Genomic DNA, 72,089 nt, shown 5'->3' with positions numbered 1-72,089 from the left:
TTAGACTTTATAATGATGCCAGGCGACGAGTAAAAAGACTAGTACGTCAGGCAAAGCGTAGATATGAAGAAAATATTGCAGCCAACTGTAAAAATAATCCGAAATCTTTCTTCAGCTACATAAACAACAGAAAGGCGATCAAAAGTGGTATTGGACCTTTAACAAACAGCGACGGTGCACTAGTGACTGACAGCCAACACATTGCAAACCTCTTAAACAATTACTTTTCCTCGGTGTTTAATACTAACAGTCTTCTTCTCGCTTCCAACAACACCAGTACTATTGTAAATCTCGAGCATGCATTGCCTAATTTTGAAATAACAACCGATGAAGTCCTTAAAGCTCTCCATTCACTTAAAACAAATAAAAGTCCCGGACCCGACAAAGTATATCCTATACTGCTTAAAGAAACAAAGAGCGAAATACTCTCCTCCCTCACTACCGTATTCAATATGTCCTTGCGACAAGGCATCGTCCCTTCAGATTGGAAAAAGGCTAACGTGACACCGATTTTTAAGAAAGGAGACAAAAAAATACCAGGTAACTACCGACCCATTAGAGACAAAATTGTGAGTTACCTCGAAAGCCACTCATTAATTGGGGATTCACAACATGGCTTCCGTAACAAAAGATCCTGCCTGTCAAACCTACTGACCTTTTATTACGATCTCTTCTCAATGTATGACGTAACCAAATCAGTGGACGTAGTCTATCTTGATTTCCAGAAAGCGTTTGATAAAGTCCCACATCATAAATTACTTTATAAATTAAATCAAATAGGCATTGACGGTCAAGTAAACCAATGGATCGCGAATTGGTTGAGCAACAGACAACAAAGAGTAGTGATTGACGGATTTAACTCAGAGTGGGCGCCGGTCACTAGTGGCGTCCCTCAGGGCTCGGTTCTTGGCCCAGTGCTCTTCATTATTTACATCAACGACGTGAATGTTGGACTCAATAATCGCATTAGTAAATTTGCAGACGACACAAAGATTGGTAACTCGGTTCTCACTGACGAAGACAGGCAAAGCCTCCATGAGGATTTGCACAAAATTTCAGCTTGGTCGGATAAATGGAAGACGCCCTTTAACGTAGACAAGTGCCAGGTCCTTCAAGTTGGAACAAAAAATAAGAAGTTCGTTACGAAATACGCGGCGTTAAACTCACAGGTGTTCAATGCGTTTAAGGATCTGGGGATTAAATCGCATCAAACTCAAATTCTCACATCAATGCCATCGATGCAGCAAATAAAAACGAACAGAATGTTCTTCATTAAAAGAAACTTTTTATTTCAAAATAAAGATGCCAATACTTCCACTGCTCTACAATAGTTTGAAGTCAGACCCGCGCTGGAATATGCGGTACAGTTTTGGTCTCCCCACCATGCAAAGGACATTGCTAAACTAGAAGGTGTTCAGCGTCGAGCAACAAAAAGCGATCCCTTCCTTGCGCAACAAATCCTATGGAAGAAAGGCTTTCCACCCTGCAACATGTTCTCTCTTGAAACGTCGCTTTACTCTGGAGGAAAATTGATCGAATGTTTTAATACTTAATACTACTTTCACGAATAGTAGACAGATCAAAATTGTTTATGATCGATGACACTTTGCGAACGAGGAACAATGGCACAAAACTCAAATGTAGACAAGTAAATTCAGACTGCACCAAATTTTTTCTTCACCAACGTTGTAGTGCGAGAATGAATAAGCTCCCACCATCAGTGGTCCAGTGTAACACGATTGAAGCTCAACTTAAAACAAGCTCGACCGTCACTCCCTTTGAACTTAATATTATTGCTTCAGAGTAGAAGAAAAGCAACGTTTTGGAGCCATCTGACAGTTAATGTAAATCACTTAGATTTAGGACAGGACATTGTACACCGAAGTCTGGACCATGGGGTCTGTGTGGTCTGATTTTCTATGTAAATCTATGTAAATCTCTGTCTCTCTCTCTCTCTCTCTCTCTCTCTCTCTCTCTCTCTCTCTCTCTCTCTCTCTCTCTCTCTCTCTCTCTCTCTCTCTCTCTCTCTCTCTCTCTCTCTCTCTCTCTCTCTCTCTCTCTCTCTCTCTCTCTCTCTCTCTCTCTCTCTCTCTCTCTCTCTCGGTCTATCTCTCTGTGTCTTTCTGTCTCTCTCTCTCTCTCTGTCTGTCTCTCTGTGTCTTTCTGTCTCTCTGTTCTTGTGTCTCTGTGTCTCTGTCTCTGTCTCTTCTTGGCCCAAAAATATAACGATGAGTTCATATGAAGAAGCCGCCACTTCAGCCTGAAACTCCGTTTGTTCTGGTGTGGGTTAAACTGTCATCTTCCTTTGATAGAGCGTAATAGCCATTTCCTGGGCACAGTTCTCATTTCATCTTGTACCAATGTCATTATCGGAAACATGCGAAGACATGTGCGTTTTGGCCTGACCTGTAGTATTTCTAGTGGTGTGTTTTGCACTCCTCCGCAAAACTTAAACACGCCACGAGGTGTTAGGCATCACTAAATAACATATGTGATAGCAAAACAACCACAATAAGTATTTAAATTAAATTAGGAAGGGATGCCCGAGGCTTATAATCGAGACATGCAAAGCGACCCCTGTCCTGACCTGGGAAGAACTGAGGTATGCAAAGAAGCTGCACAGAACATTTATTGCCCTCAGCAATAGTGTGTGTGTGCGTCCATGTGGTCAGGCTCCCCATCAACACCAGGCTGCTGTGCATCGTGTGTGTGTGTGTGCCCTTGCGCGAACCCATGTCGCAAACGCGAGCCGGGGAGTATATATATCACTACCTCCATCCAGGATATATATAGTATATACATAATATATATATACTCCATATAGCTGGGTTTATATGCAATAGGTAATGGAAGGTATAAAGCAAAGGTGCCTTTTATATATATAAATCATATCACTTCAACATGCCCTGTCATCCCCACATATATATAGGTCATTTGAGGATGTCAGTCAGTGAACACACATTAACTCAATAAAAGTTCACAAGTTGATGGGATCACACGCCTGCCTGACCCTGGGCCTGTGCCCCGCATTAACTTGCAGGTGCCGCTAATTACCAACTTAAAAAATAGTCACCCCTGAACTGGCGCTATGATATATATATATATTTTTTTTTTTTTCGGGGGGGGCTCAAACTATGACGTCATATATATCCACGCCCCATAAACCTCAGCGCATATACCGGTCGCAGTATATATATATATATATATATGATCGACGTATGGACTATAGGGTTATATATGAGTGTATATATATACTGGGACAGTGGCTGCATATTGGGCATAGCTATAATCTCCTATAGGTATATATACGGCATATATATATATACGGCATGGTGACTATATATATATATATGGTAAAGTATAAGGGCGTATATGGTGGTTGGCGATATACCTGTTGATGTATATATATATGTCTACCTATATTTACTCCTCAGAGCTCGTTAGCTATATAGCTGCTGGAATATATATAGCAGGCTATGGGTGTATCAGGTCTGACACAAGCTGTGCTCGAGTTTCATTGGACGACCCGTACCTGTGAAACAGAAATACAAAACCCCAGCGATGTCAGATGCTAGGCTATAATTGATAAAGCGCGGCAATTCTAGCAATAATGGTGTCATGTTAAGTTGTTTTGGTTGAGCCATTTTCTTATCTAGATGGGCTTAGTAATGGATGACCTTTTTATGGAAATCATAGCCTATTCATGAGACTGAGCTTAGGTCTTCCTGACGTTAAAGTTAAATGTTTCAGGGCCAATCAGAAAAATCTCAGAATAAAAACTGTACTTTAAAGGTTCTTTTATTTGACCATCCTCTCACGAAATTAGAGTTCAGTCTTTTCGGTCTTTTTTCTTAAGAGTACGTGACATCTAACTTTCTTCAGTTGGCCATGACCTCTAGTCCATTTTAGCGAATCAAGAATAATCGTAAACAATGAACATATGATCCAAGCACAAGCGTATTAGTGAAAAGCTGTTCGCACTATCTTCATTTAAAAAAGGTTTTACTTGGGAATGTTCATCACTATCTTTTATTCACACTTTGTACATGGTAGTCACAATCTAGATGCTGCAGGCTTGTCGGCATAATTAAGGCCAGGATCTCATAATAAACAACATGGACTAAAGCAGGAGATGTGTCAGGTAGTGGGGGGCTGCCTAGAGAGGAGGATTTCACTGATAGTCATTTTTTTTATCTGATGAATTGTACACACAAGCTAGCTTTATCCTGGCAATCCCAAACTGCCAGATGTGCGCTGCAGGCGTCATGGATCAGACAGGATCATTTGTAGTTTAATGTGATCGTTGTTCATGCCATGAGCTGTCTCACCCCTGTATGCTCTCATCCCAAAACCGTTCAGTCTTGGTCAACCTTAGCTAAAGGACGCTCAGCTATTCGGTCCTGATTTGATCAACATCTTTTCATGCAAAGTAATGATAGATATTTTTTCATACCATAAATGCATGCATTTATGTTCGCCGGTATAAGATTTGTTTGCTTTCCAATAGAATTACTGTGAGCTAAATATATTTGCCTTGGCGCTGTACATGCCAAAGTTCTTAATATTAATAAGTCGAGAAATGTTGACATGAACCAAAGAAAAATATCTGGAATATATCAGAGGGACATGACAGCGAACGTTGTGCATTGCCCAACAAACACCAAATTTAGGCTGACATTTTTGTAATATCACTGCGATATCAGAGAAGAAGAGTTCTACAGTAAAAGTTGAAGCTGAGTGCCGACACATGGAAATTCACTTCCAGTCTGAAAACGCTGCCACAGCCAAAAATGGAATGGGCTTTGCTTCCTCACGGGAGGGGCTTTTGAGGACTTCATCAGTCACCAAGATTACAATGAAGGTCGAGCATGCTCGAATTCTCGTTCCAGATGCAGCATCGTCGCTGGGTGTTGCAATGGTAACTGGCCAGGGAAGTGCAAGAGGATTTAAACGCACGTGCAGGGCAAAAGTAATTGTTTAATCGTCGCCTGTTGGACTGTCCGTCAGCTCAGGAAAAAAGACATTGCTCACCTGTTTATTAGGGGTCCAATGTCACTTTTGATCCTTCTATGGCTTAAATAACAGTCGTACTGAAGGATAGAGAGTCTGAGACTCTGTTCGGTGGATGAAAAAAATGATTAGGGCTGAGGATACTTGCCATTGATTGTGACGAAGGCCTTCTGACCGAGCACAAGATGGAAGTGCTCATGTACTGCATAGAGGATGATATAAATTTGGTAAACCGGAATATATACCTAAAAGATTCGAATAAACAGAGGCACAGAACATAATAATAATACAACGGCGAGGATACAAGTAATAATAATAATAATAAGCTAAGATGATTTCAATAATTAAGGGTCATAGTAATGGCAGGAATGAGAGCTTGAGTCACAGTTATTATAGAGTACAGGCAATAATAATGAAATGGAATTGACCATCTCCAAATTAGCTATTATTCGCAGAAATGTATCCCAAATGAGGTCTTATATATATACATACAAGATATATATATATATATGGATATATATATAGGCTATATATTGTATATGGCTGTATGAGTATATATATATATATATATACCTACTGAGGTGCATATATCCACTGGACCTATCTCACGCTACTCTATTACTATTTTCTTTTATGGGAGCTTATATAGCGGGCTTATATATATATATTCACTTTTTTGTTGCTATTGTCAGCCGTTTTCTGGTACTGCATGTAATATTAAAAAGTGTAATATTATAATTCTGATCGCATCTGTCATTGAACCTGTAGTGGTGTGAACTGTTCTTCAAATTCAGAATAAAATAACAGTAGTGCGTGTAATTCTTCATAAGGCGCTCTGTTCTAGGTTGATTTCCTCTTATAGTGAAATGATTATAAAATTGATGATTAACTTTTCCAAAACGAACTCTCCCTATCCCATTCTTGCGCCGATGACTCGTGCCTTCCGTGCTTCTTTTGATAGAGGTAACTCAGGGGAATTGACGATTGGGGCTGGGGTCCAAATGGATATTGACAAGTGTTCATGACCTTACTATTGGATTTTTCCGAATGGCGGCTTAATTTTTGTGAACGCCTAGGAAGGTGTCCTTTCAACGCCCGGCATGTGAACTGAGTCAGATTCGGGTCTTCATCTTTCTCAACTCTATGCAAAGTAGTTATCTCCTGTCCCAAGCTTTTTTCAACTACACTCAGCTGAAGCACCTTTACCCGTACACTGACATCCTCGGTCTAGTCCTTTACTCAAAATCGGTCAAAGGAAAGCTCCTAATTATCTCCTCTCTCGACTAAATCTATGACTTCCTCGGTATGAGGCAGAACATCGTTTCAGTTTGCCCTGCTGTTCTGACCATAAATATTGCCTATATTCCCATATTTATTCTTTCTATAGATATTTCATGCCGACTTCTCTGCCAGTCACTACAGGAGGCCCGCACCAGCGCGCCCAGAAGAGCAGTCAGCATGAAATATCGACAGAAGATAGATAGTTGTATTGTTGTAATATCGTTGTTGTTCCAGCCCGATGTTCGCGGCGAGGGTTTTTCTGATAATGCTGAGGGTCTTGGGAAAAAACGGCAATATAGTATTATCATAGTATTAAGATAATTTATTTTATTTACAGGTGTATCAGGAGACTCCGTGGGAGGGAGATATGTAAACACTTTGCACAGTTTCTGTAGTTTAATATTCTTCCTTAGTAGTACACTTCACTCTGACTCTTCACTTACCACTAGCTTACTATGACTGGGACTGACTCTCTCTCGCCCTCTTCTCCTATATATATCCAGAACAGTACAGTCTAGAATATTACAGTATATTTCAGATCATACAAGAACATGTAGCAAAAATATATGCGAGTTGGCAACACTTCCCGCCTGGCGCCTGGCCGCGCCTCAGGCGCGGACGGCTCGCCTTCCTCCCCGCCCCTTTGCTCGTTTCTCCGGGAGCCTTCTAGAGGCCTATGGTCGCCGGGGGAAGCTTCCAGCACAACACACACTTAACTATGTACAAACATAAGAGAATTAATCAAAACATAATAATCGTCGTATCGCTGTGGACGCCTGCGTTGTCTCTGTCTTCTGTTCGTTGCCTCCTGCGCGTCTGTCTCTTGGTGCGCCTCGTCGTCGTCCGCTTCTTGGGTGTCCCTGGAACATCTGCCGAAGCCGGAGGTTATCTCCTCGGCTGAAAGGGCCAGGAGGCCTACGTCGTCGTCGACCTCCTCTCGGTCCTGGACGTCCTTGCGTTTTCGTCGGCTGGTGGGTGTCTGTAGTTGTTCCAGGTGTAGTTTCCGGACCGTGGTACCTCCATAGGCGGTTGACGTGACAACTTTCGGCTTGGTCTTTTCCGTTCTCCGGATTCGGTAAGTCACGTCGGAGAGGCGTTCTAGCACAGTGTAAGGGCCTTCCCAGGGCTCTGTAACTTCGGAGACTGTCCTTTCTTCCTCTGCGGGTTGTAAAGCCAGACTCGGTCTCCTTCCTTGAAGTCAACGTGGCTTGCCCTCATATTGTAACCGCGCTTCATGGCCTCTGGAGAACTTCAAGGCACCACGGACTTGATGGTGCACCCTTCCAGCCGTTCCTCTAGTTGACGGGCAAAACTGAGCGTCCCTTGGAAGGCTTTCCCAGGAGGCCTTCCTGTCAGTAGTCCACCGGCAATCGCAGCTCACGTCCAAACATCAGCTTTGCCGGTGAATACCCCGTAGTCTCGTGGCGGCAGACCTGTAGGCTATGAGAAGCGCAGGCAGCTTCTGATCCCATGAAGACTGATCATTGTTGCACTGCTTGGCCAACTCCTGGCCCAACGTCCACCATTAAACCTCTCCACCATTCCATCTGACTGTGGGTGCAGAGGGTGGTCCGGGTCTTCTTGATACCCAGAAGCTTGCAGCACTCAGCAAGGACTGTTGACTCAAAATTCCTTCCTGGTCGGAATGGAGCTCGTTAGGCACACCGAAGCGACAGAAGAACTCTCCACCAAAACCTTGGCGATGGTAGTGGCTTCCTGATCAGGGATGGCGTAGGCTTCCGGCCACTTGGTGAAGTAATCCATTGTGACAGATGTACCTATTTCCGTTCGTCGTCAGAGGCAAGGGTCCTGCTATATCCACTGCCACCCGTTCCATGGGGGCTCCAACCTGGTATAGTTGCAGTGGGGCACGGTGACGCTTCTGGGGCCCTTCTTTGCACAGCACACCTCACACGCGCGTGACACCATTCTTCCACGTCCTTCCTCATGCCAACCCAGTAGAACCTTTGGCGCAGGCGACTCAGTGTCTTCTTTACCCCTAGGTGTCCGCTAGTGATGTTGTCGTGCATTTCTTTCAAGACGCCTTCCTGGACTTCACAGGTAACACTGTGGACCAGTAGTGGTCAAGACCATCATGAGAGACCCAGCGTCGCTGCAACACCCCGTCGTCTATCCGAAGAGTGTCCCACTGAGTCCAGTAATTCTTGGTGGTAGGGCTTTCTCTCGAGATTACTTCCCACCCAGGTCGCGTTGACGACTGACTCAGCCACTCCATAATTGGTCTCAGATCTCGGTCCTCCCGCCAGTTTTCCCAAGTCTTCCCATGGCACCTCCGCTGTCTGTTCCACTGTAGTGCGGCGGCACATATTCTGGACGCTTCCTCTGGAGGCAATGTTGACACTCCGGTAGGCATGGGCGGCTCAAGCTGTCCGCGTTACCGTGTGTTAGTCCAGATCGGTGCACAATAGTGTAGTGATGCTGCTCTAGTTTACCTATCCAGCGAGCAAGCTGGCCCTCAGGGTTTTCAGTGACTTCAGCCACCGCAATGCAGCGTGATCTGTGCGGATGGTGAAAGTTGCACCGTACAGGTAAGCATGGAAAAGTCAAGGCTCTTGACTACTGCCAGGAGTTCTTTCCGGGTCACGCAATAGTTTTTCTCGGCTGGGGTGAGCTTCTTGCTGAAGTAGGCCACAACCGTTCCATGTCGGCACATGCCTGGGACAGCACTCCACCAATCCCTCATCACTGGCATCACAATCCAGTATAAAAGGCTTAGAGGGGTCTGGGTAGGTGAGTACGGGCGAGCTGATGAGGGCCTCCTTGAGCTTCTCAAAGGCAACCTGAGTTTCCGCTGTCCACTCAAACTTGCCCCTTCTTCGTCAGGAGGTGCAGTGGTGCAGCAATCGTAGCGAAGCCTTTCACAAACCTGCGGTAGTATGAGCACAACCTGAGGAAGCTCCGCAGCTCCTTCACGTTGGTGGGTGTCGGCCAGTCCCTTACCGCAGCCACCTTCTCAGGATCAGTGCGTACTCCAGCCTCGCTCACGATGTGTCCCAAGTATTGACCTCCTTTTGGAACAGACAGCATTTCTTCGGGCTGAGCTTAAGGTGTGCAGCTCTAAACCGGGCGAAAACCCTGATAGCCTTTCCATCTCCTGCTCGAAGGTCTGGCCAAAGACAATCACGTCGTCGAGGTAGATGAGTGCCGTCTTCCAGTGAAGTCCCTCCAGCACCCTCTCCATCAGCCGCTCAAACGTGGCGGCGCGTTGCACAGGCCAAAGGGCATGACCTTAAACTGCCACAGGCCTTGACCGTAGGAAGGCTGTTTTCTTTGTCCTGTTCCGCCATTTTGACTTGGTGATACCCAGACTTCATATCCAGTGTTGAAAACCACTTGGAGCCCACCAAGGCGTCGAGCGTGTCGTCGATCCGTGGGAGTGGGTATGAACTTGATGGTGAGATCGTTGAGGGCTCGGTAGTCCACGCAGCACCTGAGGGAACCGTCCTTTTTCCTGACGAGCACTACAGCAGACGCCCACGGGCTGCTGGACCGCTCGATTAACCCTTGTTGCCGGAGATCATCCATTACCTCATCCATCTCCTTGCGACGGGCTGGTGCCATCCTTCGAGGAGCTTGCTTCACTGGGCGGTGGCTACCTGTGTCGATGTGGTGCTCTACCAGGTCCGTACACCCCAAGTCCAGGTCTCCTGTGGAAAACACATCTGCATTTCTCACGAGAAGCTCCTGAGCTGTTCCACTTGGGGTTCCTCTAGACACTTGGAGCTCCTGTCAAACAGGTCGCACAGGTAGTCAGGCAGCTCCTCCTGGGCTTCGTCAGGGTTCTCCTGCAGACACAGGTTCTGGTTTCTGGTCGATCTCTTGGCACAACCCCACCATGGTCCCTTGTTTTATTTTCTTTGGGCTGAAGGAGACAATGGCCACCACGACAGGCACTTCCCCTGCAGCAGGGACTACCAAAGAACTGCCTACAATCACCCTGTTTTCTACCGGGCATCGACTTCACTCTCTACCACACACAGGCTAGGGGGCACCTGTAATTTGACAGGGTAACAGCATCTCCGACCTCGGAGGAATAATGGTGGTGCGCTTGACCGTCACTGGCAGGTCTTCCTTGTTCACAGTCGTCAGTGGCACCTCCTTCCTCTTACAGTCAGCTGCTTAGCGGAAGTCCAGCCTGCACCTGTGGGAGACAAGATAATCCATACCTAGGATGCAGGGTCATCCATGTCGGCCACGTACACAGAGGAACTCTTCCTTTCCTCCGAGCTCAAACTTCACGTCCACTGGGCCTCTGAGCTCTGCGTAGTGTCCTGTGACTCCGCACAGTCGATGCGGCGTCTTAGGAAGCCGACGATGACTCACCACGTCAGGCCGCACCAATGTGCGTTCCGAGCCTGTGTCGACGACCACAGGCCACAACACTCCGTCAACCTTGCCCTCCACTTGGCAGCTTGTCATGGTGGTTCTCCTGCACACTGATATCTTCGGGGCATGTACAGGACAGACTGGTCGTTGACCCCGAGAACCAGTCCTTCTTAGTTTCCTGAGTGGTGGTCCCTCGTTGGGGCACATTTTCCGACACTCATTCTTCCAGTGCCCTTTTCTCCACAGGTCCAGCACTTGGGTCCTTCCCTGGGCTTCTTCTTAGCGCCACCTTCATATTCCTTCTTCCTCTTATAGCATTCGTTCTCCTTGTGCCCAACCTTCTCGCAGTACCAGCACTTTCCTTGGAACCTGTCTGTGTCGCTGACAGCGCCCTTTCGTGCCCTAAAGCCAGAAGTCGAGTCGTCCCTGAAGCTTGACAAGCTAGACCTAACAAAGGACTCAAACTCCATGGCACGTGCCAGAGCTTCCTGCATTGATGTTGGCTTAGCTTGCTTCATTTGTATCTTCAGCTGAGGGCTGTCCAGGGCATCGATGAATTGATCACGCAGCAAAACCGTCAGCAGGTCAGGGGTGGCACCTGGGTATGCCTTGTGCGCCATGCTCTCAAGGTCCTGAGCGAGTTCCTGAAGAGACTCGCCGCGCCTCCTGTTGCGGGTTCTGAACCTAACCCTGAAGAGCTCGTTCTGGTGCTTGGTCCCATATCGTTGCTCCAGCGCCTGTGCCAGCCCGCTGTAGCTGCCCTTTGTCGCATTGTCGAGCTGAGCAAGGACCTCCAGCGCCGCTCCTTTCAGGCTAGTGGCCAGCTGTACCGCGCACTCTTGGTCATCCCATCCGTTCCGAGCTGCCAACAGCTCAAACTGAGCGCGGTAAGCCTCCCAGGAGACCTTGCCATCAAACTCCTGAGGCTTCTTTCTAACAGGCGAACCCAGCAGACCCATGGGGCTGGCGGAACTTCTTGCGGGGATAAACTCAGGCGAAACAGGGCTCAAACTACCCCGGACTTGCGTAGGAGAAGCATCTTGGGTACCACTAGCCCCTGCAGGCACTGGCTGTCCGTTTCCAGCCAAGCAGTCTTCAAGGGCCTTCACTCTGTCACTTACGTCACAAACTGCCTGTTCAGTACGGTTCACCTTTCCTTGCACTTCTAATATGTCTTTTGGTGTCGTCTCCCGTACCACCTCCATCTCTTGTTGAAGATTTGTGTGTTCTTTCTCCACTTCTATCAGGCGTTGTCCCAAGTTCGTGGTTACATCAGTCATTTCTCTTCGCACTGACTCACTTCCATCTTGTACTGCTTTTAGCTGTAGCTGTAATCCTGTGAAGCGATCTTCTAGCTGTTCTTTGAGTTCTTGGAGTGTTCCTTCTTGTTGTTGCTGTGCTCTTTCTTGTTGTTCTTTGAGTTCTTGGAGTGCTCTTTCTTGTTTCTCCCCCTGTAGTCTCAAGGCTTCCAAAAGTTCAGTCAACATGTCCCTCTGGGCAGCTTGGGAACGAGTCTCCATGGCGAAAAACAAATGCCTACACTCCTGACACCAGTGTTATGCCGGACGTGTTACTTGGGTTCCGTGTCGCCGTCAGGAGACTCCGTGGGAGGGAGATATGTAAACACTTTGCACAGTTTCTGTAGTTTAATATTCTTCTTTAGTAGTACACTTCACTCTGACTCTTCACTTACCACTAGCTTACTATGACTGGGACTGACTCTCTCTCGCCCTCTTCTCCTATATATATCCAGAACAGTACAGTCTAGAATATTACAGTATATTTCAGATCATACAAGAACATGTAGCAAAAATATATGCGAGTTGGCAACACTTCCTGCCTGGCGCCTGGCCGCGCCCGTGGCGCGGACGGCCTGCCTTCCCCGCCCCTTTGCTCGCTTGTACGTGAGCCTTATAGAGGCCTATGGTCGCCGGGGGTAGCTTCCAGCACAACACTATATATATATATATATATATATATATATATATATATATATATATATATATATATATATATATATATATATATATATATATTAACTGAAGTATTGTTGGTTCAGGAAAATTATATCCAGTTAATATGGCCTAAATATATAAAGGGATATATATATATATATATATATATATATATATATATATATATATATATATATATATATATATATATATATATATATATATATATATATATATATATATATATGTGTGTGTGTGTGTGTGTGTGTGTGTGTGTGTGTGTGTTCGCTATTTTGATGGCAAGATTAGTTACCCCTGCAAAGTTGTAAAAAATAAATGTTAATGAAGTTTGAGAAAACGTAAGTATCGATATATGGTAGACAGCAACATTTCTTAGTACCTTTTTAATAACATATTTCTCAAATATTTATATAACTGTATACTATTTGCCAACTCAACAGCTGCCTAATTTGATTACATATCCTTAGTTATAAAAAAAAGCGCAAAATCTGATATGAATGAGTGACAAGATTAATAAGTAATGGTTTTCTAATACATTTTATATGGAGAGAGTGAACCAGATTGTAAATACGCGGTGCATTGTGGGTAAAACAAATGCTTAGTAAGCTATCCTTATTATATAGGTTGAGCCACTGCAACACCCATGTACAGCACAAATCACCATTTTCACTGAACACGCTGCGGTGACAACACAGTGAAGTGAATCAGTTTCCCGCCCAGCACCATTTGTGTACTTGTGTGACGTCATCCACGGTGCATTGTGGGTAAACCAAATACTTAGTGAGCTATCCTTATAGTATATAATCCTTGAGAGAATCCAGATCGCTTAAGCAAAACGTGCCAGCCAATCACAAGGCAGCCGCGGCATCAGCAGTGTGCTTGTAAGAAGAATACAGTGTATTATTCCTCCAAGGAGAAAAAAATACAGCAGTAAAAGATAAATGAAAAGAACAAGTGTAATAGTAGAAAACAAACTAAAGGATAGAAAAGGTAAATGCAGAAAGACCTAAGTAGGCTTAAGTAAAGGAAACAAAGGAAAGTAAAACAGAAGACCAAGTTCAAATGTTCACTCGCTTGACTTCATCAATCCCTTTAATATTTTTTTAGCACTTGTCTCCTGCCATTGTGTCTTTCTTCGTTTCATGGTGCCACCTTCACATGTATGACTAGTTGTATAATCACACTATGTACTGCCTGGGGGTTGGGATGGCATGTTCCTCCCTTCTCCTTTGTTGTTTACCTGCAACAATAAACTATCAATCAATCAGTCAAAAGACCGTGTAGGGAATGCGTACGGAAAAACAGAGCTCAGAGCAGAGTGAATTAACTTTAAGTGTGTAGAGTTAAGTATTTGAGTCTGAATAACCAAGGAGGACCAAAGAAGCGATACAGAGGGACAAAAAGAAGAAGAAAAAGAACACCAGTCTTCCTCTTCTTCAGCCGTTGACGGACTGACGGCTGTAGTGAACTCCACAAGATATATTCCATTCCCGCTGTAGCATCTCGCTATTATGGAACGATTTTGCTTTATTGACTCATATACTCTTATTTCTTTATCGGGAAACATTATATATAAAGCATTTCACTGAAAATTGAAAAATGGTGCAAGTGTTACACCTCCTCTGAGGCAGGCGTCATTTACGACCGAGATACATCCTCGGCTACATTATTTTTCTGTTTTCTGAATCCCGATGTAAATGCGGAGGGATGCATCTCGGAGTTACATCGATGTAAGTGCTTTCTGAATCCGCCCCCAGAGGGGGAATGTTGCTTGCCTCTTCTAAGTTCCTAACTTCTCATTACTACCCACAGTACCCAGTGGCCACTGGCCAGTATCCACTAAGTACACGCCCCATATCCAACACCCTGCCACTACCACTTACCCTAGCACTAACCACTAACCTCCTCCACCTCTAACACTCACCAATCAGTTTACTGACCCAATTAACCTACTATTGGACACCCCACACGCCCCATATACGACACCCGGCCACTACCACTATCCCCAGCACTAACCACTAACCCCCTCCACCTAAGAGTGTTTGGAGGAGGGTAAAAATTGGATGGAGAGGAGTCTTGACATTCCCCTTTTGAAGGCACTATGTCGTGGGCAGGAGGGAATGAAGACGAAGGAAGGCTGTTCCAGAGTTTACCAGTGAAAGGGATAAAAAAATGAAGATGCTGGTTAACTCTTGTATAAAGGTTTGGGAGAGTTTAGGAATGAGCAAAAGTCGTAATCAGCGGGGCCGTGGGAGAAGTGGAGGCATGCAGTTCGCAAGATAAGAAGAGCAGTCAGCATGAAACTATGGACAGAAGAGAGAAAAGAGATGCACGGCTATCATTTTTACTATCTCTCAGCTACTGCTAATGCCTTTCAAATAAAGTTGTGTTAGCATTCATTCCTTTTTTATCCAATGGAGAATCACACGATTTTTTTAGAAGATTGGTTTGGCATATGTGTATACAATACATCAAGGGCCGGAGCCGAGAAGAAGGGATTTTTTTTTGTGTGTGTGTGTGAGAGAGAGAGAGAGAGAGAGAGAGAGAGAGAGAGAGAGAGAGAGAGAGAGAGAGAGAGAGAGAGAGAGAGAGAGAGAGAGAGAGAGAGAGAGAGAGAGAGAGAGAGAGAGAGAGAGAGAGAGAGAGAGAGAGAGAGAGAGAGAGAGAGAGAGAGAGAGAGAGAGATTTACATAGATTTACATAGAAAATCAGACCACACAGACCCCATGGTCCAGACTTGGTGGTCTGTCCTTAAACCTAAGTGATTTTACATTAATCAGAAGACTCCAAAACGTTTCCCTTCTACTCTAGTTGATATTAAGTTGAAGGAAGTGACGGTCGAGCTTATTTTTGAAGGAGTCAATCGTGTTACACTGGACCACTGATGGTGGGAGCTTATTCCATTCTCGCACTACAACGTTGGTGAAGAAAAATTTGATGCAGTCTGAATTTACTTGTCTACATCTGAGTTTTACGCCATTGTTCCTCGTGCGCAAAGTGTCATCGATCATAAACAATGTTGATCTGTCTACATTAGTGAAACCATTAAGTGTTTTAAAACATTCGATCAATTTTCCTCGGAGGCGACGTTTCTCAAGAGAGAACATGTTAAGGGTAGAAAGCCTTTCTTCGTAGGATTTGTTGCGCAAGGAAGGGATAATTTTCGTTGCCCGACGCTGAACACCTTCTAATTTAGCAATATCCTTTGCATGGTGGGGAGACCAAAACTGTACCGCATATTCCAAGTGGGGTCTGACTAAACTGTTGTAGAGCGGGAGTATTACATCTTTATTCTTAAATAAAAAGTTTCTTTTAATGTAGCCCTACATTCTGTTCTCTTTATTTGCTGCATCGATGCATTGCTGTGAGAATTTGAGGTTTGACGCGATTTTGAACCCCAAGTCCTTGACGCATTGAACGCTTTTGAGTTTAACGCCGCGCATTTCGTAATCAAACTTATTCCTCATTCCAACTTGAAGGACCTGGCACTTGTCTACGTTAAAGGGCAACACCAATCAATCCGACAAAGATGAAATATTGTGCAAATCCTCTTGGAGGCTTTGCCTGTCTTCGTCAGTGAGAACCGAGTTACCAATCTTTGTGTCGTCTGCAAATTTACTAATGCGGTTATTGAGTCCAACATCCACGTCGTTGATGTAAATAATGAAGAGCACTGGGCCAAGAACCGAGCCCTGAGGGACGCCACTAGTGACCGGCGCCCACTCTGAGTTAAATCCGTCAATCACTACTCTGTGTTGTCTGTTGCTCAACCAATTCGCGATCCATTGGTTTACCTGACCGTCAATACCTATTTGCTTTAATTTGTAAAATAATTTATGATGCGGGACTTTATCAAACGCTTTCTGGAAATCAAGATAGACTACGTCCAGTGATTTGGTTACGTCATAAACAGTGAAGAGGTCGTTATAAATGGTTAATAGATTTGATAGGCAGGATCTTTTGTTTCGGAAGCCATGTTGTGAGTCCCCAATTAATGAGTGGCTTTCAAGGTAACTCACAATTTTGTCTCTAATTATGCCCTCAAGTAGCTTACCTACAACCGAAGTTAGACTAATGGGCCTGTAATTACCTGGTACTTTTTTGTCTCCTTTCTTAAAAATCGGTGTCACGTTAGCCTTTTTCCAATCTGAAGGGACAATGCCTTGTCGCAAGGATATATTGAATACGGTTGTGAGGGAGGAGAGTATTTCGCACTTTGTTTCTTTCAGCAGAGTTGGATATACTTTATCAGGTCCAGGACTTTTATTTGTTTTAAGTGATTTGAGGGCTTTAAGGACTTCATCGGGTTTTATTTCAAAGTTAGACAATGCATGCTCGGGATTTACATTAGTACTGGTGTTGGTGGTGGTGGTGGGAGGACTGTTATTATTAAACACCGAGGAAAAGTAATTATTTAATAGGTTTGCCACGTGTTGGCTGTCAGTCACAAGTGCACCGTCGCTGTTTGTTAAAGGTCCAATTCCACTTCTGATCGCCTTTCTGTTGTTTATGTAACTGAAGAAGGATTTCGGATTATTTTTACAGTTGGCTGCAATATTTTCTTCATATCTACGCTTTGCCTGATGCACTAATCTTTTTACTCGTCGCCTTGCATCATTGTAAAGTCTAATGTTTTCGGGCGTGCTTTGGTCTTTCTTTAACCTGTAAGACAATTTTCTCTCCTTGACTGAGTGTTTAATTTCGCTATTAAACCAAGGTGGACTTTTATTAGTGTTAATTCGCTTCTCGCACAAGGGGACAAATGTGTCCTGCTGAGTGAGTAAGTGATTTTTAAAGTTTAGCCAGGCGTCCTCTGCATTGCCGTCATCTGATAGTTGCATATCTATTAGTTTTCGTCGGATTTCTACGAAGTTGGCTCTTTTGAAATTGGGCACCTTAACTTTATTTTCAGTCACCGATGTTTGAGCTCTAATGTCAACGCGCACTAGTTTATGATCGCAGGAACCGAGGTGTTCTCCTACCGTGACATTACTGACTAGGTTATCTTGGGTCGCTATAACAAGGTCAAGTATGTTATTTTGTCGAGTTGGTTCAGAAACCATTTGGCTTAGATAATTTTCCTCTAGAAATTCGATCATTCTATGGGACTCACCTTCTGTACCCGACAGTGTCGCCCAGTCGATATGGGGGAGGTTAAAGTCTCCTAGTATCAGTGCGTCGCTGTTATTAAGTGACTGCCTTAAGACGCTGTACATTTCAAGATCGCCATCAAGTGATTGCCCCGGAGGCCTGTAAGTGAGAGAGAGAGAAAGAGAGAGAGAGAGAGAGAGAGAGAGAGAGAGAGAGAGAGAGAGAGAGAGAGAGAGAGAGAGAGAGAGAGAGAGAGAGAGAGAGAGAGAGAGAGAGAGAGTGTGTGTGTGTGTGTGTGTGTGTGTGTGTGTGTGTGTGTGTGTGTGTGTGTGTGTGTGTGTGTGTGTGTGTGTAAAATGGTCGTGGAAAATACTGCTAAGGCTACATCGGCTTCATCATTACTAATCATATACAAAATTCAAATGTGGAAAAGTCTGTGCATCTACATACTTATGTAATGTTTATTCTTTAATAACTTGGTCCTCTTTTGCCGTTAGCTGATGATTAATTCAGGCATTTTTCCTACTCTGTCTCCACCCTCCAGGTGCTGGTAGTGCTGCTGATGTCCTGGGCGATGTGCGGCGTGGCTCACTCACGGGGCTTTCCGGGGGTCGTGCTGCCACAGTTCACCAACCCAGACACTGACGACCTCTACCTGGATCCGCCAAACCTGACGCTCTTCGGTTAAGCCTTACGCAGTAATTTTTTTGTAGAAGTTCACTAAGTTTATGCTGTACATATCTACGCAGACGGGTCAATTTCCTTTTTTTTTTTTTTCCTTGATGTAAGACACTAAGTGAAACAAAAGATATAGGAAAGTATGGCGATGAATGTTTTGAATTTTAAATAAAACAACGTGGTTCGCATTGCTGTACCAGTTTTGACGTTTTCTTAGATTATACAAATACAGGCTGCTGCTGCATATAATATATGCAGCAGCAGCCTGTGACACCTTATACAACACGTCAACAGCGCCTAACCATTAGTCTCAAGTTATCTTTTCATAATGTACTTAGTAAAAGTTGTATTTGTATAATCTAAGAAAACGTCAAAATTGGTACAGCAATGTTGTTTTATTTATGTACATATTGTTTTATTTATGGAAATATTGTTTTATTTATGTACATATAATATAACTGTAAAAGAGCAACCTCAACACAACTGGAAGTCCGGAAGAACAAAATATATTCTTAATTTGTTACTGAAATTGAAAAGGCAGGAGCGTAAAAACTAATACGAACACTTTTCTACGGCCACAGAAAATCAGTTAATTAATAGCATGAAGCTGATGCGTCACGTCCGTCCGTTCAGAATGGCTTCCATCCAAAACCTTTTTCACTCCACTAAGAGTCCAGGACTAGGAATAAATTAATCAGGCACGAGAGCTTGAGACCATATGTATCCTGTTTGTTACACAGCCCTCTTTACGGGGGGACACAATGCTTCCTTCGGTGGAGTATGATCAATTGTTATGGAGCCCCTGGCAAACAATTGTTTCCGTGCTTCGCTTACTATGCTGTGTGCACAGGTTCGGCTGTACATTACAACGATGAAACTCTCAACTTAATCAACTGAGGATGAAGTATCAATATCACTGGGTCCTGCTGATAAAGCAAGGCAAGGGTCCATTACAGGGGGACATGCACACCTAGCTAACCAGACAACCAAAGGAATCTAACACCGTATCATACCCACTAACGGCATGAGGCAGGGAGGCGGTAGCTGAGTGGTTAGCGTGCCGGTCCCGCTTCGCCGCGTTGTGGATGATGCGGGTTGGAATCCGCCGCTACCACCAAGGAATTTTCAGTCACCGCCGAGTGGCCTAAGACTACCCACATGCTGTTCTGAAGACCACCCATCAACCCGGGCTCTAGAAGAAGCTGTCCAAGTGAAATCAAGAATGAGCTCCGGGGGGCAGCATGAGCCAAGAATAATGGCGTCACTATAAACAATTTCCTGCGCCATGACGGGCTCGGGCCTGCCAGCAGGCCCCCAAGGAATAGCCTATCGGCGCTATAGGCCATATGTAAAAAAAAAAAAAAGAACAACCACAAGAGCCTCGCTTTACGGCCCAGTTTGTTCACAATCTCATGGACAGCAATATGGCGAAATTTTTTGCACCAGCACCAAAACTAGCCTGCGAGTGCCATAACCACCACACATATGTTTACTTTGCGGATAACCACCTTTTGCAGTCCTTGTTTTGTACAATGTGCCACATTTATGCAATTTCTCTTTGTTCTGGTCTAGTATCAGGAAACTTTGAGAGTTTCTTTGGATAGGCGATTCTGGAAACAGGTTGCCTTTGACTGGACCCGCTCTGCAACCCGTGATCACGTGCGGACTGTTTCAGAATTCCTGGAAAGTATCTGTCCCATACGATTCTGTTGACAAATTCCATTTAGGAAGGAAGGTAGGGGATGGATATCTGTTGGGCGAAATCTTCAAAAGTACGACTTCCACGTGGCTTCAGCATATGAGCAACAGCAGCATCATCATGGACCCTTGCCTCAAGATCAGGAGCATGATGTAACGAAGGAGATAGCTTTTCCAGGAATTCCAGTAAATCTGACTTTCTTCCCTGTCGTAGTTGGCCTATATCCGAAATGGATGGCGGAAATTCCTAGTTCTCGTTCAAAGAACTTGTCAACGTCCCCTTGCCTGGATTGACATTTGAAGTCTTTTGAAAAACAGTGTGCAGTTTGCATTTATTGATATAAATTGTTGCTTGCTTTGTGTCAAGTGTTTTGCATGGTGTGGTCTAAAGAGCAGTAATTCATTCTTTGTCACAGTGTCGCAAAGTGGCTTATTTGGCTTCCTTCGAGGAGGTTCATCAACACCGTGGAATGATTACTACTTCCAGGTCAGAGACCCCTCTGTGTGTGCCCAGCTCATGACGGAGGTGATTGTCTCTGAAATGAAGGATGTGGATGTGGATAGATGTGGATCCATGTGGTTTTTAAGCCCTGATCCAATCCCGCTTGTTCCGTGCTATCAGAAATAGAAGGGCTGCTCACCAAGGGTACCTTAGCCTTTGCACTCCTGCTAACCATGATCTTTACATGTCCGCCAGGAATCGCGCCAAATCTATTCTCCTACTAACCCAAAAAAGTCTTACATCCAAAGAAAATGACAAAACCTTGCTTTCTCAATTTTTTCCAAAGAATTTTGGTACCCAGCCAAAAATATTTCAAACAATTTTACTTGTTCATTTTTCCCATCTCTCCTTCGTCTTGATGGCAACACCACTATCACATCTGCCTCTAAAGCTGAACTCTTTGCTCAGATTTTCTAAAAAAATTTCACTCCTGACGATTAGGGCTGTTATTCAGATTCTTAAGAATGATGTTTTCTATGCCCTCTCTGCGCTCAATCCTCAGAGGGCTTATGGACATGAGGGAGTGCCTCCTATTGCCCTTTAAATCTGTGCTTCCGTGCTTACACTTTGCATGGTCAAACTCTTTCGTCTCTGCCTGTCAACATTTACCTTTCCTACTGGAAGTACACCTACATACAGCCTGTGCCTAAGAAGGGTGACCGCTCTAATCCTTGAAACTGCCGTCCTATTTCTTTACTTTTTTGCCTTTATAAAGCTTTGGAAACAATTCTTAACCGAACAGTTCTTAAGCAGGCCTGTAAACAGATACAGGGAACCTCATACACGCTCCATAAGGGGGCATGTAGCTGAATCTACCCCTTCTGCAGAACTTCATCAAACAAATTTGACGAGGTTCAGTCATTTGGTTCTCAGCAATCGGAAGCGCTGCGCTGCCAGGCTTCGCGGCGTGTCAGGCAGAGGTTCGAGCCCCGCTCAGGCCGGTTTATTTCGGCTGACTTGGAGTGGTTACTGTCCTCCCTTAAGCAAGAGGGATGGGGTGTTTGGTGTGTAAGGTCCTGGCAGTACTCAGATATCAACTAATGAGCCTTTCTCTAATCGGGAGGGTACTTGCTGGCGATTGCGAGTCAAACTCGTGATCGGGCCGTGGTGGAATACACACACACACACACACACACGCACACACACACACACACACTCGCCGGTATTTTTTTTGTACTCATTTATTTTTTTACGTTTTCGCCTATGGCGCCGGTAGGATTTGATGGTCGGCCCCAGCTCTTTGTGGCGCAGGCAAGTGTTTATATTGGCGCCATCTTGCATTGGCTCTTGCTACTCCCCGAAGCTCATTTTTTATCTTAGAATCTAGAGTCCGGGTTGATAGGTGGTCTTCTGGACAACATGTCCAGTATGGACTGGAGTATGCATCGCACGTATGGGGGGGCTTCTCTCACACAGCTCTCCTGGACAGAGTGGAGTCTAAGACTCTTCGTCTCATCAGCTGTCCTCCTCTTACTGATAGTCTTCTACCTCTTAAATTCCGCCGTCACGTTGCCTCTCTTTCTATCTCCTATCGATATATATATTTTCACGCTGACTGCTCTTTTGAACTTGCTAACTGCATGCCCCTCCCGCGGCCTCGCCGCACACGACTTTCTATACTCAAGCTCATCCCTTTACTGTCCAAATCCCTTACGCACGCGTTAACCAGCATCTTCATTCTTTCATCCCTCACGCAGGTAAACTCTGGAACAATCTTCCTTCATCTGTATTTCCTCCTGCCTACGACTTGAACTCTTTCAAGAGGAGGGTATCAGGACACCTCTCCTTCCGAAATTGACCTATCTTTCGGCCACTCCTCTGAACGCTCTTTATAAGAGCAATGAGTAGCTGGCTTTTTTTTCATTGTTGTTTCCTTATATTTTTTTTCCATTGAGCTGTTTCCTCTGCTGTAAAAAAAATGTGGGTAGTCTTAGGCCACTCAGCAGTGACTGAAAAATCACAGCTTGTGGCACCGGGCTGGTCGGGAACCCGCGTCATCCTGGACGCGGGGCCGTCACGCTATCCAATCAGCCACCGCCTCCCCTAATAATAATAATAATAATAATAATAATAATAATAATAATAATAATAATAATAATAATAATAATAATAATAATAATAGTAATAATAATAGGAATAACAATATCATCTCAGTGGTAAAGCTCTGCGCTGTCAGGCTTCACCGCTCGGCAGGTGGAGGTTCGAGACCCGCTCAGGCCGGGATTTTTCCACTTACAAGGAGCGGTTATTGTCCCCGTTGAGCAAGGGAGATTGGGTGTGTGGTGTGTGAAGGTCCCGGCAGTACTCAGAGTTCGACTAATGAGCCTTGTTTTAATCTGCCAGCCGGTACTTGCTGGCTGTGGGGTGAATTACACACACACACACACACACACACACACCTCTCCGGTGCGCAGCTGGTTAGAGCGCAGCGCTGCCAGGCTTCACGGTCTGACAGGGCGGCAGTTCGAGCTCGCTCTGGCTGGATTCTTTCCGTTGACTAGGAGTGGTTACTGTCCCCCCTTGAGCAAGGGGGATGGGTTTGTGGTGTGTGAGGTCCTGGCAGTGCCCAGAGATCGACAATAAAGAGCATTTGCTCATGTCGGGAGGGTACAGTCGGGGCCGTTGTCAGTCTTACACTTTTAGCTGAGCAGGAGGCAGCTTTCCACTTCCACAGCCTTTACTTTGAAGTTCGCTCTGAGCCTGTCACCGCGACCCCACCCCATCCCACCGTTCTCTCCTCTACCTCCATGCTTCCTACACACACCTGCACATCCTAGGAGACAATAGAAGGAGTGTGGATTAAGAAGGGGAGGCTCTCTTTCTTTCTCAGTATTTATTTATTTCTCTTTCTTTCTTCCTCTTCCTTTCTTTCTTTTTCTTCATCTCTTTTTTCTTTTTCTTTTTTTCTTTTTCTTTCTATCTTTCCCTCTCTTTTTTTCATTTTCTCTTCCTGTCTCTTTCTCTTTCTGTCTCTATATTTTTCATTTTAATTCTTTCTCAATTTCTTTCTTTCTCTCTTCTTTCTTTCTTTCTTTCTTTCGTTCTTACTCTAATTATTTCTTTCTTTCTATATTTTTTTCCTTTCTCTCTTTCTTTGTTTCTTTCTCTTTATTACTTCATTGCTTTTTTTCTTTCTTTGTTTCTCTAACTTTCTCTTTCTTTCTTTCTCTTTCTTTTTATTCTATTTCTTTCTCTGTCTTTTTATCTCTTTCTTTCTTTCTTTGTCTCTTTATCTTTATTTCTTTCTTTATTTTATTATTTTTTATTTTTTTATTTACTAAGCATGATTACATAAGGTGGTACATGACAACTAAAAGTTACCGGTAAGGTTCCGAATAACTATCTGTAGTTATGTTACAAGATAATGGACAGTACAGTGATAAAGTTAGTGGTGTACATTAGACAATAACCAGGTGTTCACTTCTTTTTTAAAAGTGTGGAGTGTATTGGATGTGTGAATGTCAGTGTGTCTTGTCAGGCAGTTCCAGAGTCTAGTATATCGGGGCACGAATGAGCGGAGGAAAGTCTCCGTTCTGGCGAAGGGCACGGTGAGCTGGTGTTCCCTCGACAGAGCGACCCTGGTGGCGTGGGGGTGTGGTGTTGCCCACTGTTGCCGGAGAGTTGCGAGGTGCGGAGCAGCCTGCATGTGTACCTTGTAGATGGTACACAGGCCAGCCACGTCTCGCCTCTGCTGAAGAGGATGTAGTGGAGTGGGTTGCTGCTGGTTTGGGGCGGCCCTTTGAGAGATGAGCCGTTGGGCGCGGTTTTGTACCTTGTCGAGAAGACCCAGGTATGATGGAGAGCAGGATGACCATGTCAGGGGGGCGTATTCCATGAGGGAGCGAACCTGGGCAGCATAAAGGTTCGACACTCCCTTCGCATCAAGGAGGTGGGAGACACGCCTGACACAGTTCAGCCGTCCTGCTGCCTTGGATGCAGTCTTCCTGACGTGGCTGGTGAAGTACAGGCTGTTGTTCGCCTCCACGCCAAGGACAGTGATTGACTGTTGCAAGGGCAGCACCTTCCCTTGTAGGATTATGGGGGGAGTGGGGATGGCTGGGGGGCAGCGTCGCCTTGAGACCAGCATGACCTGTGTCTTGTCGTGTGCCAGGTCAACCTGCCAACGATGTCCCCACGATGAGACGGTCTGTAGAACCTGGTTGATAAGGGCGACGGTTGCACAGTGATCTGTACCGTCGCAAGGGAATGTGAGGGTACAGTCCTCCGCGTAGGCGTTTGCTTCAGGTATGAGGTGGAGAAGATCATTAAAAAACACATTCCACAAAAGTGGTCCGAGGGTACAGTCCTCCGCGTAGGCGTTTGCTTCAGGGTACCAGAGCCTTCGAACTAATTCTAACCATGAACTTTACATTTCTACCCGGAATCGTGCCAAATCTATTCTCCGACTCACCAAAAACTCTTTCATCAATAGAAAATGCCAAAACCTTGCTTTCTCTAACTCTTCCCGTGACTTCTGGCATCTAGCCAAAAACATCTCCTCCAACTTCACTTCTTCATCTTTCTCTCCACTCCTCAGTCCTGACAGCAACACTGCCGTCTCATCTATCTCTAAGGCTGAACTCTTCTCTCAAACTTTCTCTAAAAACTCCACTCTGGACGATTCTGGGCATATTCCGCCTACTCATCCCCCTCTGACTCTTTTATGCCTGTTATAAAGATTCTTCAAAATGATGTTTTCTATGCCTTCTCTGGCCTCAATCCTCAGAAGGCTTATGGACCTGATGGAGTGCCTGCTATTGTCCTTAAAAACTGTGCCTCCGTGTTGTCACCCTGCCTGGTCAAAATCTTTCACCTCTGCCTGTCAACATCTACCTTTCCTTCCTGCTGGAAGTATGCCTTCATACAGCCTGTACCTAAGAAGGGTGACCGCTCCAATCCCTCAAACTACCGTCCTATTGCTTTACTTTCTTGTCTATCTAAAGCTTTTGAATCAATCCTTAACCGGAAGATTCAAAAGCACCTTTCCACTTCTGACCTTCTATCTGATCGCCAGTATGGGTTCCGCAAGGGGCGTTCTACTGGTGATCTCCTAGCCTTCTTAACTGACTCTTGGTCATCCTCTCTTAGCCGTTTCGGTGAAACCTTTGCTATTGCGCTGGACTTATCAAAAGCTTTTGATTGGGTCTGGCACAAATCTTTGCTCTCCAAACTACCCTCCTACGGTTTCTATCCTTCTCTCTGTACCTTTATCTCCAGTTTCCTTTCTGACCGTTCTATTTCTGCCGTGGTAGACGGTCACTGTTCTTCCCCTAAATCTATTAACAGTGGTGTCCCACAGGGTTCTGTCCTATCTCCCACTCTTTTTCTGTTGTTCATTGATGATCTTCTTTCCAAAACGAACTGTCCTATCCATTCTTACGCCGATGACTCTACTCTGCATTACTCAACTACTTTTAATAGAAGACCCACCCTACAGGAACTTAACGATTCCAGGCTGGAGGCAACAGAACGCTTAGCCTTAGATCTTACTATTATTTCCGATTGGGGCAAGAGGAACCTGGTGTCCTTCAACGCCTCTAAAACACAGTTTCTCCACCTATCCACTCGACACAATCTTCCAAACAACTATCCCCTATTCTTTGACAACACTCAGCTATCACCTTCTTCAACATTAAACATCCTCGGTCTATCCTTAACTCAAAATCTCAACTGGAAACTTCATATCTCATCTCTTACTAAGTCAGCTTCCTCGAGGCTGGGCGTTCTGTACCTTCTCCGCCAGTTCTTTTCCCCCGCACAGTTGCTATCCATTTACAGGGGCCTTATCCGGCCTCGTATGGAGCATGCATCTCATGTGTGGGGGGCTCCACTCACACAGCTCTCCTTGACAGAGTGGAGTCAAAGGCTCTTCGTCTCATGAGCTCTCCTCCTCATACTAATAGTCTTCTACCTCTCAAATTCCGCCACCATTTTGCCTCTCTTTCTATCTTCTATCGCCATTTTCAAAGATTTTCATGCTGACTGCTCTTCCGAACTTGCTAACTGCATGCCTCCCCCCCTCCCGCGGCCTCGCTGCACACGTCTTTCTACTCATGCTCATCCCTATACTGTCCAAACCCCTTATGCAAGAGTTAACCAGCATCTTCACTCTTTCATCCCTCACGCTGGTAAACTCTGGAACAAACTTCCTTCATCTGTATTTCCTCCTGCCTACGACTTGAACTCTTTCAAGAGGAGGGTATCAGGACACCTCTCCTCCCGAAATTGACCTCTCTTTATGGACACTTCTTTGACATCTATTCAGTGGCAGTAAGTAGCGGGCTTTTTTTTCTTTTTTTTTTCTTTACGCCCTTGAACTGTCTCCTTAGCTTTAATATATATATATATATATATATATATATATATATATATATATATATATATAAATATATATATATATATATATATATATACACATCAATGATCTTCTTTCCATAACAAACTGTCCTGTCTACTCATACGCCGACGACTCCACTCTGCATTATTCAACTTCTTTCAATAGAAGGCCATCCGAACAGGAAGTACAGGACTCCAGACTGGAGGCTGCAGAACGCTTAACCTCAGACCTTGCTATCATTTCTGATTGGGGTAGAAGGAACCTTGTGTCTTTCAATGCATCAAAAACTCAATTTCTCCACCTATCAACTCGACACAATCTTCCAAACAACTATCCCCTATTCTTCGACAACACTCAGCTGTCACCTTCTTCAACCCTAATTATCATCGGTCTATCTTTAACACAAAATCTCAACTGGAAACTTCAAATCTCCTCTCTCGCTATATCAGCTTCCTCGAGGTTGGGCGTTCTGTATCGTCTCCACCAGTTCTTCTCCCCCGCGCAGTTGGTATCCATATACAGGGGCCTTGTCCGCCCTCGTATGGAGTATGCATCTCACGTGTGGGGGGGCTCCACTCACGTAGATCATCTGGACAGAGTGGAGTCTAAGGCTCTTCGTCTCATCAGCTCTCCTCCTCCTACTGACTGTTTTCTACCCCTTAAATTCTGTCGCGATGTTGCCTCTCTTACTATCTTCTATCGCTATTTTCACGCTGACTGCTCTTCCAAACTTGCTAACTGCATGCCTTCCCCCTCCCGCGGCCCCGCTGCACACGACTTTCTACTCATGCTCATCCCTATACTGTCCAAATCCCTTATACAAGAGTTAACCAGCATCTTCACTCTTTCATCCCTCACGCTGGTAAACTCTGGAACAATCTTCCTTCCTCTGTATTTCCTCCTGCCTACGACTTGAACTCTTTCAAGAGTAGGGTATCAGGGCACCTCTCCTCCCGAAATTGACCTCTCTTTCGGCCACCTCTTTTGATTCTTTTTTGTAGGACCAGTGAGTAGCGGGCTTTTTTGCTTTATTGTTTCCTTTTTTTGTGCCCTTGAGCTGTCTTCTTTGTTGTAAAAAAAAAAAATATATATATATATATATATATATATATATATATATATATATATATATATATATATATATATATATATATATATATATATATATATATATATATATATATATATATATATATATATATATATATATATATATATATATATATATATATATATATATATATATATATATATATATATATATATATATATATATATATATATATATATATATATATATATATATATATATATATATATATATATATATATATATATATATATATATATATATATATATATATATATTGTGCAACTGCGCTCATATTTAGTTTAGGGTTGTTAAGCATTTTTAAAGGTCACCTGTAGTCAAGGTCAAGGTCAATTACCAATGAATCTCAGGTATGCACGCTTTATGTCCATCTGAGAAACATGAAACACGGTAAATCAACTCTCACAACATAAGATTAATAACGGCTAGAAACTATTTTTTTGTATTTTGTAGGCCTACTCCAGCCTGATGCTACTGGTTGAAAGAGGTCACAATGTTTAATTACAACACAATTATAAAGATTGTCCCTAAGAACATGAAATACAACTACATGAGCTCCCCGAGAGCAATACATAATTCGATACATTATTAATTAATGTTTCATGAGATTTGAGCCCTTGCACAACCAAGCATCACATCCTCCTACATACCAAGTGTGTCCATTAAAGGGGCTCCAATGTCCATGTATGAGGAGCATCTCTTCTTCATCATCATCATCATCGCATGAGCCCTCAAATTCAACCTTGTCATATTCTTCCTTTTCCTCCTCCTGTTTTATGTTGCTACAAGTCTACAACTTTCAGAGGTATGTGCACCTCGTCCCGTTCTGGAAGCAGAAAGAACTCTCCTCCAAGCACTATCTTAGACAGTTGCAGGCGATCAGCTCCCCTGACAGCATCACGAAAGACCTTTTAGGGGCCAAAGACAAAGGCACTGTTGTATTTAAAAACTCTGTAATGAGAGACTTGCCGTCAGTGCCCTTTTTTCTTTGGTTCATTTTGCTTTTTTTCATACACTTCATACACTATCGTCATCGTTATAACCATCATCATCATCATCATTATCATCATCATCTCTATCATTATCATCATATAATTCATGAAGAATAATCTAGACCTTGTGGTCTCCGAGTTCTATCCTGTTTTATGTTAACGAAGCAGGATTTGTGAGATGTTTTACCGTTACCCAAACTTTCTTTTTCTGCTTAGACAATTTTATACTTTACATACTTGTCATTTTAGTAACAATATTAAATGTCTTTTCATAAGAGGATAAAGTTTTATATAATGGGAGTATAGAGATTTCGGTCATGGGAGGATACAGCTTTCTGTTCAGGGTGGACACAGCATTTTCTGTCATGAGAAGATATTGACAACTAATCAAGCTTTCTTTATACAGTGAGCATCGTCAACGCGGGCGTCATGGTGGGCTCCCTGGTCACCGGACAGCTGTTGGCTCCCTTAGGTGGTCGGGTGGTCATTATCATCGGCTTGCCTCTCGGGGTCATCGCCTGGATCGGCCTCGTCTTCTCCTACCAGTTGTGGGTCCTCATGCTGTGTCGCTTACTCATGGGCTTTACATTTGCACTGGTCAAGCCGTCCACAGTCATGTACATTGTCGAGGTAGCCGACGAAAGAATACGCGGGCGGCTGGTGGGGGTGTTATGCATCGCCAGAGAAATAGGGTTTAGCTCCTCCTATTTCATGGGTAGTCTGAAGCTAACCTGGCGACAGCTGAGCCTCCTATATGGATGCTTTTTGATCCCGCCGATAATTGCTTTGTTTTTTATACCTGACTCCCCTCGCTGGCTAGTGGCCCGTGGCCGTGTTACCGAGGCCTGCAAGTCCCTCAAATTCTTCAGAGGCTGCCACTACGATGTTGAAGTAGAGTTAGAAGGAATTGTGTCTCAAGCCAGTGCTGCCTCCAACAGCAAAAGTAGTTTCTGGCAGCAGCTGAAATTTCTTGCTCGACCCCCAACATTGCAAACATTTATTTTGTTATGTACGCTCTCTGTTATTTTTGCCTTTCAGGGCATCGTAACAATAACTCCGTACCTTATGATAATCCTAGATACCCCAGGCACCCCTCTGGATCCCGCTGATAGTGCCGTTATGTGCAGTCTCCTCAAATTGAGTGGTACAATGGTCCATATCTTTTTAATCGATTTTATAGGACGGAAACCAATTTTTGTCGTCTTTTTATCCTATATCAGTGTTTGCAATATTGTGTATGGCTTTTCATACACTCAGTTGCAGGAGGATAGCGGTGCAGCTGTCTCCTGGCTCCCTCTCATTTCAATCGGTGTTTTACATTTTTTCTCAGGAATCATCGTCCCCGTTATTGATTTGGTGCAAGGAGAACTTCTACCCACTGCCTGTCGGGCGGTCAGCTTACCATTGTTAATGTTAAGTCACAGCTTGGCCGTCTTTATCTCACTGAAAACCTTTCTACAGATGGTAGACACTCTGGGCATGGATGGAGTGTTTAGATTATTCACACTGGTCAGTCTGGCCATGGCCGTGCTGACCATTGTGGCGGTGCCGGAGACACGATGTTTGTCGCTGGAGGCCATTAGTAATGGCAGTAACAGTCAAGCGAGACCCAATACCACAGTCTCCGTAGTTACTGCCGACTCCCATGATCAACGTCTGTCAAAAAACATCGTTTCAAATCAAGGAGACAACTCTAGCTCTACCAATGTGCACTCACATAGCACTCACTTGATTTGACTGAAAGTTTATATGTGCTAGGAAGTTAAGCTCTAAAGAAAAGAACGACAGTATAGCCCTTAAAATTGTGATTTTGTTAAATAAAGCTATGCAAATAACCTTACGAGTCGAAACAATCCAAATGTCAACGTTTGTCTCAATGTTTAAGAAAATCTTTTTTACAATTTTCTTTTGAAATGACCCGTGTAAATCACTCTTACATTGCCTTGGTTATGTCACAATAATAATAATAATAATAATAATAATAATAATAATAATAATAATAATAATAATAATAATAATAATAATAATAATAATAATAATAATAATAATAATAATAGTTTTATTTCGCCCAACAGCATATATAAAAACAGGACAAGTAAACCGATCGAGATCAACCGAGATACAAATACGCTTAAATAATTGACAGCTTATAATTATATATGCGTGTGCACGGCACACTTATGCATAATCTACACGAATATAAGGCTCAGCCACTCCCGCCGCATAGATCCACATACAGAGGCCGAGCTATGTTTGACGGAGGTGATGATGGAGTTGCCAGATTGTTGCACTCTATACTCCTCACACTGTACGCGGCGTGGCGACGCAGCACAGTCAGACAGTTCTTTCCGTGCCCGGTGAAGGCCAGGGATGAGCTAGTCCATCTAGGACGCCCCAGAAGCCGCTTGAGGATGTCGTTATGACAGACCTGACGGTTCACGGAGGCATCCCTATACTGCGACCACAACGAGGTGCAGTAGAGAGAATAGCAGTGGCTCCTGAATAACTCCAACTTCACTTCTGCGCTGCAGAAGAAGAATTTCCTCAGCAGCGTGTTGCCGATGACTGTGAGCTTGGTGGTCTGCTTCTTGATGTCATCATCATCGGTCCTTTTCCCGTTGATGACATGGCCCAGGTACGTGCATCTATCCATAAATGTAAGGGCACTCCCACTTAGCCACGCTGATGTCTGGTAGTCCACCCTGGAGTGTGGCGGCGGCACTATCATTCACTCTTGTCTTGGTGGTGTTGTAGACAATATCGTGCGTGGCAGCATACGCCTGACACACTCCAATAAGGTCTTGCAGAGCCTCCACTGTGGGCGCCATCAGTACCATGTCATCAGCATAACTCAGCGAGTTGATGCACCTATCATGTAAGTGGCAGCCTGTACCTGTGTCACGCAGAGCGGCAGTGAGATAATCTGTGTAGCCGTTGTACAGGTAGGGAGACAGGATCCCTCCCTGGCGAATACCATTGGCAGCGAAGTGGAAGCCCCCCATTTTACAGCAAATTTCTGGGTACTGTACCAGTACATTAGGAGCTTGACAAGTACTCAGGAGTTCCCATTACAAGCATGTATCTTAATAACTATCCAAATAGCAGTGGTGTGGGGGCAGCAGCCCCCACTAAGAATAAATACTATAGGATAGGTTATGTTAGTCATATGACAAAAAAAAAAAAAAAAAAAGAATTTGGCATGAATTTCCCACAAAGCACTTGACTTCTTGCCAGGCACTTGGGTACCTATTCCTAGTGTGTAGCTTATGTGTTTGAATGGGGTACTGGAATAAACATGTATATGTAATGCCAGGAAGTTTAGGTTAAGAGTGGAATGTACAAAAGGATCACAAAAGTAGATATAAGTGTACTAAGTATTATGTATGTCCTCCCCCCCCCGCCCCTTTTCGGCCATTAGACTCCCTGCATTCCTTTCCCGTGGTGTAATACCCCGTCAGCCCCCATATCCCGCCCTCTCCCCTCTCCTTACACATTCTTGTTTTCCTTGTATTTTGTTACATAAGCTGTCTTGCTACACATGGTGCAATACCCCATCACGTCCTTCTAACCCCCCTACCCTCTTGCGCCGTTTCGCGCCACCACCGTCCCTTGGCGTCTGCCCCATGATCTCCTTTTCCCCTCAGGAGCCGCGCGCCCCCACAAAAGTTAGCTCCGGTCGCTTGGAATATAATTGCCGTCAGAAAAGTTATATAATTACCTAAATTTTTGCCACTCGATTCACTGTAAAAATAAAAATAAAAGATTTCTGGGAGCATGCCGCTCTGCAAATGTCGTCTTCGATAATTTTCAAAGTACCGCAAAAAAGTACCCCAGGATATTTTGGTGCGGTCCGCGGTAGTGCGGTATTTTCAGAATTTTTTGCGGTAGCGCGGTAGTGCGGAACTTTTTTTGTGGTGCGGTACTACCGCACTACCGCACTAAGTACCGCACTTGCCCACCTCTGTTTGTATCTATGTAGGTATATTTTATATACAGCGGTGGCCGAATTGATAGCGTACTGGACCCACATTCGCCGCGTGATGGACGACGCGGGTTCGAATCCTCACGCTACCACTCGGATATTTCGGTCACCGCCGAGTGGCTTAAAACTACCCACATGTTGTCCTGAAGACCACCCATCAACCCGGACTCTAGAGGAAGCCGTCCAAGCGAATCAAGTACGAGTTCCCGGGGGGCAGCATGAGCCAATGCAAGATGGCGCCACTATAAACACTCGCCTGCGCCAGAACGGGCTGGGCCGACCATCAGGCCCCACCTGGAAGAAGCCTTGGGCCGACCATCAGGCCCCACCGGGAAGATGCCTACCGGCGCAATAGGCAACAACGTAAAAAAAAAAAAAAAAAAAAAAAATACTGTGTTGTAAGAGGATTTCTCCGCGGTTACAAAACCACTGTCTGTTTGCCTTTTCTAACCCGCGTGAGCCTATTATTGTTCCCGCCACAATACTTGGAGTTATCAATCAGATACAGGAAATAAATTGATATTGACACGTTCACCCCAAACTCTTTTCTTTATTATAACCTGACGCGGTGACAGTCCGGAGGGTGTGTGAGTGGTACTTAATGGCGTACCCAGAAAATTGAAAAGGGGGGGGGCAATATATATATATATATATATATATATATATATATATATATATATATATATATATATATATATATATACTGGTACTAGCTCAATGACCTCCATATTCCTCCCCCCGCCCCCCTCTCCACGTTACCTCTTCTCCAAGTTTACCCGTACAAGATCAACAGTATAATTCCTCCCCACACACACACACACGTATTTTCTTTGGCTTCTATATTACTTAATGAGAATGAGAATGAGAGAGACTGAGAATGATAATGAGAGAGAGAGAGAGAGAGAGAGAGAGAGAGAGAGAGAGAGAGAGAGAGAGAGAGAGAGAGAGAGAGAGAGAGAGAGAGAGAGAGAGAGAGAGAGAGAGAGAGAGAGAGAGAGAGAGAGAGAGAGAGAGAGAGAGAGAATATGTGGTTGAAGGCGCGACTTGATCTTACCAATTCCACTTACTTCCTGATAGCACCCAAAGACCTCTACATTCCAGCAATTCGATCTGTTTGTGTGTAAAATCCATGGAAAAGGAATTACAGATGATTTCCTTAAAATTACTACTAGGCAATCACTCGCATTCTTTTGTGTCGCTCGTTTTCGTCGCTATCCATCGCCCTGCCCCTGTGACCTATGCTGACGTCACGAGCCCTATGCATAGGCCTTCTCCCTTTTACGTAGAAGGCCATGAGTTTTGTCGCCTCTTCTGTAATGTTTCGTCACAAAAATCATTGTATCTTACCGAGGAAATGTTATGCTGCCACCCCTGCCTCTGTGGGTGTGACCAAAGGCAGAGCAGGCCGGCATGGAGACAAAATGATGAGGTGTGGGGGTGTCGCGCGTTCAGCCAGCCGGGCAATGCTTTGGGTGGACTTGAGGGCCGTGGCGGGGAGGGGGCGGAGCCAAGCTGGCTCCACCTCTGTGACGTCATGCCCCTCCTTGTATTCTTCCAAGGTCGGGAAGCCCTGCTCGCAGCTGGGCCAACTTTACATCCGAGGTCTCTGATTGGCCCGTGAGCCAGCGCGTCTGTGATTGGTCCGTCCCTTCAACTCCCCCCCCTGCCGCCTCCTCTCCTGACCCTACCACGTCACACATAAACAAACCTTTTCAAGTATGCCGGGGATGGAGCAGTGCAGGCAAGATTGACGGGATCACGCCCTGCCTAGCAGGGCAATAACAACAGCCACAAGTGACCTGTACTGCTGGGGCTTAATAGGCCGTACGTGGTCCCATGGCCTAACCAGCCCCCAATTAACACTGAAGAAGAACACCTTGCGGTCCATCACTTTTTACTTACTCAGTAATGTCTAGAGGCAAACGCCTCACAGTCGTCGTACTAATGTTGAAAAAGAGTAGCCACCTCTTGGGAAGCTAATAATTACATTATGGATTCTACTTTGGTCCCTGAATGCAGTGCAGTAAATAATGACTTCCGGAAAACAGAAGTAGGTGTCGAGGGGGGCAAAGTCCCTCAGTTAATGGGGGGTCATGATGAAATGCCAGAATTTGTTTCTTTTCTACACTCTCACACGACCACTGCGTGTAACGAAACACACGAGAAATTAATCCAGACAAGGAAAGATTTGCAAACGCCGGGGATCGAACCCGCGACCAGCGAGACGGGAGAGCCACTCCTTAACCAGTCGGCCAAAGAAGTACTCCCCTTGCAGAGTGAGTTATGGGAGGCTCGTCCATCAGGTAAGTCGCTGCACTACACGGCTCCTCATTTCTATTTATATTAATTTATGTGTGTTGAGATTTCCATTTTCTATGAACTTCGGAGAGCATGGGCCATCATTTTACCTGTTACCCACTCGGGGTGACACAACAGAATCACAGGAGAGGATGCCACCGCTTTGCCACCAGTGAAACGCCCGAATTTTCTAATTTTCTACACTCCCACACGGCCAGTGCGTGTAAAGAAACACACGAGAAATTAATCCAGACAAGGAAATGTTTGCAGGCGCCGGGGATCGAACCCGCGACCAACGTAACGGGAGAGCCACTCCTTAACCAGTCGGTCAAAGAGGTACCCCCCTGGCAGAGGGAGTTATGGGAGGCTCGCCCTTCAGGCTCGTCGCCGCACTACAAAGAGGGGGTTCCCCCTTGTTAGGTAGGTTAAGTTAGGTTGGGTTGGTTAAATTTATTTGGCATGCAATGTTAGCCGGTGGAAATACGCAGAGTGGAATGGGGTGGGGCAGCGGCGGGGGTGGGTCCACTCATGGCCTTCTAAAAGGGAGAAGGCCTGTGCATAGGGCTCGTGACATCAGCATAGGTCACAGGGGCAGGGCGATGGATAGCGACCTGCTTGTATGGTAACTCGGGAGCTATATGGAGAACCTGGCAGCGAGCCGGGTCGCGACCGCGGTTGACCCGTGAATAGAACTTGATATACTGCGGCAATTTCAGCAGCATATTGCCGAGACTTTAGGATAAATACATGATTATAGTGACAACACGATACCGGGGAGGTGTTCCGTGCCTCTCTGCAGAGGAAATTATGATTGTGATTCTCGTGTTAGTGTCTTCTCCTTCCCGAAGAATCCGGAGCTGCTGGCCGCATGGGTCCGAGTGAGGAAACTTTTGTCCCCACAAACCATACCAAAGTAAGTATATCAAATTATTCATATATGTTATATGTATCTTTCTTTGCCCGGCTACACTGGATTTAATCAGGCTACTTTTGTTGTAACTCACAAGACATTAGAGAAGTATTGGAATCTATTTGTTATTATCAATGCGGCGGAAAGCGGATGAAAACAATGGCTGTCCAGTATTTTTTTTAAACTGGGAAGGAGGATGGCTATTTTTTTAATGGCATTACTGTTATGAATATTGTGACTAAGGCCCTGTTAAAATTCAAGCATTAGCTTTCTAACAAAAAATAAACTAGCCAGAAATATAAGATAACCATATTTTAATTTAGCTACCTGGCCATATGTCGCGATATACTCAATTTTCTTTAGTAATTTTTAACAGCCTAATCTAATTTTTTTTGTCTCGCGGACACACACACACACACACACACACACACACACACACACACACACACACACACACACACACACATATATATATATATATATATATATATATATATATATATATATATATATATATATATATATATATATATATATATATATATTTTTTTTTTTTTGTGTGTTACAGCTAAGGAGGCTAAGGAGACAGTTCAAGGGCGTAAAAAAAAAAAGAAGAAAAAAAGCCCCCAACTCACTTCTCCTGAATAGAGATCAAAGGAGTGTCCAAAAAGAGAGGTCAATTTCGGGAGGAGAGGTGTCCTGATACCCTCCTCTTGAAAGAGTTCAAGTCGTAGGCAGGAGGAAATACAGATGAAGGAAGATTGTTCCAGAGTTTACCAGTGTGAGGGATGAAAGAGTGAAGATGCTGGTTGACTCTTGCATAAGGTGTTTGGACAGTATAGGGATGAGCATGAGTAGAAAGTCGTGTGCAGCGGGGCCGCGGGAGGGGGGGAGGCATGCAGTTAGCAAGTTCAGAAGAGCAGTCAGCATGAAAATATCGACAGATGATAAAAAGAGAGGCAACATGGCGCGGAATTTGAGAGGTAGAAGACTATAGGTATGAGGAGGAGAGTTGATGAGACGAAGAGCCTTTGACTCCACTCTGTCAAGGAGAGCTGTGTGAGTGGAGCCCCCCCACACATGAGATGCATACTTCATACGAGGGCGGACAAGGTTCCTGTAAATGGATAGCAACTGTGCGGGGGAGAAGAACTGGCGGAGACGGTACAGAACGCGCAGCCTAGAGGAAGCTGATTTAGTAAGAGATGAGATATGAAGTTTCCAGTTGAGATTTTGAGTTAAGGATAGACCGAGAATGTTTAGTGTTGAAGAAGGTGATAGCTGAGTGTTGTCGAAGAATATAGGACAGTTGTTTGGAAGATTGTGTCGAGTGGATAGGTGGAGAAACTGTGTTTTGAGGCGTTGAAGGACACCAGGCTCCTCTTGCCCCAATCGGAAATAATAGTAAGGTCTGAGGCTAAGCGTTCTGTTGCCTCCAGCCTTGAATCGTTAAGTTCCTGTGGAGTGGGTCTTCTATTAAAAGAAGTTGAGTAATGCAGAGTGGAGTCATCGGCGTAAGAAGGGATAGGACAGTTCGTTTTGGAAAGAAGATCATCAATGAACAACAGAAAGAGAGTGGGAGATAGGACAGAACCCTGTGGGACACCACTGTTAATAGGTTTAGGGGAAGAGCAGTGACCATCCACCACAGCAGAAATAGAACGGTCAGAAAGGAAACTGGAGATAAAGGTACAGAGAGAAGGATAGAAACCGTAGGAGGGTAGTTTGGAAAGCAAAGATTTGTGCCAGACCCTATCAAAAGCTTTTGATATGTCCAGCGCAATAGCAAAGGTTTCACCGAAACGGCTAAGAGAGGATGACCAAGAGTCAGTTAGGAAGGCAAGGAGATCACCAGTAGAACTCCCCTTGCGGAACCCATACTGGCGATCAGATAGAAGGTCAGAAGTGGAAAGGTGCTTTTGAATCTTCCGGTTAAGGATTGATTCAAAAGCTTTAGATAGACAGGAAAGTAAAGCTATAGGGCGGTAGTTTGAGGGCTTGAGACGGTCACCCTTCTTAGGCACAGGCTGTATGAAGGCATACTTCCAGCAAGAAGGAAAGGTAGATGTTGACAGGCAGAGGCGAAAGAGTTTGACCAGGCAGGGTGACAGCACGGAGGCACAGTTTTTAAGGACAATAGGAGGCACTCCATCAGGTCCATAAGCCTTCTGAGGATTGAGGCCAGAGAGGGCATAGAAAACATCATTTTGAAGAATCTTTATAATAGGCATAAAGGAGTCAGAGGGGGGATGAGTAGGAGGAATATGCCCAGAATCGTCCAGAGTGGAGTTTTTAGAAAAAGTTTGAGAGAAGAGTTCAGCCTTAGAGATAGATGAGACGGCAGTGTTGCCGTCAGGACTGAGAAATGGAGGGAAAGATGAAGAAGTGAAGTTGGAGGAGATGTTTTTGGCTAGATGCCAGAAGTCACGGGAAGAGTTAGAGAAAGCAAGGTTTTGGCATTTTCTATTAATGAAAGAATTTTAAGGTTAGTTGGAGAATAGATTTGGCACGATTTCGGGCAGAAATGTAAAGTTCATAATTAGCATTAGTTTGAAGGCTCTGGTACCTTTTGTGAGCTACCTCTCTATCACTGACAGCACGAGAACAAGCGTGGTTAAACCAAGGCTTTTTAGCGTGAGGAGTAGAGAAAGAACGAGGAATGTATGCCTCCATTCCAGAGACAATCACCTCTGTGATGCGCTGAGCACACACAGAGGGGTCTCTATCCTGGAAGCAATAATCATTCCACGGTAAATCGGAAAAGTACATTCTCAGGTCGTCCCACCGAGCTGAAGCAAAATGCCAGAAGCATCGCCTCTTCGGTGGGTCCAGAGGGTGTACAGGAGCGATAGGACAGGATTCAGAAATAAGATTGTGATCGGAGGAGCCCAACGGAGAGAACAGTTTGACAGAATAAGCAGAAGGGTTAGAGGTAAGGAAGAGGTCTAGAATGTTGGGCCGGTCTCCAAGACGGTCGGGAATACGTGTAGGGTGCTGGACCAACTGCTCTAGGTCGTTGAGGATAGCAAAGTTGTAGGCTTGTTCACCAGGATGGTCAGTGAAAGAGGATGAAAGCCAAAGCTGGTGGTGAACATTGAAATATCCAAGGATGGAGATTTCAGCGAAGGGAGAGTGGGTCAAGATGTGCTCCACTTTAGAATTCAAATAGTCAAAGAATTTTACATAGTTGGTAGAGTTAGGTGAGAGATAAACAGCACAGATGTATTTAGTAATAGAATGACAATGAAAACTTAGCCAGATGGTGGAAAATTCAGAAGAGTCAAGGTCGTGGGCACGAGAGCAAGTGATGTCGTTGCGCACGTAGGCGCAACATCCAGCTTTGGATTGAAATTTAGAATAGAGATAGTAGGAGGGAACAGAGTAGAGATTGCTGTCAGTAGCCTCAGAAACCTGTGTTTCGGTAAGGAAGAGAAAGTGAGGTTTAGAGGAGGAGAGATGATGTTCCACAGAATGAAAATTAGAGCGAAGACCGCGAATGTTGCAGAAATTGTTGGTGTGTTGTGATGAGAAGTGAGTATGTATTTGTTTTTTGAATGAGTCTATTGTATCACAGTCCAAAATCTGTTGAGGGAGGCTGTTCCAGTCACGTATGGTGCGTGGAAAGTATGAGTGCTTGTATGCGTCAGTGTTAGTATGATATGTTTGGTATTTATGGATGTGTGTGTTACGAATACGTTGACTGTTTGCCTTGTGTAGGTATGTTTGTGGGTCAATGTCAATGTGAGTGTTTGTGATCTTGTACATAAGTGTAAGTCTGTGTGCTTGTCTGCGTATGTGAAGAGGTTCCATGTTTACCTGTGATTCCAGGCGTTCGAGTGTAATTGTTTGTAATGAACCTAGCCGCCTTGGTGTTGATTTGTTCTAACCTATCAATGTTCCTGTGTGTGTAAGGATCCCACACCGTGGAGCAGTATTCCAGTGTTGGTCTCACAAGTGTGTCATAAGCTATGTGTTTAATGTCAGGTGTGCAGTTATGTAAATTCCTCCTCAGGAACCCCAGTGTTCTGTTGGCTGTGGCACTGATATGGTATACGTGGGTGTTGAATTTCAAGTTTGTTGAGAGATGGATGCCAAGGTACTTGTGTGTGTGAACTGATTCAAAATTTGAATTGTGGAGAGTGTAGGTGTGATGGAGGGGGTTGTGCGCTCTGGTGAATCTTAAAAGTTTGCATTTGTCTGGTCGGAAGTGCATCTGCCAGGTGCGTTCCCACCGCTCGAGGGCGTCCAAGTCGTTTTGTAGTAGTCTGCAGTCGTCAGTAGTCTTTACTGCTCTAAACAGTAAACTATCGTCGGCAAATAGTCTAGTGGAAGAGTTAGGCGTTGAGAGTGGAAGATCGTTAATGTACAGGAGGAAGAGAAGGGGGCCTAGAACGGTGCCTTGAGGGACACCTGAAGAAACAGGGACAGTGTCAGATGAAGATCCGTCAAGAAGAACACGTTGAGTCCGGTTAGTAAGAAATGCAGTGATCCAGTGAAGAATAGGTCCTGAAATACCGTAGTATTTTAATTTCAATGTCAGTCTTTTGTGCGGGACTTTGTCGAAGGCTTTGGCAAAATCTAAAACAATAGTGTCAACTTGTTTAATGTCACGTCGGTCAAGTAGCCTCGTAATGTCGTGATATGTAGTAATGAGTTGCGATTCACATGAGTGTTTGGGTCGAAAGCCGTGTTGTGAGTCAGTAAGGATGTTGTTTGCGTCAAGGTGATTCATTATGTGTTTGTGTATTATGTGTTCGAAATTTTTACATGGAATCGATGTTAGTGAGATGGGGCGATAATTGGCAGGGTCAGTCCGGTCACCTGTCTTGAATAAAGGATTAATGTTTGCCCAAAGCCAGTCAGAGGGTAATGAGGTGGATGATAGTGATTGGGTGAATATGGCCTGAAGGATGGGGGCAAGGATGGGGAAAAGGATTTAAGGATGAAGGCGGGAATGTTGTCGGTGCCAGTGGATTTAGTCGTGTCATGTCCTTCCAGTAATTTCTGTATTCCGTTAGTCATGATGTCACGGGGGGGTATGGCGGGGAAGGGGCTGTGTGGCATGTTTGGTGTCAGGTTGTGTTCTTGTTTGAATACCGATTGGAACTGTGTGTTGAGTATTTGTGCTTTGTGTTGTGAGCTGGTTACTAATGTGTTATTGTTGTCTTTCAGTGATGTAATCGTGTTAGTGTCATGTTTGCGCGTCTTAAAGAACCTGAAAAAGTTTCTTTTGTTATTTCTTACGTTGCCTGCGAGATAAGTTGCTATGTGTTTGCGTTCCGCTACTTTTATGTTTTTGGCAAATGTCTTTTGGTGGTTTTTGTAGGCGGTTCAATTATCTGTCGTGTTGTATGTCTGCGCGCGTCTGTAGAGTCTTTGTTTCTTGCGATGTTGTCTGCATAGATCCCTGGAAAACCAGGGGAGTGTGTACCTGCTAGAAAGTGTTTTTTGTGGTATGTGTCTGTTCATTGAGGCGTGTATGGTGTGTTTCAGGTTGTTCCAGTTGGTGGAAGGAGGTCTTGTGTGTGGGTCTGTCGCAAAAAAGTCAGTGTTGAAGGCAGTTAGGTCTTGTTTGATCATGTCTAAGTCAGCCCTTGAAAAAAGGAAAATCTGTCTGGGTCTCTGTTTATGTCTAATCGGTCGGAGGTCAGCGTCAACGATGAGTATGTCATGGTCACTAAGTCCTGGAACAACCTGAGTGTTTGTTATGTTAAGAATGTTGTTGGTGAGAAAAAGGTCAAGTGTGTGTGCTGTGGTCAAAGGGCCACCGTGGCCAGCGGGGCGTGTTACAGTACCTATGTGTTCGTGTTGGCTGGAGTACTGTTTGTGAGAGTGAAAATATATGAATGATGTCAATGAATGTGTCGTGTAGTTGGCGTCTGTTTGTGTGGGGAATAATGGGGTTGGGGGCGTCAGCATCGGGAGGGTCAAATGGGGATATTGCAGTCCAGTCAATGTCAGGGAGGTTGAAATCACCTGTGATCCAGATGTGTTTGTCTGCCTGTATGCGTGAAAGAGAAATTTGAAGGTTGTGTAAATAGTCTGTATTAGTAGAAGGCGGTCTGTAAAAAGCAGCAAGAAGAAGAGATTTACAGTTGAAGGTTTGTAACTGGACCCAGGTGATTTCGCAGTCTGTGTCAAGGTCAGGCCTATGCTGAACACAAAGACCTGGCTTGGTGGCGATGATAACACCACCACCTTTGCCGAGGTCTGTCGGGCGGTCCTTACGAAAAACGGTCATACTAAAGGGGGGAGGGAAAAGCTCACTACTGTCAACGTCAGAAGTCAACCAAGTCTCTGTCCCTACTATAATGTCTGGGTTATGTGTGGTGATTAGGTGGTGTAATTGGGCTATTTTGTTTTTGATACTGCGGAAATTAATTGTTAATAATCGGAGGGAAGTGTGGTTATGATGTGGTGGTAGTGGAAGTGAAGGGAGAGGTGAGGACGGTGAAGATACAGAAGAAACGGGAGGGGATGAAGAAGTAGAGGAGGGAGGTGATGGACATGGGGAAGAAAAGGAAATAGGGACTGGGGAAAGTGAAAAGGTAGGATCGGGGGAGGGTGATAGGGCAGGCCTGGGAGTGTTAGTAACAGTGGTGAGAGGTGAGTGATGGGTCAAGTCTGGCGTACGGAGGGAACGCACCTGTCTGTGGGTGTTGATGGGACTTGGTGTGAAAAATGGAGCCGGGTTGTGAGAGGTGAGAGGTGTTGAGTGTTTGGGGTTCAAGAGGAGAAGGTGTTGTGTGCCAGGGTTGTCTGTGTTATGTTGATATAGCGTGTCGAAGGAATTGAGCAGTGGAATAGGATCAGCTGAGAAGAATGAGGATGAGAAATTAGGTACGCCGCATCTAAAGCAGATCCACGAGACGCTATTGTCAACCAATCCAGCGTAAGTCGGCGTGAAAGACCCGATACAGCTGACGTGGTACCAACCAGCATGCTCGGATCTATCACGACACGAATCACACTGGATGGCCCTCTGCCCCCACCTCACCGCCTTGCTACAAAGTTGGCAAGGATACTTAGGGCAATAAGGGCCAGGGTTGACCATAGCGCCCGTGTCTCCACATAGAAGCAGCAAGAGAAGGATGGTGTGTCGTCTGTGTCCTTTTGTATCGTTGTTTGTGTGCCGTTCGAAATACTGAACCATGGTGAGCGAAAAAGACTTGTGTGTGAGTGCTTGTTTGTGGTTGTCGTGGGTGTGTTGTTTGTGTCCTCGAATGTGTTAATGCATGTAGTATAAGTGCTATGAGTGTAACCGTGGTGATAAGGAAGGCACTGTGTATGCTAGTATTACGTTTTTCTAGTTTTACCTTCCGTGAGCGTGTACGGTGTTGTTGTGTTGACAACCATCTAGTGTTACTGGGCCGCTTCGTGAGCTGGAACAGCCTCGTCCGGCAGTTTAAAGTAGTTGCCATCTCAATCAAGGAAAATAAAAATAACGTAAAATAAAGGATATAACCTAGATAAAGAATATTAAAAACCTAAAAAGAAGTTAAAAAAATGTGTGTAGGTAAAAACAGTGTTATGTATGTGTAGATTCACTTATCTTTGTTCTGGGACGGGTGAGGAAGGGAGGGAAGGAGAGAGGGAAAGCACGTCAACACTCGGCGAGAGCCAACAGCCAACTTCAGGGCAGGAAAACCACCACGATACACGTGGCGCGGGAGGCAGCGAATGGACGTCTTGTCACGGTTGGGTCACTTGGAGGAATGAGACGGCGGGTGGCTGACGACCTCCGCTCGCCCAGCCGCCCCGGGCCGCGGTCAAGATGCCAGCACTCGCCACAACTGACACCTCGTTCTGTGTAACACGTATACTAACGCCCTAACGGCTATGTGTTATTAATTATTAATAACCTAACACCATGCACTAAGTAACAGTGGGTCATGCATCCCACTAATATTTCACCTTTGGCAGCAATAAACGAATGTGATTTGAATAAGCTCCGCCCACTCTTGTGCACTGACCCGTTGAAGAGTAATAATAATGCTTCCGCGGGAGAGGAATATTCCACTCCTCTATTCTTGGAATGAGGAAATTCATGACATTTCGCCCCCCCTTTAAGAAAACTTTTGTCTTCAGAGAAACGTTTTTGACTGTGGTACGCTGCCAACACTGGTAACATGCCCTACATCTGCACCTACAGAATTAGCATGTTCCTGACAGTACATTCTCACACTTTTCACACACCCTCTCATACTGTGGTGTATGTCAGTTAACCTCTGCTCAGGTAATTGACGGTTCGCCTGTGAGTGAAAAACCTCAACATTTACGTTAATACTCAAACTAGAGGGAAAACTCCATAGCGAGGCGCCATTCCTGTTAGAGCGGGCTTGGCGAACTTCGCCACAATTATTCACAATATGTAAGTGGTGTTATGTATGTATACACAGTGTAGGTGGGACAGATGTGGAGTAGCTGTAGGTAGGTGTAAAATGGTGTAACTTATTGTATAAATTCCTAGCTATCTGCCTAATTTTTCCTACTTTATCACGCCAGCACCATACCATGCAACTTAAATTTTAAGCATGCCACAAAACTCTCGGCCAAACCAGCTTTTTCAGGGTTGCATTTACGACTCCACCACCTACAGAATTGACAGTTCCTATCTGCTCGAAAACACATGGCCGGATGGCGGGGTGCTCCGCCAACCATCCTCGAAAGCCACTTAATCTGCACACTTTCGTCACCTGGTTCCTCGATTCAGCTGAATCTGAGGTCCCAAGATCCGAACATAAAGTCTCCGAGCCACCTAACCTGTCCACTTCAGTCACTTAGTTAGAACATATGAACATAAGAACACGGGGCAGCTCCAGAATTCCCCCACTACTCACAATCATCTTACTCTGCTTCCAGACGCGACAAGAAGTCCCCCCCAACGTTGGCTTGTCCCTTTATGTACTTTACCCTGAACTGAAACTGCTGGAGATACAACGCCCAACGCATCAGACGTGCATTTGCGTTCTTAGAAGTTTTCAAATTGGCTAGGGGCATATGATCAGTTTCGAGAACGAATTGGTCGCCATATAGGTAAAATTAATATTTCTTGATTCCCTCTACTACTGCAAGGAGCTCCTTTTCTACCGTAGAGTAATTTCTCTCTGCTGCACGCAACTTCCTGCTGTAATAACTTACAGGAAACACCTGATTATTACTCTCTTGCATCAACACGGCATCAATGCCCTGCTGTGATGCATCGGTACGCAGAATGAGCTGCTTATTGAAATCAGGCAGCTGCAAAATGGGCTCTTTGCATAACATGCTCTTAAGTGTCGCGAAGGCTTCCTCTTGGGCGCCTGTCCATAGTACCTTATTGGGTGCATGTTTTCTCAACAATTCGTGCAGAGGGGCAGCAATGACAGCGCAATTAGGGATATAATCCCGGTAGTATCCAGCTAAGCCCAAGAATGACTTTACCTGAGTTTTGGTCTGAGGACGTGAAGCATTTCTAACCTTTTCTATTTTATCCATCTGACACCCATACTGTCCTTCACCAATGATATGTCCTAAGAATGGCACCTTTTCGTGCCCAATCAAGCACTTACTGGGCTTAATGGTCAGGCTGTAGCGCCGAAGCTGCTCCAGCACTAACCTGAGGGTTTCTAGATGCTGCCTGAATGTGGGTGAGTGAATTAATACGTCATCCACGAAAAGCTCCACTCCTTCCATGCTTCTCATGACCTCGCACATGACATTGTTAAAAGCTGCTGGCGAGTTGATCATCCCGAAGGGTAAGACTTTGTACTGATACAATCCTCCAGGTGTACTAAAAGCTGTCACCTTACAACTCTCCTTACTCAGAGGAATCTGGAAAAACCTTTCCGTCAGGTCTATCTTAGAAAAAATTCTAGATTCAGCCAGAGTAGCAAATATGGCTTGCGGATCAGACATTGGCTCAGCGTCTACGCCCGTCACTGCGTTTACTTTTCGATAATCGCCGCTAATCCTAATTCCTCCTTTCTTCCTTACGACTACCATGGGGCTGCAGTAGGGGGAATTTGATCTCTATATGATACCCGCGGCTTCCATTTCACTGATTTCGCTTTTCACGGCGTCTTACAGTCTTAAAGGAATCTGGTAAGGCCTTTGTCTGACAGGCTCGATTCGATACTCTGGTACCCGAGCAATCTTAGGTTTGTCCGAAAAAACCTCTGCATAACCCTCTAGCAACGATACTAATTGTTCCCTCTCCTCTGGGGCTAACTTTTCTCCCAACGTCACGTCATGCACTGACTCTGTCTGTCTAGAAGAGACAGTGAGAGGAGCCTCGCCGTCCTCATCATCTTGTATTACTACTGCCGCTCCCACATCTACGGTCTGAGGTTGAGAATAGTGAGCTTTAACTAACTCTAGACACCTCACCTTCTCATCATCATACTCACTTTCTCGCAAGCAACCTGCGGCTACATCTGGCCGGTAGTATTGTTTCAACATGTTGATGTGGAACCGTTTTGGGTGTCCGTCAACCAGGAGAATATAATTAAGGTCATTAACCTTCTCCTGAACCTCGTAAGGTCCCTTCCACTGAGCTAACAGCATGTTGCTCGCTGTGGGAAGCAAAACTAGGCACTGTTATCCTACACTGAGCTTACGCAACTTTGCCTTCCGGTCGTAGTAACTTTTCTGTACTTGTTTTGCTTTGAGTAACTCCTCCTTAGCAATGTTACAGGTCTCTCTCAGCCTGTTACCTAAATCTAACACGTACTGGTACGTGGTCTTGACGTCCGGGTCCGGAACATTTTCATCCCACAGCTCTCTCAGTAACTGTAGCGGACCCCTAACAGACCTACCATGCATTAGCTCAAACGGGGAGAACCTGGTGGAGCTCTGTGGCGCTTCTCTGTACGCGAACAACAAAGGAGCCAGGTACCTAGGCCATTCCTTGGGTTGTTCGGCAGCCATGCGTTTAAGCATTTTCTTAAGTGTGCCGTTAAAACGTTCACACAGTCCATTCCCCATGGGATGGTAGGGCGTGGTACGTAACCCTTTGCACGCAAGCAGACGGAATACTTCCTCCACCATCCCTGAGGTGAACTGAGTACCTCGATCACTCAGTATTTGTCTGGGTATACCCACTCGGCAAAATATAGTCATGAGAGCTTCAGCCACAGTTTGCGTCTCAATATTCTTGAGCGGCACTGCTTCTGCCCAACGCGTGGCAAAATCTACAAACGTAAGAATATACCGGGAGCCATCGCTGGCTCGAGGCTCTATTGGCCCCACCAAATCTACCGCTACTCTTTCAAAAGGAGAGTCAATGATGGGAAGTGGCTGTAAGGGAGCGGGCTTTACACTTCCCCTATCTATAGTCTTTTGGCATACATCGCACGACCTCACATATCTAACTACCTCATGGCCTATCCCTGGGCCAGTAAAAATATGCTTGTACGCGAGCGAGTGTCTTGGTTCTTCCCATGTGACCGCCTAGAGTAGTACTGTGACCTAACTTGAGAACAGCCCCTCTGTATCTTGCAGGCACAACTAACTGCAATTTCTTTTCACCCGAGGGAGAGATAATCTGCCTATATACCAAGCCACGCTGCTTGATAAAACTGACGCGGTTGTCGTTCAGCTGTATGACACTGTTTTCCTGCAAACGTTTGCGTACGCCGTGCAGGGTGTCGTCTATCTCCACCTCCTTCCTTACGTCCTCGCTGTTAGTTAGATTTCCAAGAGATGTAACCATGAGAGGCCTAACAGTACTCTTACGCTTAGCAGCTGCTCGGGTCACTACTGCTGCACCAATCTGAGGCTCAGCTTCTCCTTGTACCCTTTCACTTTCCCAAAAATCCTCTGGATCCAACACCGCGTTAGGTGTTTGAGTGACTGCATTTTTACTCTTTCCGTTAGTAGCTCCGGGAATGTTGCCGATCACTATGTAAATCATAGAGCGGTGTTTCGAGTGTCACCGCCATGATCCAGCCTGTGTAATAGGGTGACTTGACTTTTATCTTGACTTCAGGAGCTATCACTGGCGCGCTATTCAACAGCCATATTTTTCTACGTTCGCCTGTGAATTCATGGCTCCTAGCTAAGCTGTGCCTCAGTGTACAAATGGTAGAACCACTATCCCTCATCACCGTAACCTCTCGGTCTCCTACCCAACCTTTACTCAAGTTCAACCGATCATCGTACTGATTTGTGGCTGCTCCGGCCAATAGTCATTGATTCTGCGCCTCATCGCGATACTGGCCGTTCACGGAAGGCACATGTGGTGGCGAACCCTGCTTTCTAACAAAATTCCCTTCCTGCCTTACTGCAGCATTTTTGTGCCACTTAGAGTAGTTACCCGGATATGGTCGCGACCCATAACTTCCAGTTTTCGGACGCGGTGCATAATTCTGGTTACTTTTGGCTGAAGGCCACGCGCGGCTAATCGCACCAGGGGTGGCGACGCCGGAACCAATCTTTCTTCCAGGGGCATCACTCTGCATGTTATTGCTTTTAACTACAGGCTTTTTCGTCCTACCGCAGGCCTCAAAATAGGAATTAGCCATTTCCTTCATAACTTCCAATTTCCTCACCTTGTCTATTTTGAGCCTCGTGACTAATTCATCTGGGCAGGATTTTACGTACTGCGCACGCAATATTAGGTCCTTCACACCTTCAACTGTCTCCTCAGCACCGTCTTTCTTGAGCCATTGCTCTAAGTACCCCTTGAGGCGAGCAGCAAATTGAATTGCTGTCTCATCGTCATTTATGGAGGCAGAGGAGAACTGATTCTTTAATCATCAACAGACATTCCATAAGCTTCCAATAATGCCTCCTTCATATCTTTATACTCACGAGAGTTATCATCCAATCTATGAATCACCTCCAAAGCTTTACCTTCACAAAGACTCATGAATTGCACACGCTTGGTGACCTCCTCGTACTGCATTAAGTTAGCGGCTTCCTCAAATCGCGCTATAAATATCTCGATCTTGTCACCTTCCTTGAAATGATTAAGCTTTAGCTTTGGAGAAACTACTTTATTACTCTGAGAGTTATTATCAATCCCATTATTCGCCGCTAGCTCGGCCAATTTTACTGCATGGGCCTCTTTTTCTCGCTCTCTCTCAGCTTCCAGTTTCCATAATTTTAGCTGATGTTGTTCTCTTTCTCTTTCTCTCGCTTTCTTTCTTTGAGTATGTACTCTCTGGCTTCTTTAGCATTAAACCCTAACTCTTCCGCTTTCTGTTTCCACTGTGATATAGACATCTTGCTAGATAAATACTTCGAGCCTAACAGCCAATACTTCTCCTATGGAGTGTGAGGTCAGGTTACTGTTATAGGCGCCAATTAATGTGGGGTTCTTGAAAAGGTCTGGACTTCTGAAGATCTCGTAAAATTCTCAGCAATAAAAATATATAAAATAAAGTATCTGAAAATTGAGTTCTCAGACTCACAGCCCTCTTTAAGGCACTTATTTTTTTTACCAATCACACTACATAGGGTAAGCAAAGACCAGATGAACCTGCTCTTAAGTTTATTTAAAGCAACAAGGAAAACTCACTGGAAAATATGGAATAATTAATTAATTCCAGGCACACAGCTACCTACCTAACTGGATTATACTATCCTAGGCAAGAAGTGTACTTAGCTGTAGATGGGCGAAGCGGAAGCCGCACCCTGATCACCACGTGGTACTCGCCCACGGTGGTCCTCCTTCAGTCCTCTTGTAACCTCTCAGCAACACGCCGCCTTCTCGGACCTCCCAAGGGCTTCCCTCGCCTGCAATACAGTCGCGAGCAAGAGTGATGTCGCCCCTTACGTTGATTTTAGTTCACGAACTAGAATATGGCAAGCTTTCAAATTCGTTACAAATCTTATGTTGAGGCACTTTCTATCACTGTTAATACTCATTATTATTCCAAATCAACTTATATACACTTTAAGAAGAGAAACAACCATCAAATCACGTCGTTTTACAAGTAACGGACGAAACATTTTGACAAGCAGAATATCGTTCACTTGGAAACTAGACAACAGAAGTTCTTAGTTATTTAGAGATTAAAAGTATATAATAAATATTTTCCAAGGTTATACTCAAATCATGAGAACACTGTAATTAAAATAAAATCACTTATTTTTGCGTCATTTTCATAATTCTAAATAATGATATAATAACATGCATTCACAAACGCTCGCTTGACCGTGACTGGAGGCTGAATGCACACGACGCCACTTTGCACACGGCACCATGGCGTGTCACCGCGGGAGGGAGACTACCGTCGAACAGCGACAAACCATTATTAATGTAGCTAATGCTAATATAAAGACCAAAGACATAGCCAGGATGTTGAATGTCAACCGAAGAACAATTCAGCGGTGGAAAAAGAGGCACGGAGGGACAAACAGCCTGGAAAATAGGAGAAAACCTGGAGGTCCTCGTCACACCACCGAGGAGGAAGACGACCTTATCATCAACGAAGCCACAGAAAATCCTCTCACCACGGCAGTCAGGGTAAAGGCAAACACGGAGGTCAGCGTAGGAGTCCACACGGTGAGGAAGAGACTCCATGAAGCTGGCCTGCATCATCGGACGCCCGTCACCAAGCCTTTCCTTACGGACACCAACGGGGAGGAGCGCCGAGGCTTTGCGCTCGAATATTTCCCAGCAGAGGCAACGTTTTGGGAGCAGGTCGTCTTCTGTGATGAGAAACCTTTTGCCTCTGACGACCACGGGAGGCTACATTGCTGGAGTCGTGACAACCGGAATCGTGCCAAATCTATTCTCCGACATACCAAAACTTCTTTCATTAATAGAAAATGTCAACACCTTGCTTCTTCTAATTCTTCCCGTGACTTCTGGCATCTAGCCAAAAATATCTCCTCCAATTTCACTTCTTCCTCTTTCCCTCCTCTCCTTAACCCTGACGGCACCATTGCCGTCTCATCTGTCTTTAAGGCTGAACTCTTCGCTCAAACTTTCTGTAAGAACTCCACCCTGGACGATTTTCGGCATATTCCTCCTACTCATCCCCCCTTTGACTCCTTTATGCCAGTTATTAAGATTCTTCCAAATGATGTTTTCTATGCCCTCTCTGGCCTCAACTCTCAGAAAGCTTATGGACCTGATGGAGTGCCTCCTATTGTCCTTAAAAACTGTGCTTCTGTGCTGACACCCTGCCTGGTCAAACTCTTTCGTCTCTGCCTATCAACATCTATCTTTCCTTCCTGCTGGAAGTATGCCTTTGCACAGCCTGTGCCTAAGAAGGGTGACCGTTCCAATCCCTCAAACTAACGCCGTATAGCTTTACTTTCCTGTCTATCTAAAGCTTTTGAATCAATCCTTAACCGGAAGATTCAAAAGCACCTTTCCACTTCTAACTTTCTATCTGATCGCCAGTATGGATTCCGCAAGGGGTGTTCTACTGGCGATCTTCTTGCTCTCTTAACTGACTCTTGGTCATCCTCTCTTAGCCGTTTCGGTGAAACTTTCTCTGTTGCGCTGGACATATCGAAAGCCTTCGATAGAGTCTGGCACCAGTCTTTGCTTTCTAAACTGCCCTCTTTCGGATTCTATCCCTCTCTCTGTTCCTTTATCTCCAGTTTCCTTTCCGGCTGTTCTATCTCTGCGGTGGTAGACGGTTACTGCTCTTCCCCTAAACCTATCAACAGTGGCGTTCCACAGGGCTCTGTCCTATCACCCACTCTCTTCCTGTTATTCATCAATGATCTTCTTTCCATAACAAACTGTCCTGTCCACTCATACGCCGACGACTCCACTCTGCATTATTCAACTTCTCTCAATAGAAGACCCTCTCAACAAGAAGTACACAACTCCAGACTAGAGGCTGCAAAACGCTTAACCTCAGACCTTGCTATCATTTCCGATTGGGGCAGAAGGAACTTTGTGTCCTTCAATGCCTCAAAAACTCAATTTCTCCACTTATCAACTCGACACAATCTTCCGAACACCTATCCCCTATTCTTTGACAACACTCAGCTGTCACCGTCTTCAACACTAAACATCCTCGGTCTATCCTTAACTCAAAATCTCAACTGGAAACTTCATATCTCCTCTCTCGCTAAATCAGCTTCCTCGAGGTTGGGCGTTCTGTATCGTCTCCGCCAGTTCTTTTCCCCCGCGCAGCTGCTATCCATATACAGGGGCCTTGTCCGCCCTCGTATGGAGTATGCATCTCACGTGTGGGGGGGCTCCACTCACACAGCTCTTCTGGACAGAGTGGAGTCTAAGGCCCTTCGTCTCATCAGCTCTCCTCCTACTGCTGATAGTCTTCTACCTCTTAAATTCCGCCGCGATGTTGCCTCTCTTTCTATCTTCTATCGATATTTTCACGCTGACTGCTCTTCTGAACTTGCTAACTGCATGCCTCCCCCCCTCCCGCGGCCTCGCTGCACACGACTTTCTACTCATGCTCATCCCCATACTGTCCAAACCCCTTATGCAAGGGTTAACCAGCACTTTCACTCTTTCAGCCCTCACGCTGGTAAACTTTGGAACAATCTTCCTTCATCTGTATTTCCTCCTGCCTACGACTTGAACTCTTTCAAAAGGAAGGTATCAGGACATCTCTCCTCCCAAAACTGACCTTTCTTTCGGCCACCTCTTTTGATTCTTCTTTGGGAGCAGCGAGCAGCGGGCTTTTTTTTTATTGTTTTTTTTTGTGTGCCCTTGAGCTGTCTCCTTTGTTGTAAAGAAAAAAAGAAAAAGAAAACACAAGGTGAGAATAAGAAGTAAATTCAACCGTGAACTGGTATAAAGTCGCCAGCATAAAGTCACAGAAAAAAAGTAAATGGCTGTAGTATTTAAAAAGTTATTAATTACAGTAATTTCCAGAGCCATGGATAGCATAGGGTATATGTTCAGAGAGTTGCCCATCTTACTGTGGTACTTCTCACCCTAACCATGAGTTAGATCTCATTATTCCATGCATTCTGAACCCCATATATATGCATCGCATCGAGGGGGGCGAAGCACCCCTGTTAGCTGTAAAGGTCGTAAAGTTCGGTTGGGATAGTTTAAATATGTTCCCCCACTCTAAACCCTCTGCGAGCTATTTTGTGACTGTGGATGATGAAATTGCAATAAGTCACTTTTTAGTAGTTTCCGAAGAAAAAAACTATCTCCAAATAAAAAAGCACAATATTTTGGCCCGAAATAAATAGCCAGTGTATCAAATTTTGAGATGGGCAACTCTCTGAACATTTACCTAACATAGTCCAACTCTTCCCCTTTACATTCATATCTAATACTTAACTTTGGTATTGACTCTCATCATGAAGACAGTCACAAGAACAGCACAGAATTGGTCTTCCTTAATATCCTCAATAAGTGTCACTTCATGGTTGTTCATGGCATATTTTCTGATTGACTCTGCCATCGATAGATTATCTGGAAGACCACCATGTTCACTTTTCAGCCAAGATGTCCTCATGTAGATAATGGAACGAGGGGATGGGTTGATTGCATGGTTGGCTTGCGCGAATAAGTCATCACAAATGGCCATTTTCTCCAGATGGAACTGTCTAGCCTGAGGTGCAGTCATTCCTGAAAATTGAAAAGCGAGGCATTAAACGAGTGACGTACATATTACATATTTCTCCATGTACATTAAAGTTTATTTTATTTATTTTTAAACGTTCAATAGAATTAAACCACTTGATAAAGGAAAACTCAGGATCATCATCCATCTTCCTTTGAGTTTCTTTTTTGTAAAACTTTGTTACATAAACCCAGTAAACGTTTTCTTCTTTCCAACGCTGCGAACAGCATGGTGGCAGACGAGTTTTTGATGAAGGATCTTCCTCTCCATTGTGGGATATTCATGCTTAATGTTGAAGCAGGTGTTGCCTCTCTCCATGTACAGCGTCCTCCAACACACGAACTCTTCTATCGTTTTAACATTTAAGCGGAACTGCACAATGTCGTCCTTCACCGTTGTAGCTGTAGCAAAAATCCCTTCTTCAGAACTAAACCCTTCCCCACATGTTGCCATGGTAGAGTGCAGTGGATGACTAACCCCTCTAGACTCTAATCTGAGGTCACGCACCAAGACTCAGGTCACACACCCTCCCTTTCCTCTCCCCCATTCGTCTCCCACTATATCTTCCTTTTCCTCTCTACATTTCCACTTCTTACAATATATATATATATATATATATATATATATATATATATATATATATATATATATATATATATATATATATATATATATATATATATCTCCTTTCTTTTCAGGTGCAAGGGATATAATACGACGCAACTGATAATATTCATGGCTGAGATATTCGACAGCTACATGAAGAAAACACTAGTGGATGTGGCTCGTGGGAGGCGGAAGGTCAAATCCTTCAAGATGGGTGTACTGCCTCCTGAAGACGTAAGCCCTCTAGGCGATGACAAATACAAAGTCAAATGCCAATCCGCAGGTGATTTAGAGTATGAAGTAGATATAATTACCGGATTTTGCCAGCGCAGCAAAGGAGAAAATGGCTCTCTTAGCAAGCACCAAGTTGCCTGTGCTGAATTGAGCATGGCGGTGCTGCCACAAACCTTCGTCTCCACTCCAGCAAACCGGCGATGGCTAGTGACCGTTTCTGTATAGGAGAAGGTAATGTTCCAGGAGAAAGTTTCTTCAGAGGCTTATTGGAGCCAAATAACGACGCAAAGGATGCAGGGGAAAGCATGCGAAGCCTGAGCCTGCTGCTGGTAATGGTGCTGAAGGTAATGGCGATGATGGTGATGGTGCTGATCCACAGCAGGTCCTTGACACGGCAGCATTTATGGCTGCTATAGACGAATCACTCAAGAACTACGGCAATAAGGATGCTGTGGCAGCCCTAGCTAAAGCGACGAGGCGAGTGGAAACTGTAAGCAATCCTAACCAACTGAACACCCTCTTACATAGTTTAGGTGGCAGCATTATGGCGAAGGTTGAGGGAAGGGGGGAAAATTCCCTGCCAGCCCACTTCCATTGCCAGGAGAGGGCCAGGAAAACCAAGGGGAGCAGCGCTCTTTGGTAAGGGACGGCAACCAGATTGTCTGCCGCAACCTAGGGCAAAACGGCGGAGAAACCTGGCTCATAAAGGAGGCTGCCTCGTACAGGTCAAAAGGAGTTGCCTCGTACAGGCCTACCGGCCTCTTGCAGGCTCCTATGTTCTTATGTTCTTTGGTTCTTATAATGTACTCCACAACGTGGCCAATGCCAAATCCCACGGTAGTGGACATTAAACCGAACAAATTCCAGGAATTGTTTTCCTTGTCTTCTCTTTTGATAATGATAGTAGTAGTAGTAGTAGTAGTAGTAGTAGTAGTACTAACAATAATTCACACGTTCGCAAAATTACATTTTTCCCTCCTTATCAGTATGGTTTTTTTTGTACCCTGGCAATTACATTTTTCCCTCCTTATCAGTATGGGTTTTTTTGTATCCTGCCTCTGTCCATTTCACATTTTGCATCTTAGAAATAACATATATAGTAATAGATTCCAAAAATAGTAAATATAATGTGAAAGATTATTACCACCGCAGTGACGATACAGACGATGTTACAATCACTGTTAGGATATGGATTAAGCGGTTAGAGGGAAGGAAAGAGGGTGTAAAGAGGGAGGTGGTAAGAGGGTACAGGCACCGCAGACATCACACACACACACACAAAAAAAAAAAAAAAAAAAAAAAAAAAAAAAAGTTTGATGAGGTGGATAGAGAACCGCGCGAACGCGAGGGCTGAGAGGACATGGAAAGAAACTTAATAAAGGAACCTGTTTGAGTGACTTGAAAAAGTATAGTTTTCCACATAGAAGTATTAACACCTGGAACAGCTTGCGGGAAGAAGTGATAGAGGCGAGCAGTGTCCATCAAATGAAAGAAAGGCTGGATGAAGGTACATATAGGGACGGGACTATTAGAGCTTAGCTCGGGCTCTGTAGACTACAAATAGGTAAATACAAATAGGTAAATACACACACACACACACACACACCAAAGGCACCGCAAAAATCACACACACACACACACACACACACACACACACACACACACACACACACACACACACACAAACACAGCCAAATATAATACGTTGTAGCAGATTTGTCACGCCCCAAAGGAACAAGTTACCCGTTAATTCCATTTTCTTTACTTGTGGGTGGCGGCCTGACCAGTCCCCCCCCCCCCTTCCCCCAGCACCCCCGCGCTCACCGCGCGCGCTGATTGGTCCTAATTTCTCCTTATGCTGAACCATAAGAGACTTGGTAAATATGCGTACCTGTCAAACAAGGCCGCCATCTTGAAGTCCAAGGAATGTACTTTCATATGCCGTTTGGTATATTGAGCTAGGTTAAGTAGTTTTTTTGGGGCCATCTTCATGGAAGATAATGACGACCATGTGAAGGAACAGGCCATGTCCATGGAAGATAATGACGACCATGTGAAGGAACAGGCCATCTCCATGGAAGATAATGACGACCACGTGGAGGAACAGGCCACCTCCATGGAAGATAATGACGCCCACGTGAAGGAGCAGGCCACCTCCATGGAAGATAATGACGACCACGTGAAGGAACAGGCCACCTCCATGGAAGATAATGACGACCATGTGAAGGAACAGGCCACCTCCATGGAAGATAATGACGACCACGTGAAGGAACAGGCCACCTCCATGGAAGATAATGACGACCACGTGAAGGAACAGGCCATCTCCATGGAAGATAATGACGACCATGTGAAGGAACAGGCCACCTCCATGGAAGATAATGACGACCACGTGAAGGAACAGGCCACCTCCATGGAAGATAATGACGACCACGTGAAGGAACAGGCCACCTCCATGGAAGATAATGACGACCACGTGAAGGAGCAGGCCACCTCCATGGAAGATAATGACGACCATGTGAAGGAACAGGCCATCTCCATGGAAGATAATGACGACCACGTGAAGGAACAGGCCACCTCCATGGAAGATAATGACGACCACGTGAAGGAACAGGCCACCTCCATGGAAGATAATGACGACCACGTGAAGGAACAGGCCACCTCCATGGAAGATAATGACGACCACGTGAAGGAACAGGCCACCTCCATGGAAGATAACGACGACCACGTGAAGGAACAGGCCATCTCCATGGAAGATAATGACGACCACGTGAAGGAACAGGCCACCTCCATGGAAGATAATGACGACCATGTGAAGGAACAGGCCACCTCCATGGAAGATAATGACGACCACGTGAAGGAACAGGCCACCTCCATGGAAGATAATGACGACCACGTGAAGGAACAGGCCACCTCCATTGAAGATAATGACGACCACGTGAAGGAACAGGCCACCTCCGTGGAAGATAACGACGACCACGTGAAGGAACAGGCCACCTCCATGGAAGATAATGACGACCATGTGAAGGAACAGGCCACCTCCATGGAAGATAATGACGACCACGTGAAGGAACAGGCCACCTCCATGGAAGATAATGACGACCACGTGAAGGAACAGGCCACCTCCATGGAAGATAATGACGACCACGTGAAGGAACAGGCCATGTCCATGGAAGATAATGACGACCACGTGAAGGAACAGGCCACCTCCATGGAAGATAATAACGACCACGTGAAGGAACAGGCCACCTCCGTGGAAGATAACGACGACCACGTGAAGGAACAGGCCACCTCCATGGAAGATAATGACGACCACGTGAAGGAACAGGCCACCTCCATGGAAGATAATGACGACCACGTGAAGGAACAGGCCACCTCCATGGAAGATAATAACGACCACGTGAAGGAACAGGCCATCTCCATGGAAGATAATGACGACCACGTGAAGGAACAGGCCACCTCCATGGAAGATAATGACGACCATGTGAAGGAACAGACCATCTCCATGAAAGATAATGACGACCATGTGAAGGAACAGGCCACCTCCATGGAAGATAATGACGACCATGTGAAGGAACAGGCCATCTCCATGAAAGATAATGACGACCATGTGAAGGAGCAGGCCACCTCCATGGAAGATAATGACGACCATGTGAAGGAACAGGCCATCTCCATGGAAGATAATGACGACCATGTGAAGGAACAGGCCACCTCCATGGAAGATAATGACGACCATGTGAAGGAACAGGCCATCTCCATGAAAGATAATGACGACCATGTGAAGGAACAGGCCATCTCCATGGAAAATAATGACGACCACGTGAAAGAACAGGCCATGTCCATGGAAGACGAGCTCGTTCCAGTTGACGGAATCCATGACACTGATGAGGACTATCTACAAATAATCACGATATCCTCTACTGAGCTCGTTCATGTTGAGGAAGCTACTCCTCGCTCTCCCCATCCTTCCCCCCCGGCGTAACTCCCCAGTCGTCCGCCTCCCCATCCTCATCCTTCCCTCTCCCCATCCTTTCTCCCGGCGTAACTCCCCTATCGTCGGCCTCCCCATCCTCATCCTTCCCTCTCCCCATCGTTCCTCCCGGCGTAACTCCCCTATCGTCGGCCTCCCCATCCTCATCCTTCCCTCTCCCCATCCTTCCTACTGGCGTAACTCCCCTACGTCGGGCTCCCCATCCCTCCCACCCCCCCGGCTTCATCAACCCTGGCAGGTTCTCTCGGTCACCGGCGGTCCTTCGGTCCAATGCTCTGGTTCAATTTCTCTTCGAGCCCGGAGCATCTTGCACCAAACTGCGCTCTATTTCTCACGTTTCTCAAAACCTCTCTATCTATCAGTAAATTTATCCTAAAAATACTATAATATTTCCATTTGAAACTGGACAGGGTGTAGGCCTATGCCCCGCCCCTCATGTCTGCGCAGCACACACTCTCAAGACTTCTCGCTTCCTCTCATATGTCAGCAACTTAATACCTTTAAATGAATTTAATCAAATGATTGGATAATCTAATAAGGTCATAGTGTTGAGTTTGTTTCGTTTTTAGGATAATAACATAACGTTGGAATACAACGTTGTCCAGTGTCGGGGTATTTATGCAAATTGGAAATACTATACTATTTGAATGAGTGTGTGGACGTTATGCGGTACTGAATAGTGGTACTGAATAGCCTACACGTATCGTGTGCGTTCCAATACCAGCAACTTGTTTGTCCTTCACACACACACACACGCACACACACACACAATATCCGGAAGCGTGTCTCCTCTCTTCCCTTCTTCAGCTTCCGATGGCGAGATACCGTTTTCAGGCACATGTGTGTGTGTGTGTGTGTGTGTGTGTGTGTGTGTGTGTGTTACTTTTCCACCTCCTCTTCTGGCTCTGGATCTGGACAATAATGTGCAGAGCACCTATCAGGTGCATAACAAGTCTTCCTTCTCCTCCTCCTTCTGCTACTATTACTACTCCTACTACTACTATTTTTTTTTTTTTTAAACTGGCCTCCATCCCAGAGTTGCGCTATTAGAAGTATCTTTCCTCATAGTCTTTCACAAAGCAACCGACAACCATCTTTATTTAGTATTACAAACCTTAATAAACATATTATTCTTAAGCTAACAGAGCTTGTGGTTGATACGACTATCAACCACCGTCGCCTCAAAGTCCAGGTCGGCAATGTGGGTGGTTTTGGGTGCAGGTGACCTGGTTCCTCTCAGGCAGACCAAGGCTGATCTCAGGAGGGAGCAGAACAGCCTGCATCTCATCCAGGCGACCACACTGCTTCTCGGCTGCTGTTTTTTATCCGCCAGTGTTTCGGCGAGTCTTGCGTAGAAGCTCTGCACCCTTCGTCCCATCCCTCCCGACGTCTATTAGTGTGGTGAAGGAGCCATGGTCCACATTCTGTATTCTTTCTTCATATGCTCTGTTCTTCTCTTGTTCGTTTTTTCTGTGGGGTGCATCGAGGGTCAGGTCTCTGTGGGAATGGGCCATTGGATCGAGGATCCTTATGTCAAAATACGCCCTTTGTCCACGAGTCCAAAACTCTCTGGCGCTAACATCCACTCGTGCTTCGTTCGAAACATTAGCGGTGCGTCAGGCGAGGTGTTCGCCCTGCAGAGGGAGCAGCATGGGTTCCACAGTCATGTCGTGACAGACTTCTTTCAGCATTTGAGCTCTTACGTGTCTCACTTCATCATGTCTCATGCAGACGAAGCCTCCTGTCTTGCATGTCATGGCATGGTTTTGGTTGAAGGGTGAGCCACAGTTACACATGTTTGGGAGCCCATCCACAGGCCAACCATACCTCAGGGCAAGGGCATCTGTGAATTCTTTTTTGTTAAGTTGAAGCCTTTTGCCCTGATAGGTAGTGTGGTTAGCCAGTTCGAAGCGCCCACTTCCTGTGCAATATCCGTTCTCCTCCGTGTGTCTTCTGGAAGTTCTCTCATTAGGTCACTCAGAGTGTCTCTGTTTTTCTTCTCGTTTTTTGGAAATTTCATTCCTTAGTGACCTAATTTCTTGAGGGTTGTCTTCTCCCCTTTCGTTTTGGTTGATGATATATCCGGTCAAGGAGGCTGTGATTCGGCGTGAGTTTTCGAATTCAGACTCTGCCAGATTTTGCGGGTTGGTGATGCCGAGCCCACCCATTCTTGGCGGCAACTCCAACCTTCGCTCCTGGTCACTGGGGCATCTCTCATTTGCTGTCGCCGGTATGAAAGTGTTTGATAGCATCTTCCAGAGGTTTTAGTGACGAAGCAATATCAGGAACTGTCCTCATGAGGTAGTTTTATTTATGCTTGACACCGTACGTAAATGCTGCGTAGGCTGCCTGTGGTTCCGTTTTGGGGTCTCGCTCAGCCTTTGCAATTCGGACTCCCAGCGCTTTACAGCTGTTTTCACATATTCGATTCTGTATTCAGCTGTTCCAATGACTGCCCCGAGGTGTCTTTCACCAGTCACTGACAGCTTCACGTTACTGCCCTGGAATGCGGTTTTGGCCCATTCGTATGCCTCTGGTTTTACAATCATCACAGACTTAGTGGCGTTGGGACGGTACCCTGTTTTAGGGCCGTGTTCATTGACGAAGTCCCACCATTTCCTGAGATGCAGACTTTTCTACCCCGGTGAGGTCATCCGCATACGCCACCTGTTTGACGTTAATTTTTTCATGGCGAATGATGTCGTGCAGTTTCATCATTCCCAGGGCAAACATTGCCATGGCCACTGGGTCGCCCTGGGTGGTGCCCTCTGAGGACTGTATGGCCTCCGGTCTCCACATTGGTCATTATGACTGCTGATGAACAGTCCGACAGGTTCCTTGTACGTATTTTCAATACTATATTGGGCATATATAGGGCACTTGATTTTGATGTTTGTTTAGTGCTGTTTCCCTATTGATGTTGTTGAACGCATAAGCAGCGTCCACCATCAGCACCGCCTCGCATTCTGGGTCTTTGAACATTTTCCTGACGGCGTGAATATCAGCCTCACACCCAGCCTGTTGACCCGCACACACTTGGAGGTTTCCCACCGCCTTCCTCACGTCGTCCTTCACCACTTCCATGACAGCCTTGCATATGATCCTCCCGAGCACTTCCCCTATACCGATGGGGCGACAGCCTGGTTTTTTATCCAGCGGGATGAGCCGGCAGGCCGTCAAAGGCTCGAGGTGTTGGCAATTCTCTGACGCCAATTTTCTTGCTAGGGCGGCTATTGCGTCGCGAAGATCCACAGCTGGATTACCAAAGAAGTTCTTACTGAGGAGGTGTTTCCACCTCTTGGCATCCAAGCCTGATGGTCCAGCCGCTCCCTGAATGTGAAAGGCGTGCCTCCAGATAACGTCACCGCTGATATGGTCGAAGACAACTCCATGCAGGGGGGTGTAGTCTCCTGGGAACTTCATTTATAGGTGTGCAGGTCTAGCATCCGGATGCTTGTCCTTAAGGATCTGGCGTGTCTCTTCCGTCATGGGAAGGACCCCCGCTGCCTCATCTTCTAGTGCCAGTGACCTGTTTGCCATGGCCACTTTGCCTTGTCTCATTTTGTCAGCAAAGTTTCTAGCCATGTCGTTACTGTCATTCTTATGAATGTTAGATCTGCGTAGTCTCTCCTGCAGTGTTTTAGCCTCGTCAAGTAGCTTCCGGACGTCCCCTTTCCTACACATCTCCATTCTTCTCTGTACCGCCTTCAAGTCCTCAGATTGTTTGGACTTACTGTGAGTCCGTAGGCATATGAGGTGCAGTAGTATGGCCAGAATCTACTCCTCCTAGCTCCTCCTCCTCATCCCTTCTACTACTACTACTACTACCTACTACCTACTACTACTACTACTACTACTACTACTACTACTACTACACACACACACACACACACACACACACACACACACACACACACACACACACACACACACACACAGAGGTTTATAGGTATTGGGCGGGCGGGCAAGCAAGTCCATAACGTACGTATGGGGTCTTGCAAAACACAGTGGGTTGTATTCTTAATTAAACCATCTCGGCGGGGCTTAAGAACATACATATTTGACAAGGCTTTCGTGGGAGTTCCGGGCATATCCAGAGGTAGTTTTATGGCCCTGGTGGTAGTTTGACCCCTCCTCTGTACCGCGAACCAAGAAAAACACTCATGAGAACCCGACTGATCTCCGTTTTGGCCTTTGGAAATAGTTGATGTGAGCAGAAGTGAAGATCCGCCTCGAGAATTACTTATGTTATGGACGAAGGCGGAGGTGGTGGTGATGGTGGTGATAGTGGTGGTGGTGGTGATGTTGAGGACAGTAAGAGGGGGACAGAATGACGGTTTTGATCTCTGAAAAACCTATTTTTGGGAACCCTCCATGACTAGTGCACGATAGCTATAATGTGAGAGGGATACTCGCTCTCGCGATAAAGCCTAGAGAAAAACGGCAAATATCCCAACTTCTAGACTATAACGAGTCTAGGCTGCACTAGAAAAAACAAATAATAACGTGTGAAACAGTCGAGTGAAGCAATCGAGCAGGGTGCTGGCAGCGCCACCTGGACACAGGCAGAGAGAGCTCCATTCTTTCAAGGTAATTCGACGGAGGCTGGAGGAACCTTCTGTGGGGAAGGAGGGGGGGGGAATAAGGAATGTGCACTAGTCATTCCGGGTTCCCAAAAATAGGTTTTTCAGAGATCAAAACAGTCTTTTTGGGAACCCTCCATGACTAGTGCACGATAGCTAACTCCCACTTGGAGCAGGGGAGAAGGCGACTCCATTGAAGTGCCACAAACCTGAGTACTTCTGCATCCCAAGTCGGTATGCGTAGAGACGGTCTGAGTCACCCGAACTTAGTATTGTGTACAATTTTGAAGAATCCTCTCCGTGACCCAAGACGGGGAAAACCAGCTCAACAAATCTAAAGGAGCACTGGGCCAGATCATTTAAGCCCAAATGTAATCACAATAACAAAGGACCACGACTGATAAGGAGGCATACTTCCCGCACAAGTACTCCTTTTATGGGCAAAGAGAAAGAAATCTAAACAGAGGAAAGAGGTTGGAGTGCCCCTAGCCCCCTCCACCTGCTTTCACGGCTGACGTAATGTCAACACACTTTCCTGATGTATCTTCCTCGACGCAGGAAGTCCCAGTGCAACGCAGGGGCGTTGTCCGTGGAGAGGGAGAGATAGCTGGCCATAAAACAGGAAGCCGTGCTCTACTGGCCGCTCTCCCTGACGCGGTACAAGGAATGGGTCCGAGCGAAGGCCAGGGATGCACCGGCATCCCGGACATCGTGAGCACGGGGTGCGTGACCCAGACATCCTTCCGCAGTCATTATCCTCAGAAGGTCTGGAGTCCAGCCACCAGGAGGTGGACAAAGGTATCGCAGATGTGGGGTCACAGAACAAGCAATGCTGATCGCGACCCCGTAGAGGATGCTATGCGTATCCTCAAGGCCGACACAGGGCAGAGTGAATAAGCTTCCCTTTGTAGGTACCAGGCTGGTAAGATCAATGCTTTGGGGACGGTGAACGAGGCGCTCAATCTTAGCTAGCGGCTTAAGAGGCAGAGTTTAGGAAACTGCGTAGCCAACTGCCGTGGATGCAATGAACCCAGGGAACGTATTCGCGCCCTGAGCTGCGAGTACCTGAAGCCGGAGGTGAACGCTACGAGGAACATGCTTAAGAAGCTGAACTGAGAGAGGGTTTCGAACACGTCCCCAGCCATGCTAAGGGGACGGCAAGGTGAGTTGCAATTGTAGATGACGTTTTCCCTTAATGTGGGAAAGACAAGAAAGAAATTCCAAGACTGTGGCCTCAGTGATTCTTTCTGTATGTCATACCCTCACGAAGGATCGGAAACCTTTCAATGAGATTCGTAATGTCTTAAGAGAAGAGAAAGAACGAAAAGAGGAAAGCATGTCCTATACGGCCTTGAACGAGGCGTGCTCGACAGGCCATGGTTGTGCTGGCCACCACGACGCTATCAATAACAGCTACCCCGCCCCTGAAGGATTTCGGGCAATGCAACACTTTCCATTTTAGGCTGGTGCCTGGAGGGGGGGACAAATAATATAAGTCCCAAATGTTCCATTGTTCGGTAAAAGCGTCTGGACCGCCCTCCGTTCTCCGAACACCTCTGACGAGGAACTTCGGAAGCCTGGCCGATGTCTTGCAGGCAAAGAGATCTATCTGCGGTTTCCCCCACCTAATGCATAGTTTCTCGAAATACTCCCATTTTAAGGTCCGTACCACTGAGGACCTCTTGAAGCGGGAAAGAGCATCTGCCCACTCGTTGTTTTCCCCTGGGACCTGTCGGGTTGACAGTGAAATGCGACGTAATGCCGCCAGGGCAGATATTTGTTTCGACATTGACAGCAGGTTTTCCTGAACAGGAGGTGCCATGCTTGGCGCGGCCTTGGACCGCTGTCATGTTATAGCTGTCGAAGCAAATAGTCTTGCCCTCCAGGTTGGGGTACTCCTAAAGAAAGAAGGGAGAAACCCGGAATCGAAGAAGCCCAACAGAGATTCCCATAGTCTGCGAGACATGGTGAGGATCTGAAGCACTCGAGACTTTGAAGCCAAGGTTTATAACCTCAAATAGCCTTACCGTGCCCAACCGCGAGTCCCAGTGGAAACCTAGTAAACTGGAAGTTACCTCTCCAACCTGGAAAGCGAGAAACCAACGGGACGAGGATGGATGGGACTGTGCCAGTAAGTGTCCTGCGGATCAAGTGCTGCCAACCAGTAATGTTGTCGGAGCCGCAACCTCACTTGTTGGAACGATACCAGTCGAAATTTGAAGGTTTTGATGTATGACTTCGGTCAGCTTAGGTCTTTCTTTGGCACAGTGAAAACACGGGAGAAAAAAACTTTCCCAACCGTTCTCTTTACGCCCCTTTATAAGGAAAACGTTCATGGAAACCTTCGTAAACTTAGGAGGAAACTCACCTCGTAATCAGAGGTCAAGGCCAGGTCAGTCCTTATCTGACGACCGCGGGTGCCCATCCTTTCCCTGGCCATGCGTCCTGCCTGGGAACGGAGAGTCACTGAGTTGTCTCCTCCATTCTGGCTTTCCCCCTATAGTGGTGCTCTTGCATGGAATCCTGCTTCCTGCCAGAGACGCAAACGGGGGCTGTTGACCCCCTCCCCTACGATAGGCGGATTGTTAGCACGTCTTATTGTGGCTTGGCTGACCGCTGCTGGAGAGGAGCTGACGCTTGGGGTACCACTATCTTGATTGGTGGTGTATCAGCTGCCAGGCATCTTTGCACAGGGTCCTGAGAGTGGGGAAAAGGTTTGAAGCGGTAGCGAAACGCCTCACGGCGTAAGTTGAGGTGCTCCCCCACTCAGTCGACCAGAGTTAAGCATGTCGACAGAAGGAGGGAGAGGCCAAATCCTTTCTCTGTAGTCGCCAGAGCCTCAAAGGGTAGCGAACGACAAGTGTGACAAAGAGGAACATGAGAGGTAGAGGGCTCCGACACTCCCGTCGCCTTTAAAGTGGGGCGTCGATAGATATGGACTCCTAGAGCGGCGTCGGTGGAAGCTCTAAGTCCTCCTTGGTAGGATCTGGGAGAGGGCTGTAAAGGGCCGACACCTCCTGACGGCCAAAAAACTTTAGAAAGGACTGAAACATGTCCGCGAGTTGAAAGAATTAAGGTTGAAGGCCTCTGTTACTAGCCGCCACTTCCTGCCTTCAACTCAAACGTTTAAGGACCAGTCTGGACCATAGGGTCTGTGCGGTCTTAGTATCTATGTGTATTAAAGTACCTGGCACAACGAATTCTGTTTCGTAGGCTGCCGCAAATGAACATTGCTGGCCACAAATATATGCTGGCCTCCGGAAATATCTGTAGACGGCCGCAAATGGACTATGCCATTGAAAAACAAAAATGATAGCAGCCGCAAATAATGGTGAGACGCTGCAAAAATACGTAGCTGGCCGCAAAAACACGTAGGCGACAACAAATTTACGAAGCTGTCCACACAGATGCGTAGGTGACCGCAAATATGTAAAGACGACAGCAAAAATACGTAACTGGTCGCCCATAAGCGTCGCCGACAGGAAAAAATACGTAGCTGGCCACCCATAAACGTAGGCGACAGCAATTATGCGTAGCTGGCCGCACATAAACGTAGGCAACAGGAAAAATACGTAGCTTGCCGCCCATAAACGTAGGCGACAAGAAAATTACGTAGCTGGCCACCCATAAACATAGGCAACAAGAAAATTACGTAGCTGGCCACCCATAAACGTAGGCAACAAGAAAATTACGTAGTTGGCCACCCATAAACGTAGGTCACAGGAAAAATACGTAGCTGGCCACCCATAAACGTAGGTCACAGGAAAAATACGTAGCTGGCCACCCATAAACGTAGGTCACAGGAAAAATACGTAGTTGGCCACCCATAAACGTAGGTCACAGGAAAAATACGTAGCTGGCCACCCATAAACATAGGCAACAAGAAAATTACGTAGCTGGCCACCCATAAACGTAGGCAACAAGAAAATTACGTAGCTGGCCACCCATAAACGTAGGCAACAAGAAAATTACGTAGCTGGCCACCCATAAACGTAGGCAACAAGAAAATTACGTAGCTGGCCACCCATAAACGTAGGCAACAAGAAAATTACGTAGCTGGCCACCCATAAACGTAGGCAACAGCAAATATACGTAGCTGGTCGCACATACACGTAGGCGACAGCAAAACTACACAGCTGGCCACCCATAAACGTAGGCGACAGCAAAAGTACGTAGCTGGCCGCCCATAAACGTAGGCGACAGCAAAGATGCGTAGCTGGCAGCTCATAGCTTGGGCGACAGCAAAGATACGTAGCTGGCAGCTCATAGCTTAGGCGACAGCAAAGATACGTAGCTGGCCGCACATAACGTGGCGACAGCAAAGATGAGTAGCTGGCCGCACATAACGTGGCGACAGCAAAGATGCGTAGCTGGCAGCTCATAGCTTGGGCGACAGCAAAGATGCGTAGCTGGCAGCTCATAGCTTAGGCGACAGCAAAGATACGTAGCTGGGCGCACGTAACGTGGCGACAGCAAAGATGCGTAGCTGGCAGCTCATAGCTTGGGCGACAGCAAAGATGCGTAGCTGGCAGCTCATAGCTTGGGCGACAGCAAAGATGCGTAGCTGGCAGCTCATAGCTTGGGCGACAGCAAAGATGCGTAGCTGGCAGTTCATAGCTTAGGCGACAGCAAAGATACGTAGCTGGCCGCACATAACGTGGCGACAGCAAAGATGCGTAGCTGGCAGCTCATAGCTTGGGCGACAGCAAAGATGCGTAGCTGGCAGCTCATAGCTTGGGCGACAGCAAAGATGCGTAGCTGGCAGCTCATAGCTTGGGCGACAGCAAAGATACGTAGCTGGCAGCTCATAGCTTGGGCGACAGCAAAGATGCGTAGCTGGCAGCTCATAGCTTGGGCGACAGCAAAGATACGTAGCTGGCAGCTCATAGCTTAGGCGACAGCAAAGATACGTAGCTGGCCGCACATAGCTACCGTGGCGACAGCAAAGATGCGTAGCTGGCCGCACATAACGTGGCGACAGCAAAGATGAGTAGCTGGCCGCACATAACGTGGCGACAGCAAAGATACGTAGCTGGCCGCACATAGCTACGGCCGCCACGGCAGCAAAGATGCGTAGCTGGCCGCACGTACCTACCGTGGCGACAGCAAAGATGCGTAGCTGGCCGCACATAGCTACCGTGGCGACAGCAAAGATGCGTAGCTGGCCGCACATAACGTTGCGACAGCAAAGATGAGTAGCTGGCCGCACATAACGTTGCGACAGCAAAGATGAGTAGCTGGCCGCACATAGCTACGGCCGCCACGGCAGCAAAGATGCGTAGCTGGCCGCACGTACCTACCGTGGCGACAGCAAAGATGCGTAGCTGGCCGCACGTACCTACCGTGGCGACAGCAAAGATGCGTAGCTGGCCGCACATAGCTACCGTGGCGGCAGCAAAGATGCGTAGCTGGCCGCACATAACGTGGCGACGACATAAGAACGCAGGAGTCTGCAAGAGGCCGGTAGACCTTTACAAGGCAGCTCCTTTGAACCTAACCTCCCGTGTATCTAACCCCACCTAATATCGCTGTCCATGAATTTATCTAATCTATTTTTTAATGTGACAATTGTATTGGCAATCACCACATGACTGCTAAGCCTATTCCACTCATCCACCACCCTGTTAGTAAACCAATTTTTGCCTCTGTCCCTTTTGAATCTGAATTTATCCAGTTTAAACCCATTACTTCGTGTCCTACCCGGTTCTCTTACCAATAAAACCTTATGAATATCCCCCTTATTAAAGCCCTTCATCCATTTATAAACCTCGATCATATCTCCACGCACCCTTCGCCTTTCTAGAGAATGCAAGTTTAACTGTTTGAGTCTTTCCTCGTATGGCAAGTTTCTCAACCCCTGAATCATCTTAGTCATCCTCCTCTGCACCGATTCAAACATTTTGATATCCATTCTATAGTAAGGTGACCAGAACTGAACCGCATAGTCCAGATGAGGTCTAACAAATGCTAAATATAGTTTGAGGAAGACTTCGGCGCTTCTGTTGCGCAAAGATGCGTAGCTGGGCGGACATAACTTAGGCGACAGCAAAGATGCCTAGCTGGTCGTACATAACCAGGCGACAGCAAAGATGTAAGCTGGCCGCACATAACGTGGCGACAGAAATAATAAGTAGCCGGCCGCCCATAAACTTAGGCAACAGCAAAGATGCGTAGCTGGCCGCACATAACTAGGCGACAGCGAAGAGGCGTAGCTGGTCTAACATAATCTGTGACAGCAAAGATGCGTAGCTGGCCGCACATAACTAGGCGACAGCGAAGAGGCGTAGCTGGTCTAACATAATCTGTGACAGCAAAGACGCGTAGCTGGCTGCACATAACTAGGCGACAGCAAAGATGCCTAGCTGGTCGTACATAATCTGCGACAGTAAAGATGTAAGCTGGCCGCACATCACATGGCGACAGCAATAATAAGTAGCCGGCCGCCCGTAAACGTAGGCGACAGCAAATATGCGTAGCTGGCCGCACATAAACGTAGGCGACAGCAAATATGCGTAGCTGGCCGCACATAAACGTAGGCGACAGCAAATATGCGTAGCTGGCCGCACATAAACGTAGGCGACAGCAAATATGCGTAGCTGGCCGCACATAAACGTAGGCGACAGCAAATATGCGTAGCTGGCCGCACATAAACGTAGGCGACAGCAAATATGCGTAGCTGGCCGCACATAAACGTAGGCGACAGCAAATATGCGTAGCTGGCCGCACATAAACGTAGGCGACAGCAAATATGCGTAGCTGGCCGCACATAAACGTAGGCGACAGCAAATATGCGTAGCTGGCCGCACATAAACGTAGGCGACAGCAAATATGCGTAGCTGGCCGCACATAAACGTAGGCGACAGCAATTATATGTAGCTGTCCACACATAAACGTAGGCGACAGCAGATATACGTAGCTGTCCACATATTAACGTAGGCGACAGCAATTATATGTAGCTGTCCACACATAAACGTAGGCGACAGCAAATATACGTAGCTGTCCACATATTAACGTAGGCGACAGTAAGTATGCGTAGCTGGCCGCACATAAACGTAGGCGACAGCAAATATGCGTAGCTGGCCGCACATAAACGTAGGCGACAGTAAGTATGCGTAGCTGGCCGCACATAAACGTAGGCGACAGCAAATATGCGTAGCTGGCCGCACATAAACGTAGGCGACAGTAAGTATGCGTAGCTGGCCGCACATAAACGTAGGCGACAGCAAATATGCGTAGCTGGCCGCACATAAACGTAGGCGACAGTAAGTATGCGTAGCTGGCCGCACATAAACGTAGGCGACAGCAAATATGCGTAGCTGGCCGCACATAAACGTAGGCGACAGTAAGTATGCGTAGCTGGCCGCACATAAACGTAGGCGACAGCAAATATGCGTAGCTGGCCGCACATAAACGTAGGCGACAGTAAGTATGCGTAGCTGGCCGCACATAAACGTAGGCGACAGTAAGTATGCGTAGCTGGCCGCACATAAACGTAGGCGACAGCAAATATGCGTAGCTGGCCGCACATAAACGTAGGCGACAGCAAATATGCGTAGCTGGCCGCACATAAACGTAGGCGACAGTAAGTATGCGTAGCTGGCCGCACATAAACGTAGGCGACAGTAAGTATGCGTAGCTGGCCGCACATAAACGTAGGCGACAGCAAATGTGCGTAGCTGGCCGCACATAAACGTAGGCGACAGCAAATGTGCGTAGCTGGCCGCACATAAACGTAGGCGACAGCAAATGTGCGTAGCTGGCCGCACATAAACGTAGGCGACAGCAAATGTGCGTAGCTGGCCGCACATAAACGTAGGCGACAGCAAATGTGCGTAGCTGGCCGCACATAAACGTAGGCGACAGTAAATATACGTGGCTGTCCACACATAAACGTAGGCGACAGTAAGTATGCGTAGCTGGCCGCACATAAACGTAGGCGACAGTAAGTATGCGTAGCTGGCCGCACATAAACGTAGGCGACAGTAAGTATGCGTAGCTGGCCGCACATAAACGTAGGCGACAGCAAATGTGCGTAGCTGGCCGCACATAAACGTAGGCGACAGCAAATGTGCGTAGCTGGCCACACATAAACGTAGGCGACAGTAAGTATGCGTAGCTGGCCGCACATAAACGTAGGCGACAGTAAGTATGCGTAGCTGGCCGCACATAAACGTAGGCGACAGTAAGTATGCGTAGCTGGCCGCACATAAACGTAGGCGACAGTAAGTATGCGTAGCTGGCCGCACATAAACGTAGGCGACAGCAAATGTGCGTAGCTGGCCGCACATAAACGTAGGCGACAGTAAGTATGCGTAGCTGGCCGCACATAAACGTAGGCGACAGTAAGTATGCGTAGCTGGCGGCACAGAAACATAGGCAACATGTAGTAAGTATGCGTAGCTGGCGGCACAGAAACATAGGCAACATGTAACAAGTATGCGTAGCTGGCGGCACAGAAACGTAGGCGACAGTAAGTATGCGTAGCTGGCCGCACATAAACGTAGGCGACAGTAAGTATGCGTAGCTGGCCGCACATAAACGTAGGCGACAGTAAGTATGCGTAGCTGGCCGCACATAAACGTAGGCGACAGTAAGTATGCGTAGCTGGCCGCACAGAAACGTAGGCGACAGCAAATGTGCGTAGCTGGCCGCACATAAACGTAGGCGACAGCAAATGTGCGTAGCTGGCCGCACATAAACGTAGGCGACAGTAAGTATGCTTAGCTGGCCGCACAGAAACGTAGGCGACAGCAAATGTGCGTAGCTGGCCGCACATAAACGTAGGCGACAGCAAATATGCGTAGCTGGCCGCACATAAACGTAGGCGACAGTAAGTATGCGTAGCTGGCCGCACATAAACGTAGGCGACAGCAAATATGCGTAGCTGGCCGCACATAAACGTAGGCGACAGTAAGTATGCGTAGCTGGCCGCACATAAACGTAGGCGACAGTAAGTATGCGTAGCTG

The 72,089-nt window shown here is 46.0% G+C and overlaps 2 protein-coding genes across 2 annotated transcripts; both read left to right on the top strand.

The window, feature by feature from the left end:
- The first annotated feature begins 18,054 nt into the window (after positions 1-18,054).
- Positions 18,055-30,969, top strand: LOC127005561 (solute carrier family 2, facilitated glucose transporter member 6-like). The gene is made up of 2 exons (XM_050874496.1): positions 18,055-18,388; positions 29,430-30,969. Exons 1-2 carry the CDS (start codon positions 18,268-18,270, stop codon positions 30,758-30,760), a joined length of 1,452 nt encoding a protein of 483 aa, XP_050730453.1. The 5' UTR covers positions 18,055-18,267; the 3' UTR covers positions 30,761-30,969.
- Positions 30,970-56,577: 25,608 nt separating this feature from the next.
- On the top strand, positions 56,578-58,530 carry LOC127005752 (probable ATP-dependent helicase PF08_0048). Its single transcript, XM_050874863.1, has one exon. The coding sequence runs from the start codon at positions 56,578-56,580 to the stop codon at positions 58,528-58,530; it is 1,953 nt and encodes a 650-aa protein (XP_050730820.1).
- Positions 58,531-72,089: the final 13,559 nt, after the last annotated feature.

This window comes from Eriocheir sinensis, chromosome 30, assembly GCF_024679095.1.
Source record: "Eriocheir sinensis breed Jianghai 21 chromosome 30, ASM2467909v1, whole genome shotgun sequence".
Lineage (NCBI taxonomy): Eukaryota > Metazoa > Arthropoda > Malacostraca > Decapoda > Varunidae > Eriocheir > Eriocheir sinensis.
This window is presented reverse-complemented; position numbering and strand designations above follow the sequence as displayed.

Coding starts and splice junctions, on each gene's coding strand:
- LOC127005752 (XM_050874863.1), top strand. CDS start 56,578: ATGTCCATGGAAGATAATGACGACCATGTGAAGGAACAGGCCATCTCC.
- LOC127005561 (XM_050874496.1), top strand. CDS start 18,268: ATGTCCTGGGCGATGTGCGGCGTGGCTCACTCACGGGGCTTTCCGGGG. Junction 18,389..29,429: donor GCCAAACCTGACGCTCTTCG/GTTAAGCCTTAC, acceptor TTCTTTATACAG/TGAGCATCGTCAACGCGGGC.